We start from the raw sequence: 72,089 nt of genomic DNA, 5'->3' as shown, positions 1-72,089 counted from the left end.
CTGTATCGCTGCTTCTACTACCAACATCACTATTAATACTTTCCCATGGCCATGACCGACACACACACACACACACACACACTTTTCCCATGGCCATGACCGACACACACACACACACACTTTTCCCATGGCCATGACCGACACACACACACACACACACTTTTCCCATGGCCATGACCGACACACACACACAGGGATTCTGTCTGAGTGCACTTATGAGTGTGCACTTCTGTCTGTAGTGCACTTCGGAGTGTACACTTCTATCTGTAGTGCACTTCCATCTGAGTGCACACTTCTAAGTGTACACTTCTGTCTGTAGTGCACTTCTAAGTGTGCACTTCTGTCTGTACATAATATTGTAGCTCACGATGGCTGCTGCAGAGTTCTTTAGATAAAGGAGACCATGTATAATAGGAATGTAAGAGGTATTTTTACAAGAGCTAAGCTGTAGATCATAAGACACAGTAAATATGATTTGGACCCAATTTACTATTTATCGTCCTTTATTTGCAGTGTTTTAAGCAATGTGACACCCAGTAAACCACAACACACAGCAGGTCATAAGACCACACACACACACACACGCACACAAGCACAATGTATATAAAGAGGTATAGAAATGTTCTACCTTTGTGTCAGAGGAGGAAGCAACACTTTGTTTATTTGTTTGTTAGTCTGTTTGTTTATAGTGTGACTCTCAGGAACTAAAAGAACACTGCTGTCTCACTAGGGAACTAAAAGAACACTGCTCTCTCTCTCTCTCTCTCAGGAACTAAAAGAACACTACTCTCTCTCTCTCTCTCTCTCAGGAACTAAAAGAACACTGCTCTCTCTCTCTCTCTCTCTCTCTCTCTCTCTCTCTCTCTCAGGAACTAAAAGAACACTGCTCTCTCTCTCTCTCTCTCTCTCTCTCTCTCTCTCTCTCTCTCTCTCTCTCTCTCTCTCTCTCAGGAACTAAAAGAACACTGCTCTCTCTCTCTCTCTCTCTCTCTCTCTCAGGAACTAAAAGAACATTGCTCTCACTCAGGAACTAAAATAACATTGTTCTCACTCAGGAACTAAAATAACACTGCTCTCACTCAGGAACTAAAATAACACTGCTCTCTCTCAGCAACTAAAAGAACGTTGCTCTCTCACTAATGCACACACCACCATGTCGCTCACTCATCAAACTAAACTAAGGATGCTCTTTACTGGGAGCACCATGTCACTCACTCATCAAACTAAACTAAGGATGCTCTTTACTGGGAGCACCATGAATCAAGAAGTGTCATTGAGAATCAAGAAAATGTTTTCGTTGTAGCATGAGGGCAGCAGAATAGTGAACAAACAAACATGTCCCGAAGTAATGAAGCTGGCTTTCAGCACCCTCTGCAGCCAGCATGAGGTATTGCAGGCCTCGGTGCTTGTGACCATTAGAAACTGACTGGCCTGCAAAACTATTGTTGACAGTCCAGTATCTTCCATTTTTATAACACACACGCACACACACACACATTGACGTTGCCTGCAGACTGATGAATCTGAGAGTATTTGGTTTGTTTATGTCAGTGAGTTTAGTCTGGGGAATGTGAGGCCATACAACTGAGCACAGGAATTGATTGTAGGATGGGAACAGTAAGTGGCAGTAACACGTATCTTATTATTCATATTACAAGTGTCACGCATTGAGCGTGACAGTCACTCATTTCGGTCTTTTGTCACGTTCCCGCCACCCATTGTATTTCTCATGCAGAAAAACTATTTAAGTATAAGTACTCTTTTGATCCCGTGAGGGAAATTTGGTCTCTGCATTTATCCCAATCCATGAATTAGTGAAACACACACAACACACAGTGAGGTGAAGCACACACTAATCCCGGCACAGTGAGCTGCCTGCATCAACAGCAGCGCTCGGGGAGCAGTGAGGGGTTAGGTGCCTTGCTCAAGGGCACTTTAGCCGTTCCGTACTGGTCGTACAGGTCCGAAGTGCTAACCAGTAGGCCACGGCTGCCCCATTTATTTACAGTTTTTCTCAATTGCTTTGACCTGCTTAAGGAAACTGGGATCCACTTAGTCTTCATGACTACTTTCTTTGCACAGCAGAAGTCATCTCTTGTGAATGTGTTCACACATTTTCATTGGTTTCACACATTTCTCACACCCTTTTGCAAAACAGATGTCATTCAAACACCCTTTTGCAAAACAGATGTCATTCAAAATCCCCAAACTATTGGTTTTCCTGTGCTTAACAAAAGGAGAACATCGTTTCACAGATGGTATAGATTCCTTGCATAAGTCTGAATCTCTGATACACCTGTGTGAAACTCCTTTGCATATTTCTTCAATCCGCAATCATTCATTATCCACAAGAGATACCATGACTGTTCTGTGTTGCTATTTGCAAGTATGGATCTAATGCACATTTTGACAAAGTACTGTATTGCCTATTTGGTGAAAAAAACAGACAAAAGGTGTTTACTTTTACTGTTGTCCAGTGTGTAATGATTGAAGTGTTAATGAGTGAAGTGTTTTGAGTGAGTAAAAGCCTTTTGCAAGCAAAATGTGTCATTTTGGCCAGAGTGCTTATGTTCAGACACGGGTGTTAACTGTTTTGAGAATGGGATGTCAGAGTTGACACAAGCATCAAAACGATCGAGAAAAACTGTAATATGCCGTAGCGCCTATAATGTCTCTGGCTCTCACTATGGAACCGGAATCAAGCGCGTCTCCCCTGGAGTTTTTAGTTGAGCCTGCCACTTATCAGCCAATCAAAAGTAAGATTTAACGCAACAACCAGTGAAAAAAAGCATATACTGGAATTGTTCACATGATTCTGCTACAACATTTTCCAAAGGTTTCGTTCACCCTCAAAGGAAACCACTGGAGCTTCGAGAATCACTTTGAGCACAGACTAAGTCATCTTTTAATGTTACTACAAATTCACAGCTTGTGTGACACAAACAATGACTACTTGACTGCTGTTAGAGATAATTAGCATCAGTTGTTCATGAGTGTAACTTAACCAACAGTTTTACAGCCTGTTGTGTATTTGTTAGCATGTTAGTCTCTTTGGTTGTACCTCATGTGTTTATCCCCGTGTTGATGTGTGTGGTAAACCCTTATTGTGTGTTGCATGTGCGGCTGAGACTACCCCTGTGTTGCCCTATGTAGTTATCTAAGTGTGTCTGAGTCTGCCTGTTCCAATAAATGGCCGTCCTGGCCAAAGGTGATTCTTGTCTGAGGGTGAGATCACCAAAGATGGTTGATTACGAAGATACTTCCTGAGAGGCCATTTCCTGTCCCTGGAAATGTATGCAAATGGGTAAAAAAAGGGTAGCAGTAGTACACGCCCTGCACGAGGGGGGGGGGGGGGCACTATCCCCCATTTATGCAGTGATCGGGCTCCCTTTTTAACATTGAGGTCTATGGCAGAATCCAAGAATTTCCCAGAATTTGTCAAAGCCTTATTTTTCTGAGCTATGGATGGATAGATAGATAGATAGATAGATAGATAGATACTTTATTGATCCCCAGGGGAAATTCAAAAATTCAAGATTAGAAGACCTGCCACCGGCAGAGCAAGCAAGCTGGACCGCAATCGAAGCCGCTCTGCAACGACGATTCGGTCAGAGAATCTTCACCAGCGATGCCCGAGAACAACTCGCTTCCAGACGGCGACACAAGGGCGAGAGACTGGGCAAGTTCGCGGCTGACCTGCAGCTGTATGCCCGGCAGGGCTACCCAACGTACAGCCTACATGAAGAGATGGAAGCGTTCGTGCGAGGCATCCACCCGGAGCGGCTGAGAGAACACCTTCCTGGCCGTGGCGCTCACAGAGGCCGAACGGGTGGAAAACATCTTCCGCACAACGGAGTTGAGGCATTGCGTACGCCAGACATCGATGGAGGAAGACGGGGAGGAACTGGAGGTGACGCGACAGACCACGGCACAGCCACCACAACGCCGCCCACGCGAGTGGAAGAGGCCGGCCAGCGGAGACAGATGCCACCGGTGTGGCGAGCCTCAGTCAAAGGGAGGTGGCACGGCGGGAGGGATGCCACCTTCAAGTTTCACTACCTCCCTGGCTATGGACTACATACGGCTGGGCCGGCTCGGCCATACAAGAGGACTCTATGTGGACTGTACGCTAGACGGAACTCGGTGTCGCGCCTTGATTGATACTGGCTCCACCATCTCGCTGGTGCGCCCCGGTCTCTTACCCGGTACGCTGGTAGCCAGACCCAGAGGCTGGGAAGAGACAAAAACGTGCATCACAGTTACTTCTTTTGGCTAATGGCGGTTCACAATATAGGATTGTATATCGCCACCTACTGCACAGGAGTGTGTGATGTGATCAGGTCAAGTCGTGGCAGAAAAGAAAGAAAGAAAGAAAGAAAGAAAGAAAGAAAGAAAGAAAGAAATGTGAGACAGCCTATATTCTGCTCATCAATTCTGCATTATTTAAGTACCTCATAAGACCTTTAATTCTATTGCCCTGCATTCCCTCTTCCTTCAATATGTTTCGGATATCATCATCTCCTCTCTGTTCTCTCCAGTGTGACCTGTGGTCAGTGTATTTCCTGCAGTGAAAAAGGATGTGCTCTACATCTTCTTTGACTTGCCATTCAGTGCAAAGCCCATCAGTTTTGCCCAACACATGTAATGTGGCATTGATGCCAGCGTGCCCTAATCTCAGCCTTGTGTATACAACTTCTTCCCTTCTTCCAAGCCCCACTGATGTAATTCTTCTCCCCCCAACCTGCTGTTGCATATTAAAGTATTTCCTGCCCTTTGGGTCTGACTTCTATTCATCCTGCCACCTGTTCATGATTTCTGTCTTAATATGAGATTTCACTTCCCCTTTTCCTAGTGGAACATGGTTGAGATACATTGGAGGCCTAATGCGTCCTTGGCAGCTTTATCTGCGGTTTCGTTACCCTTGAGGCCCTTATGAGCTGGCACCCAGCAAAATTGGACAATGAGCCCCAGATTACTGACTTGAGCCAAAAGCTGCCTTGTTTCAATAACCAAGTCATCTCTTACTGCATTTCCAGAGATAAAGCTTTGCAATACTGAGAGTGAATCTGTGCAGATGACTGATTAAAGGCTTGACTTCTTCTATCCATTTCAATGCAGTAATTATAGCAGTTAGTTCTACTGAATATATGGATAAGATGTTATTCAGTCGGTATCCATAGGTCCTTTGGAATTCAGGTATATAGATTCCAATACTACACTGGCCAGTTTGAGGGTTTTTTGAGCCATCTGTAAATATCTGTAGGTACCCATAAAATGCAGAATTCAAATAAGTTTTACAACGTATTGCAAATCCAATATCATTAGGGTGGTCTTCCTTCACTTTCAGTAGCTCTGTGTTAACATCTGGGGCAGGAAGGATCCATGGGGGTACATTACTCATGGCCAATGCAGAGTTAAACTTAAGGCTTTTTAAACCAAACACGCTTGCAGCCTCTTCAATGGACCACCCAAATCCCTTTCCTTCTTTATAATATTCCCAACACTCTTTGAGCACTGACATGGCTGGGCTGTCAGTGCAACACTGTAGTCTGACCCAGTAGGTCAGTGACAATTTTTCAAAACGCAGCTGAATAGGAGTTTCCTCTGCCTCCACTTGCAGGGCACTGATGGGAGTTGTCTTGGCACCCAGGGCTATTCTCAGGGCCCTTGAGTGTACTCTCTCAAGTTTCATAAGGGACGTTTTACAGGCAGATCCATAGACTATGCAACCATAATCAATATTTGTCCTTATCAAAGCTTTATAAATATTGAGTAAAGATTGTCTATCTGCACCCCAACAGAGACCAGAGACCATACGCATTAGGTTCAGAACCTTTTTGCATTTTGTTTCTACATACTCAATATGTCGTTTCCAAGTGAGTTTATTGTCCAACCAAAGACCCAGGTACTTGAAGCCATCTCCTCTTTTGAGTGGTTGGTCATAAAGCAAAATTTCATAGGTTTCTGACACCTTATTCCTTGTGAAGTGTCACTTGTGATTTTTGTACAGAAAACGTAAAACCCCACTCCATTCCCCACTGCTGTAGAATATGCAGTTCCTTCTGTATTGTTTTAGTAATGTGCGGGATATTATTCCCCCTCCTCCAGATGACCGCATCATCAGCATACAGTAAACCATTATTCATTTTGTTCAGTTTCTCAAAAATATCATTAATCATAATATTAAACAAAATTGGGCTAATCACACTACCCTGTGGAATTCCCCCTTCCACGGAGAATTCATTTGAAAGGACCTCACCAACCCTAACCCTCAGTGTGCGCTGCGACAGGAAATTTAAGATATAGTTGTACATCTTCCCTTCAATGCCCATTTTATTTAGTTTGATCAAGAGTCCTTCTCTCCACATTGTGTCATTTGCTTTTTCGATGTCTAGGAAGATTGCCCCCATTGCTTCCTTCATAGACAGCGTTTTCTCAATTTCATTGGCTAATTTAACCAGTGCATCAGTAGTTGATCTTTGTTTTCTAAATCCAGTTTGATAGCTATGGAGTAGATTATTATATTCCAGATAGTAGTTTAGTTTAGCCACAACCATTTTTTCCATAAGTTTGCCCAGGTGAGAAGTGAGGGCAATTGGTCTATAGTTACCTGGATCACATTTATCTTTACCAGGTTTGTGAAATGGGAGAATTGTTGATCTTTTCCATGCTGCTGGTATTGTGCCCTCCTCCCATACTTTGTTAAAAAGTTTAAGGATAATTTCCAAAACATCATCAGGGAGTTGTCTAAACATGGCATAGCAAAGGCCATCACTGCCAGGAGCAGAGTAGCCTGTATTCTTTAGGGCCATTTTAGCTCAGACATACTAAAATCAAGATCTATACTAGACTTGTTTGATTCCCTCTTAGTTAGGAGGTCCCCATTCATACTCAAGATTTCCTCTTTCCTTTTTTTGAAGCAGTCTTCCAGGTGGTGACCTTTATGAACATCTGCAAAAGTTTTAGCCAATATATTAGCTTTATCTACATCTGTAATATAATACCTATCCCTATCAGTTAGGACAGGAATATATGAGGGGGTACATATCTACCAGTCATCTTTTTAATCATCATCCATACTTGATTGAGTGAAGTTTCTCTACCTATTGATGAACAAAAGTCTCTCCAAGATTCTCTTTTCACCTCTTTAATAGTACGTCTAGCTAGTGCCTTCTTGTTTTGATAGTCCAGTAAATTATCAGTGGTTAAAGTTTTACGTAGTAGCTTTAAAGCCTTGTTTCGGTCCGTTATTGCTTTGGTACATTTATCATCCCACCAGGGAACATTCTTCATATTACTTTTCCCCTCACTCATTGGTATAGACTGTCTTGCTATAAAATAGAGATATGAGCTTATGCTATCATTCATGTCATTTACATTCTGCTCAGAACCTGGTGCACATTCAGCCAATTCTGTAGCCATGTTCTGGAATTCCTCCCAGTTAGCCTTCCAGAAAAGCCACTTATGGTGTACATAATTTGGATCAGCCCTGATTTCCACATCCACTTTACACCATATAGGGAAATGATCACTGCCAATAGTAGTTGTTTGGTCAGTGCACCATTGACATCTGTAAGCTAATCTTCTGTCAACTAAGGTTAAGTCAATGCATGAGGTTTCATTCTTAAGGTTATTGAGTCTAGTGCCAGAGCCATCATTTACACACACTAGCATTTTGTCATTAATTACTTTTTCAACCACCATGCCATTCATATCTGTATGCTTGCTACCCCACAAACTATTGTGGGCATTAAAATTGCCACACCAGATCTCTGTGTGGCTCCTCTTAGTAATACTATTTAGGAGATCACCTGTTAAGGCTTTGCATGGGTTATAATAGTTGATGATGGTATATGTTTCCTTAGACCCATTAAAAATGTCTGTGACAATACATTCATGTTCCCCGCTTACTTTAATACACTTATAAGGAATGCAGGTATGTCATACCTAATCACACTATAGCCCTTAATGACAAATTGCAGGTGTGATTTCAACCAGGTCTCCTGAATACAAATCACCTCAGGTTTATCTGTTAGTTCATGAATATATATTTTAAGTTCCTGACCATTAGCTATTAAGCTTCTTGCGTTCCATTGTAAAATGAAAAACACCATAATCCATTCAAGCACTATCTTGACTCTGGCCATATTTGCGATTTATCATTATATGGATCTCATCCATTGTAGCAGTAGACCCCAAGAAACCATTGGCAATTTCCATAATAGAATTAATCCTATCACGTTTCCTTTTGATTTTCATGGTTGTGTTCATTACTGTACACAAGAAGGCAATAAATTCATTTTTCTTCACCAATAGTGTGTCCTTTGTGATGTAATTGTTGCATGCACATTTCCCTGGTTCTGACATCGGCCTAGTCGAGTGCTGACTTCCATTCAGTAGACCCTGCTCATTCATTTGACTTGCTCTGTTATATTGGCTCCCTGCAGTGCTAGGTCGGGTTAGGGACGGAGGAGCGTTAGTGGCCCTGTCTTTCTGAACCGTCTGAAGGGCATTCGCATAAGACATTTTACTCATAACTCTGTATTTCTGCACTTCCTTTGCCTCTTTGTTTTTCACAGCCACCATACGCAGCACTATGTGGGCCGCCACAATTGCAGCATTTTAACGCATTTGCTTCGCACTTATCATACTCATGGTCCCCACCACATTTCACACCTTACTTTCCCTTTGCATTGGCTTGCAACATGACCAAATCTTTGGCATTGGAAACATCTTAGCGGGGGAGGAATATATTCCCGCACCGTGTAAGACATAAATCCCATTTGAACTCGCACTGGCAAATCTTTAGTAAAAGTTAGCAAAATTGACATGCTGTCAATTTTCTCTTTGCCTTTTGTCAGACATTTAACCTCAGTTATTCCAAACTGGGACAGATTCTCTTTTATCTCTTCTACAGAGACAGAGGTAGGGATTCCTGATATGACCCCTCTTGTTCTAGACATTGTACCAGGAACATGTACAGATATCTTGAGATTATTAAGTGTGTTTTTCTGCAGTATGAGTTTGCGTTGCTCTTCTGAGTTGGCATATCAGTAGCCTACCATTCCCCAAGAATGTGGCGCGGTGGGTATTCCCTATCTCTTTCTGAATGGCCATAGTGATGTGAATGGGATGAAGGTCTGGTCCACCTTTAGCTTCAAAGGAGACAATTACTTTCCATGTGTCAGTCACGCTACCTCCATTAGCACTGGACCGTTCTCCACCAACTCTAGACTTTTTGCTTATCACTGACACCATTGAATCCCCACCACTGCTATCCCTGTCAGACAACTTCCTCACTCGACTAATTTGTTCCAAAAACATTTCATCCATATCCCTAAGACTAAAGAGCCCGCCAGACTTTTCCCCCATGATCACTCACATTCACTGTGCAGCTTTAGTGGGATATAATTAGATGAGTGTTACCGCGTGTTGCAGAGATTTGAATTCACCGCTCCCAGCAACCTGTTCACCGGATGGCCGTCCCGCCCTTGACACCCCACAACAGTTACCAGAGAGCAAGCGGAACTGTATGGGCAAAAGAGTGCTCCAAGACTCCGCCCCTCCCCACACAAGTCCGCGAAACTCAAGACCGTGAAAACAACTGGTCTCGTCCAGGTCCGCTTGCTGAGTCCGCCACTGCTCAGCTCACGCCCACTAGAGAGGAGCCAAGAGAGCGGGTTGAGCAATCACCACTCTCCACTCAGAGAGCGCGGCCCTCTGTAGAGACAAGGCAAGCCGTAAATGAACTCTGCACTCGTAGCTGTGAGGGGCTGAGTGAAGCACAGGGTAGCCAGGTGCGGAGGCTACTAGTACACTGACATGTTCGCCACAAGAGATGAGGACTGCACCCAAATGAGACACGATATCGAAACCGGAAATGCCCGGCCCATCCGACTTCAGCCTCATCGCTTACCGTTCGCCAAACGACAAACAGCTAAAGAAAAGATAAAGGAAATGGCCGCGGCAGGAGTGATAGAGCCGAGCAGTAGTCCCTGGGCTGTGCCGGCTGTACTTGTCCAGAAAAGGACGGCTCGTGGCGGTTCTGTGTTGACTACAGGCGTCTCAACCAGGTAACCCGGAAAGACTCCTACCCGCTCCCCCGCATTGACAATGCGCTGGACAGCATTGCCGGCTCCTGCTGGTTTAGCTTGCTGGACTTGCGCAGTGGCTACTGGCAGATTGAGCTAGCCCCAGAAGCTCGGCCGAAGACAGCGTTCACCATCGCGCAAGGGCTGTGGCAGTTCCGGGTACTTCCGTTCGGCCTATGCAACGGGCCAGCAAACTTCGAGCGGCTAATGGAGTGCGTCCTGGCAGGCATTCCACGAACATGCTGCGTGGTTTACCTGGACGACATCCTGTGTCATGCAACAGACTTCACCGGTGCCAGGGAAATCTGGAGAAGGTTTTCGACGCCATACGGGGTGCTGGGCTCAACCTGCACCCGAAAAAGTGTCACCTGTTCAGGAGGTAAACCAGGTTCCTGGGCCATGTCGTGGGGGCTGTCGGAGTGGCCACCGACCCAGCTAAGGTGGAGACGGTGAGACGTTGGCCTGTTCCACGTGACGGTGCTGAGCTGCGGAGCTTCCTGGGCCTGGCGTCATATTACCGGCGCTTCATTTAGGACTTCACTACAGTCGCCAGCCCGCTGCATCGATTGACGCACAAAGGCCAGCTCTTCGAGTGGACACGAGAGTGCGACGCGGCATTCCGGCGGCTGCGGAGGGCGCTAAGCGAAGCCCTGGTGCTCGCTTTCCCTGACCCTCGACTGCCGTTTATCCTGGACACCTCTCACAAGCAGGGCGAGCAGGTGGTCGCATACTTCAGCCGCTCACTGGACCGAGCAGAGAGGAATTACTGCGTGACCCGCAGATAACTGTTGACTGTGGTGGTGGCAGGGCACCATTTCCGAACCTACCTCTACGGCAAACGGTTCCTGCTGAGAACAGACCATGCGTCGCTCACCTGGCTGCTGAACTTCAAAGAACCAGAGGGCCAGCTGGCTCGCTGGCTGGAGGCGCTCCAGGACTACGACATGGAGATTCGACACCGGGCGGGTCGCCTTCACGGCAGCGTGGACGCCCTGTCCAGGCGTCCGTGTGCAGCAGACCAGTGCCAACACTGCCACCGGAGGGAGGAGAGGAGCCTGGCTGCGGCTCAACCGGAGCCCGCTCGTCGGCTACAGGCTGCATCACCGCTGGCAGAGAGAGAGAGTCGCTGTTTTCAACGCTCGCCAGCGTCGCGCCAATGAGAGGGTCAACGCTCGCCAGCGGCACCAACAACAGAGCCATCGCTCGCCAGCTTCACGCTAGCGGGAGAGTCAACGCTCGCCAGCAGCACCCCGAGGTCGTCTCGCCGCCTTCCGCTACCAGCTACAGTGATCGAGAGACCGGAGACAACGCACCGCAGCCCCACGCCACAATGGAGCACAGCAGAGCGGCAGCTGGGGCCATGGACGCGCAGTCGCCGGTGGACGTGATGTCGAGGGAGGAGATCCGGAAAGGCGCAATCGGAGGACGCCACGCTCGGCCGAGTGTGGTCATGGATCGTAGCTGGTCAGCGACCACCATGGACTGACGTATCAGCACTCGATCCAGAGACTAAAGCGATTTATTCACAGTGGCCGGGAATAGTAGCACGTCAAGGACTGTTGTATAGACACTGGCGAGCTCCCGATAGACAATCTGACATTTTCCAGTTGTTGGTTCCTGCTGGATTACGAGCCTGTGTACTGGAACAGGTACATAGGGCAGTGGGGGCGGCTCATTTCGGCATTGCAAAAACTCTTCGTCGGCTGAGAGGCCACTTCTATTGGCCGGGATGCAGGCTGGACGTGGAACTGCATGTTCACTGCTGTGATGCCTGCACAGTGAAGAAGGGCCCCACGCGACGCTCGCACGCTCCGCTGCAGAAATACGCAGTCGGGGCTCCCATGGAGCGGGTTGCCGTCGATGTCATGGGCCCACTGCCAGTCACAGAGCGGGGAAATCGCTACGTGATACGACGTAACCAGAGGGGCAGTCGTGGCCTACTGGTAAGCGCTTCGGACTTGTAACCGGCGGGTTGCTGGTTCGACCCCCGACCAGTAGGCACGGCTGAAGTGCCCTTGAGCAAGGCACCTAACCCCTCACTGCTCCCCGAGCGCCGCTGTTGATGCAGGCAGCTCACTGCGCCAGGATTAGTGTGTGCTTCACCTCACTGTGTGTTCACTGTGTGCTGAGTGTGTTTCACTAATTCAAGGATTGGGATAAATGCAGAGACCAAATTTCCCTCATGGGATCAAAAGAGTACTATATACTTATTGATAGTGAATTTCAGGAAATTATTAACGATCTTGCCTAGATACTCTTCCACTATCTCTACAGCAGGGGAGTCTTAGGGCCTGGGCCCCCCCCTCCATTTTATTGGCCCGCTTGGCTAGTCCTAAATGTCTGTCAGCCGCTGTGGATTTCTGTCACAACAGGTTTTTAAAGGTTAAAGGTGTTACATGTGGCAATAGAGGGGGTGCTGTGGAGGATCTGTTAGTAGAGATCACCAGGCCCATGACATGAGTGAGTAGCCGGGGTCACCATGGAGCACTGTCTGAGGCAGTGATATACTGACACATATATGATGCAATTAAATAACTATGTTTTGTTGGAATAGCCAGCAGCCTCTAAATGGCACCAGGCGCTAATTCACCATGACCTCTGGGCCTGGGTTGTACATTAGTGGAGGACGTTCCACCCACCTATCCAAAAGCTACAGTATCTTTTTATTTGAGTGTATTCTATTGAATATGACACTAACTAAAATGTCTGTTCCAAGTAGGCCCGCCAAAGAAAATGGAAAGGTTTTAAATTTAAAAAGTTCCATCAAATTCACCCTGAATAAAGTTTGAATAAAATGTTTTTTATACCATTCCAATCTGTGTGTAGTCCACTAGGGGAAGAATATGAGAATGCTGAAAATATTATTGGATATGATGACAATCACCATTAATTAATTTACAGCTGGACTGTATCCATCTTTACATGTAGGAGTTCACAATTAATTTTGTTCAGGAAACATACATTTGAGATATTTTGACATTAGCAACTAAATTACATTTGTATACACTATGTGTAACTGTAGCCATATATGCATTTATAGCGGGGGAAATAAGTATTGAACACATATTTTTTTCAGTAAGTATACTTCCAATGAGGCTATTTGCATGAAACTTTCACCAGACATTAGTATTAACTTAGGTAATCCACACACTTAAAAAAATCCAAACATTTATGTCCATAAGTAGAGTTATGGAAGATGCTCACTCCAGACAAGCCTTACTTGTGTACGCTTTTAGAAATCCCAGACATAATCAAGTACAGAAAGGCTCTGAAAAAGAGTAAGTGTGTAAACTGCAGTATTATTGAGGAACACAGTTTATTTCTCATCTAGTCAAGGTTACATCACAGGTCCAGAAGCATTTCAAATGTCTAGGTTGTTGACAACAATTGCACATTTTGGCCTGTAGGGGGATCATACAACCATCTAAGGAATGTGTTCAGGCTGAGCCCTATAGAGAGATAGATATATGTCAATATGGCTCTGCCCCTGGTCTAGATACACACAAAAACACATCTGTCGTCCTATCAAATGTTAGCATGGAGATGGGAGGCTGTGAGCATTAAATATTCTCTTGCTTACTACAGCTTGTTACACCAAGGGAGACAACACCAGGGAGACAACGTTACCTCTTCACTGCTAATAATCTTGATATATGTACACGTGGATGTTTCAGTTGCCAAACTCATGAGTAAATTGGTTCTATGATTCACAGTCCAACAACAGTGCAATGGTAGGAATTTGTTACAAAATGTAACAATATAGAAGATTTGCTTATAATGCATTGGTGCTAAATGTTAAGGAAAATGTCAGCAACGCAGAAATATTTTAAATTTGTTTTAAATGTGACACTAACTATTTAGCTAAAGTTTAATGCAAATATAAATGCTATTTGCATAGAAAAGCACAAAAATGCATTGACGAAAAGTCAGCAAACGTATCAGGAAATACAAAACCCTGTAGTCAGGATCAGCCAGCTGAACCACTGAAACAATTAGTTATTTAGGTTTTGCATTTTTGGTATCCTTAAGACATCTGGTCAACATTTCTGGATGATAACATTAAATTTAGGTGGTGGCAATTTTTTTATTGGCATATTTCCAAAATGGCTGCCAAAATAATATAAAATATGAATAGCATATCTCTGCACCTAATGGGTCAATTTTGATGGTTTTCAAATCAAAGGTTTTCTAGGAGTACATTTTCTAAAGTGAATGAAAAGGTTGTAATGATCAGGTGATGGTAATTTCTGGCCCAACATGCAACAATAAAAATCATTATCTCCAATGGTTTGTTATTCACTTGCTAAATAAAATTGAGAAATTGGTTGTAGTGTTGATCAAAGTAATTTTACCATCTGGAACTATTCTACACTATGGCTGCATTATTTGGGGAAAATATCTAATTGCAATTATTTTTCTGAGATTTTGAGAATCTGGATTGCGATTAGAGATTTTTGATTTTTGAATGTCAATGAATTGATTGACTTCCATATTCCAAATGTCTCTTCAAGTTGTGCAACTTCTGATTGGTAAGCATGCCTGGTGCATGTCAGTGCCATCTGTGACTCTGCCATCAATCATTATGTTAAGCCCGCCTAACGTCTCTATACACGATATGATTGGCCCTATCGAAGTTTAATTTTTCCAGCTCGCAAGCCAACGGAGACTAGCCCTCTGCAGGCTGCTGTTAGGGTGTGTCTAGATTTCTAGGCTAGTAGCATAAACTACTGTAACTAAACGTAATTAAAAAAACTTAATGTAATTAAAACTAAATACTATCATCATGCAATGGCATGTCCTGCAATACCTGAGTTGACCTGAGTGAAAGTACAGCCGTGTAACTGAGCACAGCTGTCCCAGTGCAGTTTGTGCCTGTAGGTGTAACCCAGGAAACAGAGCAGTCTGTGGGGGAAACTTGGATTTGCATTGCCAGGCCTGAGTGGGTCTGCTAGTCCCAGAATAGAGCAGCACTATCGCCAGATGTTCAAGTGTTCTCAAGGGATTTACATGAGGGCACATTACACACAGTAAAGTCAGACTGACGAGGGAGTTCTAGAGTTTATACGGATTCATCAGCATTTCTGGACTTTTAAGGTCTAATTGGTCTTTTTATGGTGGTAGAGAAGGCAGGTTATTCATTAACTCTGTTGATTAAATCTGAAAACCTCTTTTATATAATATTACTTTACTGAATTTTAGTTATTTTTTCTGAATTAGGAAACATGTCAGTGGCTTATTAAGAACCTTAACATTTTTAATCAAAACATTTTTTTCAAAAAAATCTTCAACATGCTGCATTACAAGACCATCAACATCGAATTTCATAGAGCACTTCACTCCCTTCATAGTTCGTTATGATATTGGAATAATTCCCCATGTATGATGTTGAACTATGACTGTGTAAATGGATTAATTAAAGTTATTTTATATAGATATATAGATAGATAGATAGATAGATAGATAGATACTTTATTGATCCCCAGGGGAAATTCAAGGTCTCAGCAGCATACATACAACATACGTAGGATTCCCGATATTTATAAAGAACAAGACTACAATTGGAAGTCTCTTATCATCAAACTCCTTTATTAGTACTTTTTTGAAACACATGAAAGGTTCAACGCTACACATATTTGAGATGATCAAGAAAGACAGTCACAGAGGAGACTCTAGGAGCAGTCTGATTTCTTCAGGATCTCAGTGACGGTCTGGGAGCCCTGCTTTGCCTCGCAGGTCACTGCGTGCCCCTGGTTCCATTCCTGGAGAGGGAGGGTCAGGGTGCTGCTCCAGCTGTACAGGCCGTCCTTCTGTGGGCCAAAGACACTGGTGTCCCCGCTCCTGCTGCTCCCCGCTACCTTCCAGCTCAGCGCCCAGTTGGACGGGAAGCCTCCGTTAGCCAGGCACATCACCGTGGCTGAAGTCCCGCTGGTGTGCAGGGGGGGCAGGACTGTGAGTTTGGGACGGGTGTCACCTGAGAAATGAACCAAAGAGGTAGAGAGAGGAATAAAGAGGTCGTCTGTTGAGAAACATCAATACCTCTCTACACATGATATTACAGATGCTATATGACAGTAGGCCCACATGCTGTTACAGATACACTGGATCTTGTTCAGAAGATCATATTTTTTAATCAGTATGGATTAACCAAGAACGTGCAGGTTGATGTAATTAGCAACTGGTAACATCAGCACATTGGCTCAAAAGATACGTCGAAGAAGACTGAGACTTATAGCAATAAGAACAGAATATTGTGTAGAAATGTCCGAGTCCAAATAAAAGCATCAGAAGTTTTAAGTTAATTTGGGTCTGACATCATCCATTTTCTGACTCACAACAGGAGACAAAAATATAGTGAAATATTAATAGAAAAACTAACACCAGTACTGTTGCAGCTACTAGAGTTGCCAGATGTCATATCACAAAGCTAAGAACAATGAGACTTGAAACAATCTCAGTCCAAATAAAAGCATCAGAAGTTTTAGAATTTTAGGTTTGACTCACAGTTGGATAAAAAAATTGTGAAAATATTAATAACAAAACGAATAATGTTGTAGAACTAACACCAATAATGTTGCAGGTTAGGAGATGTCACATCACAAAGTCTAACATCACATATTTTCTGAAAACACATGCATATGATAGGCAATCTAACATACAAATCCGACAACATTACAGTTAAATAAACCAGTTTGAGTTGCAAAACACAGTTATGGCCAAAGCACAAGTTCTGCACTGTTACAGAAACAGCATAACAATTTACCCAGAGGAAATGAAATTCATAATAAGATCTGTTCTTTGTCTAGCCTTTCTCTCCTAGAAATAAATACTTTTTTTCTCTTTTCTTGTATGTCTCACTTTCCACTCCTATGACATTGTGTTCCAATAGTCTTCCGAGTTCTAGCACAAGTGTAATTCACGTTCTATAATCTATTGTTCTACTCCTTATTTCTCCTAAATACAGTTGAAGAGAAATGGGACAGAATGCAGAATCTACAAATCTAAAAGCCAATTTTTCTCTGAGACAAAGAAAAGACAGCAACATTTTCTCCTGGGAGAATACAAGGTACTATGGATAAATGGCTTGGACCTACAGTGGTGTACAGAATAGAAAATAATAGATTAGGGTAGAGTAGAATAGAATATTAGAATGCTCCAAAAATATGACCGTTTACTTACTTCCAACGTCAAGTCTAGTGCCGCCTCCAAATGTGTACCACAATGATACAAACACTATCAGTGGCCGTACAAAAACCCTCCTCTGAGGCGCACAAGCAACATACCTTCAATTTCTGATATCCCAATAAAATTCATCCAGCAAAGATTTGCCAATCACTTCACCAGGGGCTAAGATTCCCCACCAATCACCAGTACACACAATGAACTCAGTTTTTCACATTATGACCAAACTCAGAGGCAGGTTTATGACTAATCTATTCTTAAATAAAGCGCATCATTGCAGAATATATACAAATGACACGTATGAAGTTTTTTTTTACCAAAATACTAAGATGTAGTCAAAGATGTTATGTTAAAGATGAAAGCAGGACTTACTTCCAACATCGAGTCTTGTGCCTCCACCAAAAGTCCACCACAGTGATACAGACTCATAGAGACGCTCTACAAAAACCTCTTCACGGCTCAGCGACTGTGACTGGCAGTGCAATATACCGTTAAAGTGAGGGCAACATGTGTTAGCAGATCAAAAACTCAGTCATGGTTAATTTTATGTTTTATTCTATAACTTTTTCCTTGATAAAATAAAGAAAAAAAAATCCAAGTTCAAAAATGCAGGCCCATTTAAAGTCCTTAGACCTTCCATTTGCTGACCAGTATTTTTATGTTTGCACAGACTGCGCCCTAAAAAGGTATCAAGTAAGAAGACATTTCACATGTGGCAATAATCTGTAGGCCTGAAGATAGTATTCCTCATGGTAGAATCAGATACTCAAATGAAACTGCCTGTAGGTTTCAGTGACCAGTCTTGTCCAGGGGCACTTGTGGTATGATGAACGCGATAAGGGAAGATTTACTTCAACAGAAAGTTGAATACCACATGATAATGATGATTTCAGCAGAGCAGAAACTGGTGCTATTCCAGGTAAATAGAGCTCAAAACATTTATTAACATATTTATTCACTTTCCAAGGGTGGGGAACTGAAGGCACCAGTCTGACAGAGGGGATATTTGCATAACCAACCTGAACATTGTGCTGCTGAGAGCTTTATATCTCAGAGAGGACTGGATCACCGTCATTTGGGAGAACACAAATCTGACAACATGACTTTTCTCATCAGATTCCTCTGGACACTCCTGTTCTGCATTCCAGGTAAAACCACAAAGTCATGTTTTGTGGGGTTTATTTGCTAACAGAATTTGATTATTTTGAAATGTCACATAAAAATATGTATTTACTAACCAAATGCCACTGAAATGTATGAAATGTTTCAGAGTGCAGGGGCCAGATCAGTGTGACTCAGACTCCAGCAGTGAAAGCTGTTCCTGTGGGACAAACCATCACACTGAACTGCAGAAGCAGCAGCAACCTCGACATGTACTGTCCCGACTGTGTCTCCTGGTACATCCAGTAAACATTAGGAAGTAAACATTTACTCTAAACTAACAGTATGACATATTCACCTTTACATATTGGCATGTTTTCATTTATATTTTAATTAGCCTATAAATGGTTCATACGATATAGCGCAGTACAAAAACCTCCCTCAGTCAGGACACGATTGTTTGTGTAAAAGATACTTTTTAAAACACATTCTGCATCTGTTTTACACATTACTCATTATGACCGTAGCGAAGCGGTCATATAGGGATTGTCAAAAATGAAATTTGGTGGGTATGTAGCCCCACTAGACTTTTACGGAAAAATTTAGTTTCGTCCCCGGGGGCCACTGCCCCCCGTGCTGGGCCACCCGAACCGCAAAAACATCAGTTTTTCCTAAATAACTACCTGAACCGTGGCACTGAGGATGAAGAATCTTTTATGGTATGTTGGTCTCAAGGGCCCACATCAATCTGGCCCATAATCACTCATTTGTGATTTGCACCCCCCCGGTAAAAAATGAAAATGCAATATTATTCTGCTTTAATCGCCCCTATCTTCAGTTAAGATGTTCAGAACTGCACCAAATTTTATGTTTATGATTGACCTGGCATTCTCTGGGGGTATGCCAAGATTCGTAGAATTTCATCCATGGGGGTGGGGGGGGGGGGGGGGTCTAAAAAAATTAGGTTATGTGTACATTTAGTGACTGTACACTCATTGGCCTGTAGATGGCGGTACACACATATACACATGCACACACACACACAGGCGCCCACATACTATCGGTATTAGAACGGCCGATACATAATTACAAATTAAGTAGGATTAAAAGAAAGCAAAAAATAAATATTCATCATCATCATCATGGCTGCATTTCCAGTATTGGCGATAAGTAGTCGTTTGTCCACTAGATGGCGCGTCGTTGCAGTGAGACGTAATTTTGTTGGAAGTTAAAAGTGGGTTGGAAAAACAATGGACGCTTCATACAAGGAGTGTAGTTTACCGCAGAGAACGTCTAATAAGGATAGGATGATGTTCACATGAAATGTAATTTCCATTTCTTCTTGAAGCCGAAATAAATCTGAGGATGTTTATCGGACATGCTTGGTTTTTACTGCAGGTAGGTTAATCTTATAATATCAATAAGGACCTAGGTAATGTTACCGTTAGCGTTGGTTGAGTGATGGAGGCCAATTTGATTGATTGCATTTGTAAAAAACTATAAATGCGGTTATACCAAGCAAATTGATAGCAGCACTGTTGTTCTGCTCTCACTATGTGTTGTACTTCCTCAGTGTTAACAGATTAAACAGGCAGCCAAACTCCTTTTCAAGAGCCAGGAAACTGAGCGTGCTTGCTCCTTTTATTGACTTCGTTTGCAGCATAAAGTCAATTTGACAACATTGAATTGGTGTATGCTATATATAGCAACAGTAGCATAGTATGACGTCATTGACGCTTAGCCTACAAGTTAACATGCTAACCATCATAATCACACACACGCAGGTAATCTAATAATCAAAATTCCTCGAAAGCATTCATACAAAAACTCTAAACATGTACAAAACTCATAGCACTTACAGTCATTGCTTTCTGAAGGCTCAATCCAACAGATTAAAAGAGATTTTACACACGAGGTAAAACCGTAGCAACCATGCATTTGTTTACGTTCTTATTCTTCCTGCTTTCTTACCACTTCCTTCTAACGTTCCGATCTACCCAATAGCAATCAGTGTCAGAACAAAAGCCCCACAATAGCAACAATACAACTACATAAATGACCTTAACATAGAAAATTACAACTTAGTCATTTTTTAAAGTATTTTTAGCACACACAACTTATTTGGGCAGAACAACTGTAATTGTATCTTTCGACTGTCATTTATTGCACGTGCTACAAAATCATTCTGTGCAATGGAAGATTTACCAACGTTACACCGGTCTGATACAGTTTTGCCTATACATGCGTGAGACTGAGACGCCTGTTTATTTTGTTTTAAGTGCGTGCAGGGTGTGAGAGGGGAATCGATGTGCTTTGATTCCAGCTTGGTAGTTGTAGTCTGTGAGATTAAAAAGCACGTGTGTGTGAAGTATCCAAACAATGACACCTTCATTTCATTATGGCTGCTTTAGCAACACACCTTAAGCTACTGTGTAGTGGGTCCCATTTAGAAGTGGCTACTTCATTCGCGCTTTCCTTGACTCATGGAGCTGCGTGAATTTTATTACAACTTTTCGCCACGATATGGCAGTTTAAGTCCGCATGATACTGTAAGGCGTAAGCCATTGGTTTCCAAAGGAGATTTTATTTGTGTCGCCAGCATAGCCTATTGACAATTTATGTTGTAAATAGGCCTACCATATAAGCCTACATGTAGCTTAGGGAAGCTAACAGCTTTCTATTAGGATCTAGTTTGTTAGTTACAGTTTGGTCATAACTCCCTGATGCATTTTTGCATTTAGAATAGCCAGAGCGTGGATATCTCAATCGGAAAATTAAACAATATCGGGTGCCTATGGACTAGGCTGGGTGAACCCAGCCTGATCTGCCCGCTATTTATTTTTTGATTTCTTAAAAGATTGAGCTTGGTCTGGTGAAAGCCAAACTAGCCATGGACCTCAGTTACACAATACAAGGTAACATGAATCAGCCTATATTTGCACGAACAATAACGGACAACAGCTCTTCAACTTTGGCCCGTTAAAATGTGTATGAACAGTCTAGCGACGCATTTCATCAAGGCCCATTTGGACATGTCAGTTATTTGCACCACTGGTTAGATGTAAAACAGCATTTCGTTTCAGACTACTGTTACTTAATTTGTGCATTGACAATAAAGTATTACATGAACTAAAGATGACTAAAATCTTATGTAGAAGAAGAAACATTCACAAAAAAATCCATCCATCCAAAAATGACCTTTGTTTTTGATAGCTGTTGAAAACGGCATGGAACTGACAGAGGTGTTTTTGTTTATAAATAAATAAATATATAAATAAATAACATTATGCTGATACCTTTTGCTTTTCCCAAATACAATGTAGCCTACAGGTGTAAGTGACCTTTAATCAATCCAGTTGCAATGGATGAACTGTGATGAACTGCCCTACTTGTGATTGTTTAGAGATTTTAAAGGTTTTATAACAATGCTACATCTTCTTTGGCTATTCTACAATCTATTCACCTTTTCAGCACCAGTAGGCTACTTTCTGTGCAGCCGCACACACACACTCAGGCATGCCAAACAAGCATACACAAAAGTTTCAAGAGTGGGGGATGGAGTAAAATATGGAGACAAATTGAAGTGTGATTTATTTTCGCGGAACGGATGTACAGGACTGAGCGGCGGGACTGATCATATTTTGTACCGCTATGCGGTACATCTAGTTATATGAATATCAGATGCTACACCACTTCATTTTGGAGAATGCTTCATACTTCATACATTCTTCTTCATACTCTAGATGGTGCTGGTGGACATGTCTAATCCTGCTACATCTAAGATGATGGTGGTGCAAATACAATCTTCCTCTCACATCTAAGATGGAGGCCAAATCTGCCCAATCTTTTCCCAGTCAGGCAGCACAATACCGCATCACTGCAGCAGGGGAGACCTACTGAGGTGAAGGCTGCTACAGGCCTGTCTGTGGCATTGCAGTCGATGGTCAAGTGAACTGATCCTATGAGTTTACTCATGTAACCAGGCAAGCTTACAGACACACCTGAACACTCAGAGCCAATCAGCAGAGCACACACACTCCCTTCACCTGCAGCTGTGTAAGGACCCATAGGGAGAGTGTGTCATGGACATCTGAGTGTGTAATGGACATCTGAGTGTGTAATGGGCATCAGAGTGTGTAATGGACATCTGAGTGTGTAGTGGACATCTGAGTGTGTAATGGACATCTGAGTGTGTAGATAGATAGATAGATAGAAAGATAGATAGATAGATACTTTATTGATCCCCAGGGGAAATTCAAGGTCTCAGCAGCATACAGACAACACAAACACATTCTTTAACAGCAGAAAGAGTAATTAAAGTATATAATATAAAAACACAACTAAGCAATAAGGACAGTAGAAGATAAAGAATATGCTAAATATACTAAAATACAAATTATACTAACACTTAATCTAAATCAATTCTAAAAACAGTACCCAGTGGTGATTAATCAATCAGAGGCGCTTGCAATGACTGAGGCAGGGACTGAGCCTGTGATTCTCTGTGCATAGTAAGGTATGGTAAGGTGCTCTAAGGTGCTCTGTGTGAATGAGTGTCATGGTGGTAGTGCAATGGTGATCGTGGTCATGGTGATAGTGCAAATGAGTACGTCCAACAGTGCAACAATGCAGAAATAAAGTAAAGTAAAGTCTATATATTTAACTATTTAAGAAAATGTATAAGTAAGTGTGGCCACAGTTCGGCTGTGGCATGGAGGGGGGGGTTATGCATATGTGCTAATGTGCTAATATAGCACGCAAACAATGAGGCATAAAGACAGTGGTAAAAGTGGCTATTGGACAGACAGTACCAAACATGGAGGGGGTGAAGAGGCAGACAGACTATGCAGAGAAGTCTATCTCTCCTCTTCCCTTAAGTTAGGCTTTGAACAGTTCAATGGCCCTGGGGACAAATTACTTTCTCAGTCTGTCAGTTGTGCAAGGCAGTGAGCGAAGTCTCCAGCTGATCAGGCTCTTCTGCTTAACAATAGTGCTGTGGAGTGGGTGACACTCATTGTCCAAGATGTTGATCAGTTTGTTCAGGGTCCTTTTGTCAGATATTGAAGTGATGCACTCCAGTTCAGCTCCCACTACAGAGCCAGCTTTCCTTACCAGCCTGTCAATTCGCCCCACATCCTTCTTCCTTGTGCTTCCTCCCCTACATACCACTGCATAGAAGAGGACGCTGGCAACAACAGACTGGTAGAACATCCTGAGGAGCTTACTGCACACATTGAAGGACCGCAGCCTCCTCAGGAAGTACAGCCTGCTCTGCCCTTTCTTGTAGAGTGCATCAATGTTGGCTGACCAGTCCAATTTATTGTCCAGGTGGAGACCCAGATACTTGTAGGTGCTAACCACCTCCACAATGACCCCATCAATGTGGACTGGTAGCAGAGCGGGCTTAGACCTGCGGAAATCCACCACCATCTCCTTGGTCTTTGAAGTGTTGAGTTGAAGGTGATTGAGTTTGCACCACTGCACAGTGTCCTCCACCAGGCTCCTGTACTCCTCCTCCTGCCCGTTCCTGATACACCCCACAATTGCAGTATCATCAGAAAACTTCTGCATGTGGCATGACTCGGTGTTGTAGCAGAAGTCAGATGTGTACAGGGTGAACAGGACTGGAGAGAGCACAGATCCCTGTGGCGCTCCGGTGCTGCAGATCACAGTGTCAGAGAGTGTGTAATGGACTTCTGAGTGTTTAGTGGGCATCTGAGTGTGTAATGTCCATCTGAGTGTGTAGTGGACATCTGAGTGTGTAATGGACATCTGAGTGTGTGCTGCTCAATCCCACAGTTACATGGTTCAGTTCATCTCCTGTTATAACAGTGAAAAGACTGCACTACACTGCAGAGATCCCCTTCATCGGCCACAGAGGTGGACAGAACACACAGGCTGAACTCTCCTCTCGTAGAAAAGCAGTTGTTCCTCCGCGCTTCTGTGACTAACTATCTGGTGCGTCAACGGGAGAGGACTAATTGTAGCGAGAGAGAGGAGTCCATTAGCCTGGCTAACGCCAAACCTCATCTTATTGAGATGGGGTCTGGGAACTACACATTCATTTTCTCGTGTTTGAAACCTGGTTTACGAATGCCCAGAGCCGTTTATTGGGTGCTACGAATGTCTATCAAATGTGTCTGTCGTACGTAGCTCATAACCGCTTCGGTGTGTCGTCATCGTCTTGCTGTCCCCCCTCCATTGTGTGATTGGTTCCTTCGTTGAGGTGAAAATGAAGTCCATGGAATCCAGGCTGCCTAGCAGCGTGAATAAAATCGTGCGCGTAAGGCAGCATGGGAAAACCTGGCTAGGAGTTCACGGAGCTCCTCTGAGCTTCAGCACCACGGACAGCAGCAGTGGACTGAAGGCAGGTGGGGTAAAGGGGTCACTGTGGACGACCCGCCCCCAGTTCAGTACCACGGACAGCAGCAGTGGACTGAGGGCCGTTTGACATGACCAGTGCTGCTCAGTCCCAGTTATAGTTACATGGTTCAGTTCATCTGAGCAATCAGACCCCCCCCCCCCCCCCCATCATTTCTGTTCTCTGCTCTCCACCTGCAGTGAGCTCCAGCAGCAGCAGTGCAGTCATGTGGAGCCTGACTGAGGGAGCTTTTTGTACGGCGCTTTAGCACTGTGTGAACACCCAGTTACTGTTGATATAGTGTGCACTCTGACAGTAGTAAACTCCTGCATCCTCAGCCTGGACATTACTGATGGTCAGAGTGAAGTCACTGTGAGTTCCACTACCACTGAATCTGGATGGAGTCCCAGACTGAAGTGTTTTGGCATGACGGATAATGAGTTTAGGAGCTGCTCCAGGTTTCTGTTGGTACCAGTATAAATCAAGATTTGATTTCCCTGCATCATACACATCACTGCTGGTTTTGCAGTTCAGAGTGACCGATCCTCCCTGTTGAACAGCTTTCACTGCAGGAGTCTGAGTCACAGTGACCTGTCCATAGGACTCTGTAGAGAAAAAGAATCATTGTTAAAACCTCTTATAAACACACAAACACAAACAATATCTCCTGTGCTGCTGGAGAAGTTGTGGTCAGTTTCTTACCTTTATAGCAGAAGGCAAAAGTCCAGAAGGCTATGAGGATGGGTGTCATTGTTGTGTTATAAAGAATTCTCTAGAATGATGACAGGCTTTCTGTTGCTCTAAAGCGTTTTGAACACACAATATAAATATCCAACTAGAGCTGTCATCCATTCATTCAAATCAACATCTACATGCAAATATTCCTCCAGAACAGCATGAAAGGAGCAAGAGTGGATATGCACTGAAGTACTGATCACTCTTCAGCATCCATCTTGTGGTGAGAAGTTATGGGATGGTATGATGATGACCATATGCCACAGATCACCATCTACTGCATCCTGAGTGTGAGAGTGGCATCCTCCACACCTCTGCTGGCTCGGTAGGCCAACTGCATGAGGTCCATGAGCTTAGATGTTTGAGATGTGAGTTCCTTTATCACCACATGGCACATGCTCAATGCACTGCTTTAAATTGGTGTGAGTTCAGTGGGTCTGAAGTCATTTTAGAGATGTGTTGTGTTACAGTTTTAAACCACTGGGTTGTTTTAAGTTCTGGAACAAGGTGAAATAGAAAAGCAAAGACGTCTCATACAGTATGCTGGTCCCATGGCCCTGGTTATAAAGACGTCTCATACAGTATGCTGGTGCCATGGCCCTGTTTATACAGTAAAGACGTCTCATACAGTATGCTGGTGCCATGGCCCTGGTTATACAGTAAAGACGTCTCATACAGTATGCTGGTCCCATGGCCCTGGTTATAAAGACGTCTCATACAGTATGCTGGTGCCATGGCCCTGGTTATACAGTAAAGACGTCTCACTCATACAGTATGCTGGTGCCATGGCCCTGGTTATACAGTAAAGACGTCTCATACAGTATGCTGGTGCCATGGCCCTGGTTATACAGTAAAGACGTCTCACTCATACAGTATGCTGGTCCCATGGCCCTGGTTATAAAGACGTCTCATACAGTATGCTGGTCCCATGGCCCTGGTTATAAAGACGTCTCATACAGTATGCTGGTCCCATGGCCCTGGTTATACAGTAAATACGTCTCATACAGTATGCTGGTCCCATGGCCCTGGTTATACAGTAAAGACGTCTCACTCATACAGTATGCTGGTCCCATGGCCCTGGTTATACAGTAAAGACGTCTCATACAGTATGCTGGTGCCATGGCCCTGGTTATAAAGACGTCTCATACAGTATGCTGGTCCCATGGCCCTGGTTATACAGTAAAGACGTCTCATACAGTATGCTGGTCCCATGGCCCTGGTTATACAGTAAAGACGTCTCATACAGTATGCTGGTGCCATGGCCCTGGTTATAAAGACGTCTCATACAGTATGCTGGTCCCATGGCCCTGGTTATACAGTAAAGACGTCTCACTCATACAGTATGCTGGTCCCATGGCCCTGGTTATAAAGACGTCTCATACAGTATGCTGGTCCCATGGCCCTGGTTATACAGTAAAGACGTCTCATACAGTATGCTGGTCCCATGGCCCTGGTTATACAGTAAAGACGTCTCACTCATACAGTATGCTGGTCCCATGGCCCTGGTTATAAAGACGTCTCATACAGTATGCTGGTCCCATGGCCCTGGTTATACAGTAAAGACGTCTCACTCATACAGTATGCTGGTGCCATGGCCCTGGTTATACAGTAAATACGTCTCATACAGTATGCTGGTCCCATGGCCCTGGTTATACAGTAAATACGTCTCACTCATACAGTATGCTGGTCCCATGGCCCTGGTTATACAGTAAATACGTCTCACTCATACAGTATGCTGGTGCCATGGTCCTGGTTATAAAGACGTCTCATACAGTATGCTGGTCCCATGGCCCTGGTTATAAAGACGTCTCACTCATACAGTATGCTGGTCCCATGGCCCTGGTTATAAAGATGTCTCATACAGTATGCTGGTGCCATGGCCCTGCTTATAAAGACGTCTCATACAGTATGCTGGTGCCATGGCCCTGGTTATAAAGACGTCTCATACAGTATGCTGGTGCCATGGCCCTGGTTATAAAGACGTCTCATACAGTATGCTGGTGCCACGGCCCTGGTTATAAAGACGTCTCATACAGTATGCTGGTGCCATGGCCCTGGTTATCTGCATGCAGGAGGACTCCAACCCCAGAGAGTATTATTCTACAAACATGTCTTCGGTCCAACAGCTCCACCTACTGGTGGTGTGGTGTTGGTGTTGCTCTGGTGGTGCCTTACACCATAGATATTAGAAAGCTAAATACCACATTGTCCGTCGAGTTCTATAGGCCTATGTCACGCATGTGTGAACGCAGGGCCATATTGCTGGGGGCAAACACCTTACTGTCTATGGGCATCACTTGGGGGCAAACACCTTACTGTCTATGGGCAACACTTGGGGGCAAACACCTTACTGTCTATGGGCAACACTTGGGGGCAATCAGAGACACTGTCTGATTTCCAGTCAGAGTCACATGTTCCTCCACTGGCCTCCAGTGATTGTTGCCCTCACCAAGATGGCGGCGCAATGCAGTCTCTAGCTTTCTAATATCTATGCCCTACACAGTGTGAATGAAGCTACATCATGTATGCCATGTCTCAGAAGACAGACAGACTGACAGACAGACAGACAGACTGATTGAATGCTGAATGATGATTGATGAATGAATGAATGAATGAATGAATGAATGATGAAATATGAATGAATGAATGAATGAATGATTGATTGATTGATTGATTGATTGCAGGGCATTACATAATGGGCACAGAAACAGGCCACTCCAGTATCATGTATCTCATGATTCCCATTGAACTCTTCATTTGATCCATATCTGACGACCCCGTGTGACTACAGGAGAGGATGATATCAAATGGGACCATGTCAAAGATGTCAAATGTCTGTTTTACTGAGTGATTTAATTCATGAATATAACATCACACGTCAATACCAATTCCCTCACAGAGAGAGAGAGGGGGATAGAGAGAGGGAGGGAGAGAGAGAAAGAGAGAGAAAGAGAGAGGGGGATAGAGAGAGAGAGAGGGAGAGAGAGCGGCAACAGCAATGGTAAATCAACAGCATGGATTAATGAAGCTCAAAGCTGTGACTCACTACCATTCACCACCAGTAGAGGGAGGTGATCACCAAGAGATAAAGGTGTGTGTGTGTGTGTGTGTGTGTGTGGATGGGTGTGTGTGTGTGTGTGTGTGTGTGTGGATGGGTGGGTGGGTCGGTGTATAACAAATCAACATTCGTAGATGTGTTGATGATAGTCTAGTTGTTTAAGGGTAGCATAAACTACTGTAACTAAACGTAATTAAAAAAACTTAATGTAATTAAAACTAAATACCATCATCATGCAATGGCATGTCCTGCAATACCTGAGTTGGCCTGAGTGAAAGTACAGCCGTGTAACTGAGCACAGCTGTCCCAGTGCAGTTTGTGCCTGTAGGTGTAACCCAGGAAACAGAGCAGTCTGTGGGGGAAACTTGGATTTGCATTGCCAGGCCTGAGTGGGTCTGCTAGTCCCAGAATAGAGCAGCACTATCGCCAGATGTTCAAGTGTTCTCAAGGGATTTACATGAGGGCACATTACACACAGTAAAGTCAGACTGACGAGGGAGTTCTAGAGTTTATACGGATTCATCAGCATTTCTGGACTTTTAAGGTCTAATTGGTCTTTTTATGATGGTAGAGAAGGCAGGTTATTCATTAACTCTGTTGATTAAATCTGAAAACCTCATATGGTTGACACTCGTGTTTTTCTTTTATTTAGTATTACTTTACAGCATTTTATTTTTAGGAAACATGTCAGTGGCTTATTAATTTTTAATCAAAATTAAAAAAAAAAAAAAATCTTCAACATTCTTCAGTACAAGACTATCAACATTGAATTCCAGAGAGCACTTCACTCCCTTCATAGTTCATTATGATATTGGAATAATTCCCCATATGATGTTGAACTATGACAGTGTAAATGGGTTAATTAAAGTTATTTTATGACTAATAGTAGGATTCCCGATATTTATAAAGAACAAGACTACAATTGCAAGTCTCTTATCATCAAACTCCTTTATTAGTACTTTTTTGAAACACATGAAAGGTTCAACGCTACACATATTTCAGATGATCAAGAAAGACAGTCACAGAGGAGACTCTAGGAGCAGTCTGATTTCTTCAGGATCTCAGTGACGGTCTGGGAGCCCTGCTTTGCCTCGCAGGTCACTGCGTGCCCCTGGTTCCATTCCTGGAGAGGGAGGGTCAGGGTGCTGCTCCAGCTGTACAGGCCGTCCTTCTGTGGGCCAAAGACACTGGTGTCCCCGCTCCTGCTGCTCCCCGCTACCTTCCAGCTCAGCGCCCAGTCGGACGGGAAGCCTCCGTTAGCCAGGCACATCACCGTGGCTGAAGTCCCGCTGGTGTGCAGGGGGGGCAGGACTGTGAGTTTGGGACGGGTGTCACCTGAGAAATGAACCAAAGAGGTAGAGAGAGGAATAAAGAGGTCGTCTGTTGAGAAACATCAATACCTCTCTACACATGATATTACAGATGCTATATGACAGTAGGCCCACATGCTGTTACAGATACACTGGATCTTGTTCAAAGGATCATATTTTTTAATCAGTATGGATTAACCAAGCATGAGCAGGTTGATGTAATTGGCAACTGGTAACATCAGCACATTGGCTCAAAAGATATGTCGTAGAAGACTGAGACTTATAGCAATAAGAATAGAATATTGTGTAGAAATGTCTCAGTCCAAATAAAAGCATCAGAAGTTTTAGGTTGATTTGGATCTAACAGATCATCCATTTTCTGACTCACAGCAGGAGACAAAAATATAGTGAAATATTAATAGAAAAACTAACACCAGTACTGTTGCAGCTACTAGAGTTACCAGATGTCACATCACAAAGTCTAACATCACATATTTTCTGAAAACATATGCATATGATAGGCAATCTAACATACAAAGCTGGCAACATTACAATTAAATAAACCAGTTTGAGTTGCAAAATACAGTTATGGCCAAAGCACAAGTTCTGCACTGTTACAGAAACAGCATAACAATTTACCCAGAAGAAATGAAATTCATAATAAGATCTGTTCTTTGTCTAGCCTTTCTCTCCTATAAATAAATAGTTTTTTTTTCTTTTCTTGTATGTCTCACTTTCCACTCCTATGACATTGTGTTCCAATAGTCTCCCAAGTTCTAGCACAAGTGTAATTCACGTTGTATAATCTATTGTTCTACTCCTTATTTCTCTTAAATACAGTTGAAGAGAAACAGGACAGAATTCAGAATATCCAAATAAGAGCCAAGAGCCAATATTTCTGTGAGACAAAGAAAAGATTTTCTTCTGGGTGAACGCATCATACTATGGATAAGCCGCGTAGACCTACAGTGGTGTATACAGTAGAGTAGGGTAAAATAGAATAGAATGATAGAATATTCCAAATGTATGACCGATTACTTACTTCCAAACTCAAGTCTAGTGCCGCCTCCAAACGTGTACCACAGTGATACAAACACTATCAGTGGCCGTACAAAAACCCTCCTCTGAGGCGCAGTAGCAACATGCCTTCAATTTCTGATATCCCGACAAAATTCATCCGGCAAAGATTTGCCAATCACTTCACCAGGGGCTAAGATTCCCCACCAATCACCAGTACACACAATAAACTCAGTTTTTCACATTATGACCAAACTCAGAGGCAGGTTTATGACTAATCTATGCTTAAATAAAGTGCATCATTGCAGAATATATACAAATAACAAGTATGAAGACTTTTTTTTTACCAAAATACTATTTTATATTAAAAATTTTACTATTTTATATATAAATATTTTATATTAAAGATGAAAGCAGGACTTACCTCCAATCTCGAGTCTAGTGCCTCCACCAAAAGTCCACCACAGTGATACAGACTCATAGAGACGCTGTACAAAAACCTCTTCACGGCTCAACGACTGTGACTGGCAGTGCAATATACCGTTACAGTGAGGGCAACATGTGTTAGCAGATCAAAAACTCAGTCATGGTTAATTTCAGGTTTAAATTTTATTTTCAGTCTTTCATCTAAGTTAATATTTTCCCTCATATCTTCTCTACCAATACTTATACATTTGCACAAACGATATACAACCTCATAGCAAGATTACATTACAAAAGCAGATATTTTACAGTGAGCATTGTAGACTTCAGTAGTGGATGTGTTTGAATGTGGTCATTCCTGATGGAGAAATCAGATGCTCTAAGTAAACTGGCCGTACGTTTAGGCCCCAGTCTTGTCCAGGGCTGTTTGCTGTATGATTAAAGTATAAAATATAAAGTGCAATAAGGGAAGATAAAGATTTACCTTAACAGAAAGCAATCTTTAATATCACATGATAATAATTTTGGCAGAACAGTAAAGCATTTTGTATTATTTCTGCCAGACTCAGAAAGATCCATTCCATCATCCTGGGGCTCCTGCAGTCCAGCTGTGGATCTGAGGATTCATCAGTCAGCAGTTGCCAAACACACCAGTTGGTTACTGGTGGGAAATAGAGACTAAAATATTTACACAGTTGTTGAGTCTTCTTTTTCTTTCCAGGGGTGGGGATCTGAAGGCACCAGTCTGACAGGAGTTATATTTGCATAACCAAACTGAACATTTTGCCCTTCAGTGCTTTATATCTCAGAGAGAGGAGAACTGGAACTCCATTGTTGTGGAGAACACAAATCTGACAACATGACTTTTCTCATCAGATTCCTCTGGACACTCCTGTTCTGCATTCCAGGTAAAACCACCACATTTTTCTGCCAAATCAATTCATTGGTGATTGATCCAGTTATGGCAGTGATGACCACATTAGGAGAGACATAATGACAAAGAGAGAGGGTGGGATTGGTGTGGGATTACTGTGATCTTGTGTTAATGATGACATCATTCATTTGTGTTCCAGAATGTGAAGGACAGGTCAGTGTGACTCAGACTCCAACAGTGACAGCTGTTCGTCCAGGACAGACTGTGTCCATGAGCTGTAAAACCAGCAGGGATGTGGGGACTAGTTGTTACACTTCAGGTGATCAGTGTCTACAGTGGTACAAGCAGCAGTCTGGAGAGGCTCCCAAACTCCTGATTTATTCAGCTATTTATAAACATACTGGGACTCAATCCAGATTTAGTGGTAGTGGAACTCACAGTGACTTCACTCTGACCATCAGTAATGTCCAGGCTGAGGATGCAGGAGTTTACTACTGTCAGAGTTACCATAGTGGTGGTGTGTTCACACAGTGCTAAAGCGCCGTACAAAAACCTCCCTCAGTCAGGCTCCACATGACTGCACTGCTGCTGCTGGAGCTCATTACAGTCTGTGGGGCAGAACATATTTGTTGCTCTGACTGACCTACACTAGAATGAATATACTGTATAATTTCTCTCACCTCTCACTGGATGTTTATATCAAGATTATATTTGATATATTTAATAACACCAGCAGAGGCTCATGTCTTGTTTGTAGGAGTGTATGTTACCTGTTAAAAGTACAGATACCCTTTGCTAAATTTTACTCAAGTACAAGTAAAAGTACAACAGTCAGATGTCTACTTAAGTAAAAGTACTGAAGTACTTGTTTTTAAAAATACTTGAGTATCAAGAGTAGCCTACATTTTCTAAATATTGCATTACTACTGCCACAGTGCTCACATTTATGTACAGAAACGTCCTACATGGAGATATGAAAAATGTTAATGTTAATACCTTGGAGAATGTAAAAGGAATTGAAAGTAAAATCAAGTCATTTTCATCTTTTTACCATGTTGCCATGATGGGCAGTAGGTCTATTTCTAATACATGCATTTAAAATACGTATTTAAAATACAAAATACTATTTTGTAATTAAAACACTTGAATCGAAAACGATCATTAAAGGTCCAGTATGTAGGAAATAATGGAAAATAAACTGTAACCATTCCAAAAATGATCACCATATGTTGTCAGAGAGTAAGGAAACACGATGAATTGAAGTAATGGCTTATTTGACAACATTACTCTAACCCGTAAAACCCATGAAAAAAATGAGTTACGGGGCGGAATCTCTTGGAATTTTCGTTTATGTTTTGAACGATTAATTCTAGAATAGCGTATTAATAATGGGCTAGCGCGTCCTCCTATTTGGGTTGGCAAATTAGCAAAGGCCAACTGTCAACAGCTGTCAGTTGTAGTCATGAACGCCTACGAGAGGCCGGCAAATTTCCAAAATTAAAACAAGAAACAAATTATGTGGACATCGGAGGAGCTTCCTGAGATGGTGACGTCTTCGTCAAACGAAGAATATCAAGTCTGACACAGAGCTGGCCATATTTCTCCACAGCAGGTAGCCTAGGCTAAACTTCATCTGCATCGCTAACTTCAGCTAAATATGTTACGTTGGTTAGAGAGGTATTTTTTGTTTTCACTGCTTCCGTAATGTGTAGCTTGGTCATGGTTGGAGAAACGTTAAAGCAGCTGCAGGTCAACTAACGTTAGCTAAGTCTTCATTACATCTGGCAACCCAGAAGAGGCTCGCGTCTGGTAGTCTTGAGAACGTTCACCAGTGTTTTGATTTTGGCCTACAGAACGTTCGGTAACAATCCTACAAATCGCACCTTTAACTTGTTCAGAAAATTTAAATAGTCTGGCGAGGTGGGGCCACAGGTTGGCACTTTCCCGGGATGGACCTGCTGCGTCTTCATCCATTGTTTGGTCCATGGTTTCGTCTCTTATCTAAATCTGACCATGGAGTTGACTTTGGCGGAAAGCTGAAGGTGATTGCTGATAGGCTGTCTCAATCAGTGGCGCCTGCACTATCCAATCACGTTTCAGAGGGAAACAACAAATTGAGGGTTTCCGAGATTTTTCTTTTTACCTTTTTGTTTAGAAGAAGTAACGGGTACTCACGGTTATTGATAGAAATGTAGTGGAGTAAAGAGTACAATATTTGCCTCTCAAATGTACTTGAGTAAAGTCATGAGTACTCCCCAGAAATGATACTCGAGTAAAGTACAGATCCCTCAAAATTGTACTCAAGTACTGTACTCAAGTAAATGTACTCCGTTACTGTCCGGCTCTGCATGTATATCAGTAGAACTGTGTTCTATATCAGTAGGACTGTGTTCTATATCAGTAGAACTGTGTTCTATATCAGTAGACCTGTTTTCTCTATCAGTAGAACTGTGTTATATATCAGTAGGACTGTGTTCTCTATCAGAAGTACTGTGTTCTCCATCAGTAGGATTGTGTTCTACTGCTGAGACAGTGGATGAGTGAGAGCTTTCACTGTAACCGTGAATAGAGATCCTCCTACAATGGTGATGAGGTTAGAGGTACGTATTCCTGGTACACTGAAGATAGTGCTGGTGCAAGTACAATCTGTCCCTCAACTGTAGAAGGCTGCCCACGACCCTACTCAGTGGTGTAGTCTACTTTTTTGAGGTGGGCATACTGTATATTTTGGCCAGTAATGGGCTCAGTGGTTACCAAACTAGGGGTCGGGACTCGACCCCTCGGGACCAATATTAAGGGACAAAAATGTTTGTGGGGGTCGCAGATTTGCACTTACCTGCCCCTTGCATGCGTGAGGGATAGCATAAATTCACCAACCCACTTTCAAAACCAATAGTAAATAATCATCAAATACCCTCTCCAGCTCTTGAAGTTCCTGCTTGCTCCTCCTGGTCCACCATCTCAGTGTCAAGGTCTCCAGCTCCCCTTGCACCTTGTTGCTGACTGCCACTGCCCTCTAGAGAAAACCTACAGCAAGTCAAGCCCAAACAAAATTAGATTAGCTGATTTTTAAATGTTGGTCAATAGAAATATAGCCTGTTTTGAAAACTCATCACATGCACTAAAGGTTTTTGCATCTGGCATTATATCGCAGTGTGATAGATAATGTTATTACCCATAAGTACAGATAATATATCTCTCCATTCATGCATACCATGGAAATAGCATGGTTCTGGCTAGTAAATAAAGTTCAGGATGGATACTTAATCCAGACAGCCACAGTACACATCATGTAGACCGTTTACAGCCAGACATGGCGATTAGGAATTATTCCCAAAGAAGAATCCCAGATAAACAAACGTCCAGAAATTAAAACTAAGTAGGGTAACGTGGATCAGAGTACGTTAGCTTGCTAGTATTGAGAGAAGAACGAAAGCTAGACTACAGCATGACTAGCCTGTGTTATTACCGTGTTATGTCCACAAATTAAACAACCTAGAAAGGTAACTTGGTAGCAATACAAGTCTCATAAAAAGCGTGAATGATGTGGTAACGCTTTAGAATAACATGTGCTTATTAGGTATTAACAGTGCATAATAAGCACTTAACAATTCATTACTAACAGTTAGTTAACTGTTGTTATCCTTTAATAACATTAACTAACGGTTAACATGCAGCTTTTTAAGTTACTTACAAGCATATTTGTTAACAGTTAACATGCAGCTTGTAAGTGTTAACAAGCAGCTTGTTAATGCTTGTTAATGGTGTATAAGACAAAGAGGTGGATAACTAATACGCTTATAAGACCTTTCTTACCTATTTGTAGTACATTTTGCAGCCCCCCAATCTAAAGCGAGGACCATGTAGCCTATTCTACAAGCCCAACCTTCTATCTCTATATATCTACTGCATCTATCTCGTTTGTTTAAGCTGTTTGAAATGCACCTTCAAAATTGCTGCAGCGAGCAGGAATTGAACCCCGGTCTCCTGTGGCAAAGAGTGAAGTGCTACTGACTGAGCCACGTTGCTGTCTTTGAATGTAATGATCATCTTGATTCTATATTCTGTTAATGTTCTATATCATACCAGTTATGCCTTTTACAAATATGTTTCTGATAAAAAAAAAAGTGGCGTTTAATTTCCATAATCTTTGTTCAGTGAACAGTCAGTTTGTCAGCAGTCTAAAGATATTATCAGAGGGGGTTAATCAAGGATCTTTGATATTATGCCAGCTTTGTTTATAGTTTGGTTACATAGCAACCGAGAGTTAAAGACGACAAGTGGGTGCGTTCAATGTCGCAAACATAGGCGAATGTTCGCGATCGATTTGAAACCTTTGCCTTGAACAGAGGCGAACATTTGTGGTCTGTTGCTGCATCAATGTCAATGGGAGACTTGTGGAATTTTATCAAAAATTGGTCATTATGTCTCTCTGGATTTGTTGAGGGTTTTTGGGGAAAATTTGTAAACAAAATAACTTAATATCAGACCATGCTACTGTCAGTTACTGTCCAGTTGCTAGCGAGTTAGCTAGCCGCCTATCTAAGGTAACATTTTAAATGGAGAAGTGTAATTTCTTTAAAATGACAACTATGAATAACATTACTGACATTAGTTAAAGTGGATAGTTTATACTCAAGTGAACTTGCAACAGTATATTAAGTTTAAGCAAAGCTCCTCAACTGCTAGTCACTTGTCAGCGCATAGCTGTGAACAAAATGAACAATTTCATCAATACTGTTACAGTAAAGTAGCCTAGATTAGCTCAGTTAGTAGCAAATCACTCTATGACTCAGGAGACCAGGGTTCAATTCCTGCTCACTGCAGCAATTTTGAAGGTGCATTTCGCACAGCTAAACCAAGCTAGATAGATAGATGCAGTAGAGATAGAAGGTTGGGCTTGTGGAGCTATAGGCTACATGGTCCTCGCTTTAGATTGGGGGGCTGCAAAATGTACTACAAATAAATAAGAAAGGTCTTATAAGCGTATTAGTTATCCACCTCTTTGTCTTATACAACATTAACAAGCATTAACAAGCTGCTTGTTAACACATACAAGCTGCATGTTAGCTGTTAACAAATATGCTTGTAAGTCACTTAAAAGGCTGCTTATTAAAGCGGCATGTTAACCGTTAGTTAATGTTATTAAAGGATAACAACAGTTAACTGTTAGTAATAAATTGTTAACTGCTTATTATGCACTGTTAATACCTAATAAGCACATGTTATTCTAAAGCGTTACCAATGATGTTTTTGACTCTTAACTTACCTTCGGAAACGTCAGGTCGGGCAACCTTATTAAAAAAGTTCCGAAGGTCTTGCTGTCCTTTGCGCCTGGCCATCCTCGTCGTCCCAAACTAAAAACCTGGAACGCTGCTGTGCTGCTGCTTTAACCTGGCAGCTCGGGGTCGGGGAAGGCAGAGTGATGCTGGCAATATGTGATACCGGTTAAACATGGCGGTGATCTGACATTCAGCCCCCATAGAAAGCAGTGGTCAACGCTGCATGGTTTCATATCTGGAAACAACTGACGGAGAATCCATGGGAGATTGACTGCTGCAATCTCCGAATGAATATTGTAAAGTGTAATATCGTTGTGTTGTTAAATTACAAGGCTTCCATGAGAAGTGGCCGTTGATGAAACGTGGCTGTGCTATTCTAAATATTGAAAAATGAATTTTAAGTGGGTATACTGAACATTTTAGGTGGGTATACTGAAATAACCAACATTTTGAGGTGGGTATACGGCGTATACCTGCGTTCTACGTAGACTACACCACTGACCCTACTGCAGGAACTGGGGAGAACTCCAGAGTGCTGCAACAGTGTTCCTGTGGCCAGCAGTCAATGCTGAACTGACCTGATCCGATTGGTTTGCTCATGTGATCAGTCATCTCAAACTCCTCATCACTCAGAGCCAGACAGCAGCCAATAGGAGTAGCCTGCTGCTACCATCCCACCCAGCACAGACACTGAGGGAATACAAGATGGAGGAGCTTCAGCACCACGGACAGCAGCAGTGGACTGAGGGCAGGTGGGGTAGAGGGGTCACTGTGGATGACCCACCCCCAGTTCAGCACCACGGACAGCAGCAGTGGACTGAGGGCCGTTTGACATGACCAGTGCTGCTCAGTCCCAGTTATAGTTACATGGTTCAGTTCATCTGAGCAATCAGACCCCCCCCCCCCCCATCACTTGTGTTCTCTGCTCTCCACCTGCAGTGAGCTCCAGCAGCAGCAGTGCAGTCATGTGGAGCCTGACTGAGGGAGCTTTTTGTACGGCGCTTTAGCACTGTGTGAACACACCACCACTATGGTAACTCTGACAGTAGTAAACTCCTGCATCCTCAGCCTGGACATTACTGATGGTCAGAGTGAAGTCACTGTGAGTTCCACTGCCACTGAATCTGGATGGAGTCCCAGACTGAAGTGTTTTGGCATAATAGATCAGGAGTTTAGGAGCTGATCCAGGTTTCTGTTGGTACCAGGCTAATCGAGGATAATTAGAATTAGATGTCCCTGCATCATACACATCACTGCTGGTTTTACAGTTCAGAGTGACTGATCCTCCCTGTTGAACAGCTTTCACTGCAGGAGTCTGAGTCACAGTGACCTGTCCATAGGACTCTGTAGAGAAACAGAATCATTGTTCAAACCTCTTACACACACACACACACACACACACACACACAATAACTCCTGTGCTGGAGAAAATGTGGTCAGTTTCTTACCTCTAAAGCAGAAGGCAAAAGTCCAGAAGGCTATGAGGATGGGTGTCATTGTTGTGTTGAATGATGAATTCTCTAGAGTGATGACAGGCTCTCTGTTGCTCTAAAGTGTTTTGAACACACAATATAAATATCCAACTAGAGCTGTCATCCATTCATGCAAATCAACATCTACATGCAAATATTCCTCCAGAACAGCATGAAAGGAGCAAGAGTGGATATGCACTGAAGTACTGATCACTCTTCAGCATCCATCTTGTGGTGAGAAGTTATGGGATGGTATGATGATGACCATATGCCACAGATCACCATCTACTGCATCCTGAGTGTGAGAGTGGCATCCTCCACACCTCTGCTGGCTCGGTAGGCCAACTGCATGAGGTCTATGAGCTTAGATGTTTGAGATGTGAGTTCCTTTATCACCACATGGCACATGCTCAATGCACTGCTTTAAATTGGTGAGTTCAGTGGGTCTGAAGTCATTTTAGAGATGTGTTGTGTTACAGTTTTAAACCACTGGGTTGTTTTAAGTTCTGGAACAAGGTGAAATAGAAAAGCAAAGACGTCTCATACAGTATGCTGGTGCCATGGCCCTGGTTATAAAGACGTCTCATACAGTATGCTGGTGTCATGGCCCTGGTTATACAGTAAATACGTCTCACTCATACAGTATGCTGGTCCCATGGCCCTGGTTATACAGTAAAGACGTCTCATACAGTATGCTGGTCCCATGGCCCTGTTTATACAGTAAAGACGTCTCATACAGTATGCTGGTCCCATGGCCCTGGTTATAAAGACGTCTCATACAGTATGCTGGTCCCATGGCCCTGTTTATACAGTAAAGACGTCTCATACAGTATGCTGGTCCCATGGCCCTGGTTATAAAGACGTCTCATACAGTATGCTGGTGTCATGGCCCTGGTTATACAGTAAATACGTCTCACTCATACAGTATGCTGGTCCCATGGCCCTGGTTATACAGTAAAGACGTCTCATACAGTATGCTGGTCCCATGGCCCTGTTTATACAGTAAAGACGTCTCATACAGTATGCTGGTGCCATGGCCCTGGTTATACAGTAAAGACGTCTCATACAGTATGCTGGTCCCATGGCCCTGGTTATACAGTAAAGACGTCTCATACAGTATGCTGGTGCCATGGTCCTGGTTATACAGTAAAGACGTCTCATACAGTATGCTGGTCCCATGGCCCTGGTTATACAGTAAAGACGTCTCACTCATACAGTATGCTGGTCCCATGGCCCTGGTTATACAGTAAAGACGTCTCATACAGTATGCTGGTCCCATGGCCCTGGTTATACAGTAAAGACGTCTCATACAGTATGCTGGTCCCATGGTCCTGGTTATAAAGACGTCTCATACAGTATGCTGGTCCCATGGCCCTGGTTATAAAGACGTCTCACTCATACAGTATGCTGGTCCCATGGCCCTGGTTATAAAGACGTCTCATACAGTATGCTGGTCCCATGGCCCTGGTTATACAGTAAAGACGTCTCACTCATACAGTATGCTGGTGCCATGGTCCTGGTTATAAAGACGTCTCATACAGTATGCTGGTCCCATGGCCCTGGTTATAAAGACGTCTCACTCATACAGTATGCTGGTGCCATGGCCCTGCTTATAAAGACGTCTCACTCATACAGTATGCTGGTGCCATGGCCCTGCTTATAAAGACGTCTCACTCATACAGTATGCTGGTGCCATGGCCCTGGTTATAAAGACGTCTCATACAGTATGCTGGTGCCATGGCCCTGGTTATAAAGACGTCTCATACAGTATGCTGGTGCCATGGCCCTGGTTATCTGCATGCAGGAGGACTCCAACCCCAGAGAGTATTATTCTACAAACACGTCTTCGGTCCAACAGCTCCACCTACTGGTGGTGTGGTGTTGGTGTTGCTCTGGTGGTGCCTTACACAATAGATATTAGAAAGCTAAATACCACATTGTCCGTCGAGTTCTATAGGCCTATGTCACGCATGTGTGAACACAGGGCCATATTGCTGGGGGCAAACACCTTACTGTCTATGGGCATCACTTGGGGGCAAACACGTTACTGTCTATGGGCAACACTTGGGGGCAAACCCCTTACTGTCTATGGACAACACTTGGGGGCAACACCTTTACTGTCTATGGGCAACACTTAGGGGCAACACCTTACTGTCTATGGGCAACACTTGGGGGCAAACACCTTACTGTCTATGGGCAACACTTGGGGGCAATCAGAGACACTGTCTGATTTCCAGTCAGAGTCACATGTTCCTCCATTGGCCTCCAGTGATTGTTGCCCTCACCAAGATGGCGGCGCAATGCAGTCTCTAGCTTTCTAATATCTATGCCTTACACAGTGTGAATGAAGCTACATTATGTATGCCATGTCTCAGAAGACAGACAGACAGACAGACTGATTGAATGCTGAATGATGATTGATGAATGATGAATGATGAATGAATGAATGAATGAATGAATGAATGAATGATGAAATATGAATGAATGAATGAATGAATGATTGATTGATTGACATGATACTGGAGCGGCACAGGAACAGGCCGCTCCAGTATCATGTATCTAATGATTCCCATTGAACTCTTCATTTGATCCATATCTGATGACCCCCGTGTGACTACAGGAGAGGAAGATATCAAATGGGACCATGTCAAAGATGTCAAATGTCTGTTTTACTGAGTGATTTAATTCATGAATATAACATCACATGTCAATACCAATTCCCTCACAGAGAGAGAGAGGGGGATAGAGAGAGGGAGGGAGAGAGAGAAAGAGAGAGAGAGGGAGAGAGAGCGGCAACAGCAACGGTAAATCAACAGCATGGATTAATGAAGCTCAAAGCTGTGACTCACTATCATTCACCACCAGTAGAGGGAGGTGATCACCAAGAGATAAAGGTGTGTGTGTGTGTGTGTGTGTGTGTGTGTGGATGGGTGGGTGGGTCGGTGTATAACAAATCAACATTCGTAGATGTGTTGATGATAGTCTAGTTGTTTAAGGGTAGCATAAACTACTGTAACTAAACGTAATTAAAAAAACTTAATGTAATTAAAACTAAATACTATCATCATGCAATGGCATGTCCTGCAATACCTGAGTTGGCCTGAGTGAAAGTACAGCCGTGTAACTGAGCACAGCTGTCCCAGTGCAGTTTGTGCCTGTAGGTGTAACCCAGGAAACAGAGCAGTCTGTGGGGGAAACTTGGATTTGCATTGCCAGGCCTGAGTGGGTCTGCTAGTCCCAGAATAGAGCAGCACTATCGCCAGATGTTCAAGTGTTCTCAAGGGATTTACATGAGGGCACATTACACACAGTAAAGTCAGACTGACGAGGGAGTTCTAGAGTTTATACGGATTCATCAGCATTTCTGGACTTTTAAGGTCTAATTGGTCTTTTTATGATGGTAGAGAAGGCAGGTTATTCATTAACTCTGTTGATTAAATCTGAAAACCTCATATGGTTGACACTCGTGTTTTACTTTTCTTTTCTTTTCTTTTATAGTATTACTTAACTATTTCATTTTTTTTCCAAATTAAGATATAACATGTCAGTGGCTTATTAAAAACCTTAAGAAACATGCTTCATACAAGAACATCAACATTGAATTCCAGAGAGCACTTCACTCCCTTCATAGTTCGTTATGATATTGGAATAATTCCCCATATGATGTTGAACTATAACTGTGTAAATGGGTTAATTAAAGTTAGTTTATGACTGATAGTAGGATTCCCGATATTTATAAAGAACAAGACTACAATTGCAAGTCTCTTATCATCAAACTCCTTTATTAGTACTTTTTTGAAACACATGAAAGGTTCAACGCTACACATATTTGAGATGATCAAGAAAGACAGTCACAGAGGAGACTCTAGGAGCAGTCTGATTTCTTCAGGATCTCAGTGACGGTCTGGGAGCCCTGCTTTGCCTCGCAGGTCACTGCGTGCCCCTGGTTCCATTCCTGGAGAGGGAGGGTCAGGGTGCTGCTCCAGCTGTACAGGCCGTCCTTCTGTGGGCCAAAGACACTGGTGTCCCCGCTCCTGCTGCTCCCCGCTACCTTCCAGCTCAGCGCCCAGTCGGACGGGAAGCCTCCGTTAGCCAGGCACATCACCGTGGCTGAAGTCCCGCTGGTGTGCAGGGGGGGCAGGACTGTGAGTTTGGGACGGGTGTCACCTGAGAAATGAACCAAAGAGGTAGAGAGAGGAATAAAGAGGTCGTCTGTTGAGAAACATCAATACCTCTCTACACATGATATTACAGATGCTATATGACAGTAGGCCCACATGCTGTTACAGATACACTGGATCTTGTTCAGAAGATCATATTTTTTAATCAGTATGGATTAACCAAGAACGTGCAGGTTGATTTAATTGGCAACTGGTAACATCAGCACATTGGCTCAAAAGATATGTTGTAGAAGACTGAGACTTATAGCAATAAGAACAGAATATTGTGTAGAAATGTCTCAGTCCAAATAAAAGCATCAGAAGTTTTAGGTTTATTTGGATCTAACAGATCATCAATTTTCTGACTCACAGCAGGAGACAAAAATATAGTGAAATATTAATAGAAAAACTTTAACGTTAACACTGTTGCAGCTACTAGAGTTACCAGACGTCATATCACAAAGTCTAACATCACTTTTTTCTGAAAACACATTTGATAGGCAATCTAACACACAAAGCCGGCAACATTACATTTAAATAAACCAGTTTGAGTTGCAAAACACAGTCATGGCCAAAGCACAAGTTCTGCACTGTTACGGAAACAGCATATCAATTTACCCAGAGGAAATGAAATTCATAATAAGATCTGTTCTTTGTCTAGCCTTAATCTCCTAGAAATAAATAGATTTTTTTCTTTTCTTGTATGTCTCACTTTCCACTCCTACGACATTGTGTTCCAAATAGTCTCCCAAGTTCTAGCACAAGTGTAATTCACGTTCTATAATCTATTGTTCTACTCCTAATTTCTCCTAAATATAGTTGAAGAGAAATGGGACAGAATGCAGAATCTACAAATCTAAAAGCCAATATTTCTCTGAGACAAAGAAAAGACGGCAACATTTTCTTCTGGGTGAACACGTCGTACTATGGATAAGCGGCTTAGACCTACAGTGGTGTACAGAATAGAAAATAATAGATAGAATAGAATAGAATAGAAAATAATAGAATAGGGTAGAGTATAATGGAATAGAATGATAGAATGTTCCAAATGTATGACCGTTTACTTACTTCCAATCTCAAGTCTAGTGCCTCCTCCAAACGTGTACCACAGTGATACAAACACTATCAGTGGCCATACAAAAACCCTCCTCTGAGGCGCACAAGCAACATACCTTCAATTTCTGATATCCCAATAAAATTCATCCAGCAAAGATTTGCCAATCACTTCACCAGGGGCTAAGATTCCCCACCAATCACCAGTACACACAATGAACTCAGTTTTTCACATTATGACCAAACTCAGAGGCAGGTTTATGACTAATCTATTCTTAAATAAAGCGCATCATTGCAGAATATATACAAATGACACGTATGAAGTTTTTTTTTACCAAAATACTAAGATGTAGTCAAAGATGTTATGTTAAAGATGAAAGCAGGACTTACTTCCAACATCGAGTCTTGTGCCTCCACCAAAAGTCCACCACAGTGATACAGACTCATAGAGACGCTGTACAAAAACCTCTTCACGGCTCAGCGACTGTGACTGGCAGTGCAATATACCGTTAAAGTGAGGGCAACATGTGTTAGCAGATCAAAAACTCAGTCATGGTTAATTTTATGTTTTATTCTATAACTTTTTCCTTGATAAAATAAAGAAAAAAAAGTCCAAGTTCAAAAATGTACAGTAGGCCTATTTAAAGTTCTTAGACCTTCCATTTGCTGACCAGTATTTTTATGTTTGCACAGACTGCACCCTAAAAAGGTATCAAGTAAGAAGACATTTCCCATGTGGCAATAATCTGTAGGCCTGAAGATAGTATTCCTCATGGTAGAATCAGATGCTCAAATGAAACTGCCTGTAGGTTTCAGTGACCAGTCTTGTTCAGGGGCACTTGTGGTATGATGAACGCGATAAGGGAAGATTTACTTCAACAGAAAGTTGAATACCACATGATAATGATGATTTCAGCAGAGCAGAAACTGGTGCTATTCCAGGTAAATAGAGCTCAAAACATTTATTAACATATTTATTCACTTTCCAAGGGTGGGGAACTGAAGGCACCAGTCTGACAGAGGGGATATTTGCATAACCAACCTGAACATTGTGCTGCTGAGAGCTTTATATCTCAGAGAGGACTGGATCACCGTCATTTGGGAGAACACAAATCTGACAACATGACTTTTCTCATCAGATTCCTCTGGACACTCCTGTTCTGCATTCCAGGTAAAACCACAAAGTCATGTTTTGTGGGGTTTATTTGCTAACAGAATTTGATTATTTTGAAATGTCACATAAAAATATGTATTTACTAACCAAATGCCACTGAAATGTATGAAATGTTTCAGAGTGCAGGGGCCAGATCAGTGTGACTCAGACTCCAGCAGTGAAAGCTGTTCCTGTGGGACAAACCATCACACTGAACTGCAGAAGCAGCAGCAACCTCGACATGTACTGTCCCGACTGTGTCTCCTGGTACATCCAGTAAACATTAGGAAGTAAACATTTACTCTAAACTAACAGTATGACATATTCACCTTTACATATTGGCATGTTTTCATTTATATTTTAATTAGTGTTTTTAATTTATATTTTAATTAGCCTATAAATGGTTCATACGATATAGCGCAGTACAAAAACCTCCCTCAGTCAGGACACGATTGTTTGTGTAAAAGATACTTTTTAAAACACATTCTGCATCTGTTTTACACATTACTCATTATGACCGTAGCGAAGCGGTCATATAGGGATTGTCAAAAATGAAATTTGGTGGGTATGTAGCCCCACTAGACTTTTACGGAAAAATTTAGTTTCGTCCCCGGGGGCCACTGCCCCCCGTGCTGGGCCACCCGAACCGCAAAAACATTTTTCCTAAATAACTACCTGAACCGTGGCACTGAGGATGAAGAATCTTTTATGGTATGTTGGTCTCAAGGGCCCACATCAATCTGGCCCATAATCACTCATTTGTGATTTGCACCCCCCCGGTAAAAAATGAAAATGCAATATTATTCTGCTTTAATCGCCCCTATCTTCAGTTAAGATGTTCAGAACTGCACCAAATTTTATGTGTATGATTGACCTGGCATTCTCTGGGGGTATGCCAAGATTCGTAGAATTTCATCCATGGGGGTGGGGGGGGGGGGGGGGTCTAAAAAAATTAGGTTATGTGTACATTTAGTGACTGTACACTCATTGGCCTGTAGATGGCGGTACACACATATACACATGCACACACACACACAGGCGCCCACATACTATCGGTATTAGAACGGCCGATACATAATTACAAATTAAGTAGGATTAAAAGAAAGCAAAAAATAAATATTCATCATCATCATCATGGCTGCATTTCCAGTATTGGCGATAAGTAGTCGTTTGTCCACTAGATGGCGCGTCGTTGCAGTGAGACGTAATTTTGTTGGAAGTTAAAAGTGGGTTGGAAAAACAATGGACGCTTCATACAAGGAGTGTAGTTTACCGCAGAGAACGTCTAATAAGGATAGGATGATGTTCACATGAAATGTAATTTCCATTTCTTCTTGAAGCCGAAATAAATCTGAGGATGTTTATCGGACATGCTTGGTTTTTACTGCAGGTAGGTTAATCTTATAATATCAATAAGGACCTAGGTAATGTTACCGTTAGCGTTGGTTGAGTGATGGAGGCCAATTTGATTGATTGCATTTGTAAAAAACTATAAATGCGGTTATACCAAGCAAATTGATAGCAGCACTGTTGTTCTGCTCTCACTATGTGTTGTACTTCCTCAGTGTTAACAGATTAAACAGGCAGCCAAACTCCTTTTCAAGAGCCAGGAAACTGAGCGTGCTTGCTCCTTTTATTGACTTCGTTTGCAGCATAAAGTCAATTTGACAACATTGAATTGGTGTATGCTATATATAGCAACAGTAGCATAGTATGACGTCATTGACGCTTAGCCTACAAGTTAACATGCTAACCATCATAATCACACACACGCAGGTAATCTAATAATCAAAATTCCTCGAAAGCATTCATACAAAAACTCTAAACATGTACAAAACTCATAGCACTTACAGTCATTGCTTTCTGAAGGCTCAATCCAACAGATTAAAAGAGATTTTACACACGAGGTAAAACCGTAGCAACCATGCATTTGTTTACGTTCTTATTCTTCCTGCTTTCTTACCACTTCCTTCTAACGTTCCGATCTACCCAATAGCAATCAGTGTCAGAACAAAAGCCCCACAATAGCAACAATACAACTACATAAATGACCTTAACATAGAAAAATACAACTTAGTCATTTTTTAAAGTATTTTTAGCACACACAACTTATTTGGGCAGAACAACTGTAATTGTATCTTTCGACTGTCATTTGTTGCACGTGCTACAAAAATCATTCTGTGCAATGGAAGATTTACCAACGTTACACCGGTCTGATACAGTTTTGCCTATACATGCGTGAGACTGAGACGCCTGTTTATTTTGTTTTAAGTGCGTGCAGGGTGTGAGAGGGGAATCGATGTGCTTTGATTACAGCTTGGTAGTTGTAGTCTGTGAGATTAAAAAGCACGTGTGTGTGAAGTATCCAAACAATGACACCTTCATTTCATTATGGCTGCTTTAGCAAAACACCTTAAGCTACTGTGTAGTGGGTCCCATTTAGAAGTGGCTACTTCATTCGCGCTTTCCTTGACTCATGGAGCTGCGTGAATTTTATTACAACTTTTCGCCACGATATGGCAGTTTAAGTCCGCATGATACTGTAAGGCGTAAGCCATTGGTTTCCAAAGGAGATTTTATTTGTGTCGCCAGCATAGCCTATTGACAATTTATGTTGTAAATAGGCCTACCATATAAGCCTACATGTAGCTTAGGGAAGCTAACAGCTTTCTATTAGGATCTAGTTTGTTAGTTACAGTTTGGTCATAACTCCCTGATGCATTTTTGCATTTAGAATAGCCAGAGCGTGGATATCTCAATCGGAAAATTAAACAATATCGGGTGCCTATGGACTAGGCTGGGTGAACCCAGCCTGATCTGCCCGCTATTTATTTTTTGATTTCTTAAAAGATTGAGCTTGGTCTGGTGAAAGCCAAACTAGCCATGGACCTCAGTTACACAATACAAGGTAACATGAATCAGCCTATATTTGCACGAACAATAACGGACAACAGCTCTTCAACTTTGGCCCGTTAAAATGTGTATGAACAGTCTAGCGACGCATTTCATCAAGGCCCATTTGGACATGTCAGTTATTTGCACCACTGGTTAGATGTAAAACAGCATTTCGTTTCAGACTACTGTTACTTAATTTGTGCATTGACAATAAAGTATTACATGAACTAAAGATGACTAAAATCTTATGTAGAAGAAGAAACATTCACAAAAAAATCCATCCATCCAAAAATGACCTTTGTTTTTGATAGCTGTTGAAAACGGCATGGAACTGACAGAGGTGTTTTTGTTTATAAATAAATAAATATATAAATAAATAACATTATGCTGATACCTTTTGCTTTTCCCAAATACAATGTAGCCTACAGGTGTAAGTGACCTTTAATCAATCCAGTTGCAATGGATGAACTGTGATGAACTGCCCTACTTGTGATTGTTTAGAGATTTTAAAGGTTTTATAACAATGCTACATCTTCTTTGGCTATTCTACAATCTATTCACCTTTTCAGCACCAGTAGGCTACTTTCTGTGCAGCCGCACACACACACTCAGGCATGCCAAACAAGCATACACAAAAGTTTCAAGAGTGGGGGATGGAGTAAAATATGGAGACAAATTGAAGTGTGATTTATTTTCGCGGAACGGATGTACAGGACTGAGCGGCGGGACTGATCATATTTTGTACCGCTATGCGGTACATCTAGTTATATGAATATCAGATGCTACACCACTTCATTTTGGAGAATGCTTCATACTTCATACATTCTTCTTCATACTCTAGATGGTGCTGGTGGACATGTCTAATCCTGCTACATCTAAGATGATGGTGGTGCAAATACAATCTTCCTCTCACATCTAAGATGGAGGCCAAATCTGCCCAATCTTTTCCCAGTCAGGCAGCACAATACCGCATCACTGCAGCAGGGGAGACCTACTGAGGTGAAGGCTGCTACAGGCCTGTCTGTGGCATTGCAGTCGATGGTCAAGTGAACTGATCCTATGAGTTTACTCATGTAACCAGGCAAGCTTACAGACACACCTGAACACTCAGAGCCAATCAGCAGAGCACACACACTCCCTTCACCTGCAGCTGTGTAAGGACCCATAGGGAGAGTGTGTCATGGACATCTGAGTGTGTAATGGACATCTGAGTGTGTAATGGGCATCAGAGTGTGTAATGGACATCTGAGTGTGTAGTGGACATCTGAGTGTGTAATGGACATCTGAGTGTGTAGATAGATAGATAGATAGAAAGATAGATAGATAGATACTTTATTGATCCCCAGGGGAAATTCAAGGTCTCAGCAGCATACAGACAACACAAACACATTCTTTAACAGCAGAAAGAGTAATTAAAGTATATAATATAAAAACACAACTAAGCAATAAGGACAGTAGAAGATAAAGAATATGCTAAATATACTAAAATACAAATTATACTAACACTTAATCTAAATCAATTCTAAAAACAGTACCCAGTGGTGATTAATCAATCAGAGGCGCTTGCAATGACTGAGGCAGGGACTGAGCCTGTGATTCTCTGTGCATAGTAAGGTATGGTAAGGTGCTCTAAGGTGCTCTGTGTGAATGAGTGTCATGGTGGTAGTGCAATGGTGATCGTGGTCATGGTGATAGTGCAAATGAGTACGTCCAACAGTGCAACAATGCAGAAATAAAGTAAAGTAAAGTCTATATATTTAACTATTTAAGAAAATGTATAAGTAAGTGTGGCCACAGTTCGGCTGTGGCATGGAGGGGGGGGTTATGCATATGTGCTAATGTGCTAATATAGCACGCAAACAATGAGGCATAAAGACAGTGGTAAAAGTGGCTATTGGACAGACAGTACCAAACATGGAGGGGGTGAAGAGGCAGACAGACTATGCAGAGAAGTCTATCTCTCCTCTTCCCTTAAGTTAGGCTTTGAACAGTTCAATGGCCCTGGGGACAAATTACTTTCTCAGTCTGTCAGTTGTGCAAGGCAGTGAGCGAAGTCTCCAGCTGATCAGGCTCTTCTGCTTAACAATAGTGCTGTGGAGTGGGTGACACTCATTGTCCAAGATGTTGATCAGTTTGTTCAGGGTCCTTTTGTCAGATATTGAAGTGATGCACTCCAGTTCAGCTCCCACTACAGAGCCAGCTTTCCTTACCAGCCTGTCAATTCGCCCCGCATCCTTCTTCCTTGTGCTTCCTCCCCTACATACCACTGCATAGAAGAGGACGCTGGCAACAACAGACTGGTAGAACATCCTGAGGAGCTTACTGCACACATTGAAGGACCGCAGCCTCCTCAGGAAGTACAGCCTGCTCTGCCCTTTCTTGTAGAGTGCATCAATGTTGGCTGACCAGTCCAATTTATTGTCCAGGTGGAGACCCAGATACTTGTAGGTGCTAACCACCTCCACAATGACCCCATCAATGTGGACTGGTAGCAGAGCGGGCTTAGACCTGCGGAAATCCACCACCATCTCCTTGGTCTTTGAAGTGTTGAGTTGAAGGTGATTGAGTTTGCACCACTGCACAGTGTCCTCCACCAGGCTCCTGTACTCCTCCTCCTGCCCGTTCCTGATACACCCCACAATTGCAGTATCATCAGAAAACTTCTGCATGTGGCATGACTCGGTGTTGTAGCAGAAGTCAGATGTGTACAGGGTGAACAGGACTGGAGAGAGCACAGATCCCTGTGGCGCTCCGGTGCTGCAGATCACAGTGTCAGAGAGTGTGTAATGGACTTCTGAGTGTTTAGTGGGCATCTGAGTGTGTAATGTCCATCTGAGTGTGTAGTGGACATCTGAGTGTGTAATGGACATCTGAGTGTGTGCTGCTCAATCCCACAGTTACATGGTTCAGTTCATCTCCTGTTATAACAGTGAAAAGACTGCACTACACTGCAGAGATCCCCTTCATCGGCCACAGAGGTGGACAGAACACACAGGCTGAACTCTCCTCTCGTAGAAAAGCAGTTGTTCCTCCGCGCTTCTGTGACTAACTATCTGGTGCGTCAACGGGAGAGGACTAATTGTAGCGAGAGAGAGGAGTCCATTAGCCTGGCTAACGCCAAACCTCATCTTATTGAGATGGGGTCTGGGAACTACACATTCATTTTCTCGTGTTTGAAACCTGGTTTACGAATGCCCAGAGCCGTTTATTGGGTGCTACGAATGTCTATCAAATGTGTCTGTCGTACGTAGCTCATAACCGCTTCGGTGTGTCGTCATCGTCTTGCTGTCCCCCCTCCATTGTGTGATTGGTTCCTTCGTTGAGGTGAAAATGAAGTCCATGGAATCCAGGCTGCCTAGCAGCGTGAATAAAATCGTGCGCGTAAGGCAGCATGGGAAAACCTGGCTAGGAGTTCACGGAGCTCCTCTGAACTCTCCTCTCCTTTCTCTCCTGATTGTGATGATGTTCAGTGTGTTCAGTTGAGCAATCAGACCCCCCCCCCCCCCCATCACTTGTGTTCTCTGCTCTCCACCTGCAGTGAGCTCCAGCAGCAGCAGTGCAGTCATGTGGAGCCTGACTGAGGGAGCTTTTTGTACGGCGCTTTAGCACTGTGTGAACACATATTGACTGTTGATATAGTGGACACTCTGACAGTAGTAAACTCCTGCATCCTCAGCCTGGACATTACTGATGGTCAGAGTGAAGTCACTGTGAGTTCCACTGCCACTGAATCTGGATGGAGTCCCAGACTGAAGTGTTTTGACATAATAGATCAGGAGTTTAGGAGCTGCTCCAGGTTTCTGTTGGTACCAGGCTAATCGAGGATTATTATAACTAGCTGCCCCTGCATCATACACATCACTGCTGGTTTTACAGTTCAGAGTGACTGATCCTCCCTGTTGAACAGCTTTCACTGCAGGAGTCTGAGTCACAGTGACCTGTCCATAGGACTCTGTAGAGAAACAGAATCATTGTTCAAACCTCTTATAAACACACACACACACACACACACACACACACACAATAACTCCTGTGCTGGAGAAAATGTGGTCAGTTTCTTACCTCTAAAGCAGAAGGCAAAAGTCCAGAAGGCTATGAGGATGGGTGTCATTGTTGTGTTGAATGATGAATTCTCTAGAGTGATGACAGGCTCTCTGTTGCTCTAAAGTGTTTTGAACACACAATATAAATATCCAACTAGAGCTGTCATCCATTCATGCAAATCAACATCTACATGCAAATATTCCTCCAGAACAGCGTGAAATGAGCAAGAGTGGATATGCACTGAAGTACTGATCACTCTTCAGCATCCATCTTGTGGTGAGAAGTTATGAGATGGTACAATGATGACCATATGCCACAGATCACCATCTACTGCATCCTGAGTGTGAGAGTGGCATCCTCCACACCTCTGCTGGCTCGGTAGGCCAACTGCATGAGGTCCATGAGCTTAGATGTTTGAGATGTGAGTTCCTTTATCACCACATGGCACATGCTCAATGCACTGCTTTAAATGGTGTGAGTTCAGTGGGTCTGAAGTCATTTTGGAGATGTGTTGTGTTACAGTTTTAAACCACTGGGTTGTTTTAAGTTCTGGAACAAGGTGAAATAGAAAAGCAAAGACGTCTCATACAGTATGCTGGTCCCATGGCCCTGGTTATAAAGACGTCTCACTCATACAGTATGCTGGTCCCATGGCCCTGTTTATACAGTAAAGACGTCTCATACAGTATGCTGGTGCCATGGCCCTGGTTATAAAGACGTCTCATACAGTATGCTGGTGCCATGGCCCTGTTTATACAGTAAAGACGTCTCATACAGTATGCTGGTGCCATGGCCCTGGTTATACAGTAAAGACGTCTCACTCATACAGTATGCTGGTCCCATGGTCCTGTTTATAAAGACGTCTCATACAGTATGCTGGTGCCATGGCCCTGGTTATACAGTAAATACGTCTCATACAGTATGCTGGTCCCATGGCCCTGTTTATACAGTAAAGACGTCTCATACAGTATGCTGGTCCCATGGCCCTGGTTATACAGTAAAGACGTCTCACTCATACAGTATGCTGGTCCCATGGCCCTGGTTATACAGTAAATACGTCTCATACAGTATGCTGGTGCCATGGCCCTGGTTATAAAGACGTCTCATACAGTATGCTGGTGCCATGGCCCTGGTTATAAAGACGTCTCATACAGTATGCTGGTCCCATGGCCCTGGTTATACAGTAAAGACGTCTCACTCATACAGTATGCTGGTCCCATGGCCCTGGTTATACAGTAAATACGTCTCACTCATACAGTATGCTGGTGCCATGGCCCTGGTTATACAGTAAAGACGTCTCACTCATACAGTATGCTGGTGCCATGGTCCTGGTTATACAGTAAAGACGTCTCACTCATACAGTATGCTGGTGCCATGGTCCTGGTTATACAGTAAAGACGTCTCACTCATACAGTATGCTGGTCCCATGGCCCTGGTTATACAGTAAAGACGTCTCACTCATACAGTATGCTGGTGCCATGGCCCTGGTTATACAGTAAAGACGTCTCACTCATACAGTATGCTGGTCCCATGGCCCTGGTTATACAGTAAAGACGTCTCACTCATACAGTATGCTGGTGCCATGGCCCTGGTTATACAGTAAAGACGTCTCACTCATACAGTATGCTGGTGCCATGGCCCTGGTTATACAGTAAAGACGTCTCATACAGTATGCTGGTGCCATGGCCCTGGTTATACAGTAAATACGTCTCACTCATACAGTATGCTGGTGCCATGGCCCTGGTTATAAAGACGTCTCATACAGTATGCTGGTCCCATGGCCCTGGTTATAAAGACGTCTCACTCATACAGTATGCTGGTGCCATGGCCCTGGTTATAAAGACGTCTCACTCATACAGTATGCTGGTGCCATGACCCTGGTTATAAAGACGTCTCACTCATACAGTATGCTGGTGCCATGGCCCTGGTTATAAAGACGTCTCACTCATACAGTATGCTGGTGCCATGACCCTGGTTATAAAGACGTCTCATACAGTATGCTGGTGCCATGGCCCTGGTTATAAAGACGTCTCATACAGTATGCTGGTGCCATGACCCTGGTTATCTGCATGCAGGAGGACTCCAACCCCAGAGAGTATTATTCTACAAACACGTCTTCGGTCCAACAGCTCCACCTACTGGTGGTGTGGTGTTGGTGTTGCTCTGGTGGTGCCTTACACCATAGATATTAGAAAGCTAAATACCACATTGTCCTTCGAGTTCTATAGGCCTATGTCACGCATGTGTGAACGCAGGGCCATATTGCTGGGGGCAAACACCTTTACTGTCTATGGGCATCACTTGGGGGCAAACACCTTACTGTCTATGGGCAACACTTGGGGGCAAACACCTTACTGTCTATGGGCAACACTTGGGGGCAAACACCTTACTGTCTATGGGCAACACTTCGGGCAAACACCTTACTGTCTATGGGCATCATTTGGGGGCAAACACCTTACTGTCTATGGGCAACACTTGGGGGCAAACACCTTACTGTCTATGGGCAACACTTCGGGCAAACCCCTTACTGTCTAGGGGCAACACTTGGGGGCAAACCCCTTACTGTCTATGGGCAAGACTTGGGGGCAACACCTTTACTGTCTATGGGCAACACTTGGGGGCAAACACCTTACTGTCTATGGGCAACACTTGGGGGCAACACCTTTACTGTCTATGGGCAACACTTGGGGGCAAACCCCTTACTGTCTATGGGCAACACTTGGGGGCAAACACCTTACTGTCTATGGGCAACAGTTGGGGGCAATCAGAGACACTGTCTGATTTCCAGTCAGAGTCGCATGTTCATCCATTGGCCTCCAGTGATTGTTGCCCTCACCAAGATGGCGGCGCAATGCAGTCTCTAGCTTTCTAATATCTATGCCTTACACAGTGTGAATGAAGCTACATCATGTATACCATGTCTCAGAAGACAGACAGACAGACAGACAGACAGACTGATTGAATGCTGAATGCTGAATGATGAATGATGATTGATGAATGATGAATGATGAAATATGAATGAATGAATGAATGAATGAATGATTGATTGATTGATTGATTGATTGATTGACTGATTGATTGACCGGTTGATTGATTGATTGATTGATTGATTGATTGATTGATTGCAGGGCATTACGTAATGGGCACAGGAACAGGCCGCTCCAGTATCATGTATCTCATGATTCCCATTGAACTCTTCATTTGATCCATATCTGATGTCAAATGTCTGTTTTACTGAGTGATTTAATTCATGAATATAACATCACATGTCAATACCAATTCCCTCACAGAGAGAGAGAGGGGGATAGAGAGAGGGAGGGAGAGGGAGAAAGAGAGAGAAAGAGAGCGAGAGAAAGGGAGAGAGAGCGGCAACAGCAACGGTAAATCAACAGCATGGATTAATGAAGCTCAAAGCTGTGACTCACTACCATTCACCACCAGTAGAGGGAGGTGATCACCAAGAGATAAAGGTGTGTGTGTGTGTGTGTGTGGATGGGTGGGTGGGTCGGTGTATAACAAATCAACATTCGTAGATGTGTTGATGATAGTCTAGTTGTTTAAGGGTAGCATAAACTACTGTAACTAAACGTAATTAAAAAAACTTAATGTAATTAAAACTAAATACCATCATCATGCAATGGCATGTCCTGCAATACCTGAGTTGGCCTGAGTGAAAGTACAGCCGTGTAACTGAGCACAGCTGTCCCAGTGCAGTTTGTGCCTGTAGGTGTAACCCAGGAAACAGAGCAGTCTGTGGGGGAAACTTGGATTTGCATTGCCAGGCCTGAGTGGGTCTGCTAGTCCCAGAATAGAGCAGCACTATCGCCAGATGTTCAAGTGTTCTCAAGGGATTTACATGAGGGCACATTACACACAGTAAAGTCAGACTGACGAGGGAGTTCTAGAGTTTATACGGATTCATCAGCATTTCTGTACTTTTAAGGTCTAATTGGTCTTTTTATGATGGTACAGAAGGCAGGTTATTCATTAACTCTGTTGATTATATCTAAAAACCTCATATGGTTGACACTCGTGTTTTTCTTTTATTTAGTATTACTTTACAGCATTTTATTTTTAGGAAACATGTCAGTGGCTTATTAATTTTTAATCAAAATTAAAAAAAAAAAAAATCTTCAACATTCTTCAGTACAAGACTATCAACATTGAATTCCAGAGAGCACTTCACTCCCTTCATAGTTCATTATGATATTGGAATAATTCCCCATATGATGTTGAACTATGACAGTGTAAATGGGTTAATTAAAGTTAGTTTATGACTGATATTATAGGATTCCCAATATTTACAAAGAACAAGACTACAATTGCCAGTCTCTTATCATCAAACTCCTTTATTAGTACTTTTTTGAAACACATGAAAGGTTCAACGCTACACATATTTGAGATGATCAAGAAAGACAGTCACAGAGGAGACTCTAGGAGCAGTCTGATTTCTTCAGGATCTCAGTGACGGTCTGGGAGCCCTGCTTTGCCTCGCAGGTCACTGCGTGCCCCTGGTTCCATTCCTGGAGAGGGAGGGTCAGGGTGCTGCTCCAGCTGTACAGGCCGTCCTTCTGTGGGCCAAAGACACTGGTGTCCCCGCTCCTGCTGCTCCCCGCTACCTTCCAGCTCAGCGCCCAGTCGGACGGGAAGCCTCCGTTAGCCAGGCACATCACCGTGGCTGAAGTCCCGCTGGTGTGCAGGGGGGGCAGGACTGTGAGTTTGGGACAGGTGTCACCTGAGAAATGAACCAAAGAGGTAGAGAGAGGAATAAAGAGGTCGTCTGTTGAGAAACATCAATACCTCTCTACACATGATATTACAGATGCTACAGTATATGACAGTAGGCCCACATGCTGTTACAGATACACTGGATCTTGTTCAGAAGATCATATTTTTTAATCAGTATGGATTAACCAAGCATGAGCAGGTTGATGTAATAGGCAGTTGGTAACATCAGCACATTGGCTCAAAAGATATGTCGTAGAAGACTGAGACTTATAGCAATAAGAACAGAATATTGTGTAGAAATGTCTCAGTCCAAATAAAAGCATCAGAAGTTTTAGGTTGATTTGGATCTAACAGATCATCCATTTTCTGACTCACAGCAGGAGACAAAAATATAGTGAAATATTAATAGAAAAACTAACACCAGTACTGTTGCAGCTACTAGAGTTACCAGATGTCACATCACAAAGTCTAACATCACATATTTTCTGAAAACACATGCATATGATAGGCAATCTAACATACAAAGCTGGCAACATTACAGTTAAATAAACCAGTTTGAGTTGCAAAATACAGTTATGGCCAAAGCATAAATTCTGCACTGTTACGGAAACAGCATAACAATTTACCCAGAGGACATGAACTTCATAATAACATCTGTTCTTTGTCTAGCCTTTCTCTCCTAGAAATAAATATTTTTTTTTCTTTTCTTGTATGTCTCACTTTCCACTCCTATGACATTGTGTTCCAATAGTCTCCCAAGTTCTAGCGCAAGTGTAATTCACGTTCTATAATCTATTGTTCTACTCCTTATTTCTCCTAAATAGAGTTGAAGAGAAACAAGACAGAATTCATAATCTCCCAATAAGAGCCAAGAGCCAATATATCTGTGAGACAAGGAAAAGACGGCAACATTCTCTTCTGGGTGAACACATCAGACTATGGATAAGCGGCTTAGACCTACAATATTGTACAGGTAAGGGATAATGCCCGACGAGGTGTCCATTATCAGAAATAAATGAACGACGCGGAGGCGTGAACCTTCTGACGCGAAGCGACTTTGCTTCCGAAGTCCATTTATTTCTGATAATGGACGCATCGAAGGTCATTATCCCGTTTATACCATGGTCACTTACGAAATAAATAAATATGAAATCAATTATTAATACTAAATGAGTTTTAGAGCTAAAATCGTTAGTTTTTTCAGCTGTTTATCACAACGCTGTGGAATATTGATAAGTCGCAGCTGAGCGACTAACTAAGGCGTTGTCAAGCAACGTCATAATAATTTTATAGGTGTAGTATATCACTTTTTAAACGACACCCTTTTCAACCTAGAGCATGGTATAAAATAGAATATAGTAGAATAGAATAGAACTATAGAATACTCCAAAAGTATGACCGTTTACTTACTTCCAACGTCAAGTCTAGTGCCGCCTCCAAACGTGTACCACAGTGATACAAACACTATCAGTGGCCGTACAAAAACCCTCCTCTGAGGCGCACAAGCAACATGCCTTCAATTTCTGATGTCCCAACAAAATTCATCCAGCAAAGATTTGCCAATCACTTCACCAGGGGCTAAGATTCCCCACCAATCACCAGTACACACAGTAAAGGTCTGTTCACACAGTGCTAAAGCGCCGTACAAAAACCTCCCTCAGTCAGGCTCCACATGACTGCACTGCTGCTGCTGCAGGAGGTGCTGAAGCATCACAGGAGCACAAGCGTCTGCTGCACGTCTGCACATGTTTGGACTAAACATTAGCAAGTAAACATTTCATGTCAACTAATAGTATGACATATGCACCTTTACATATTGGCAGCTCTAGTTGGGGATATTTATATCCTTATGTGTGGTTAACATGAAGCATTTACATAACATTTACAAAACATTTAATTAGAGTGACTAAGAGCTACAGTAGTCACCATTCTAGACAAATCAATACAACACAACAATGACCCCCAACTTTATAGTTTTCTGGATATTACTGCTGCCTAATGCCCAGTAGGGACACTGAGGGACAATGGAGGAGCTTCAGCACCACGGACAGCAGCAGTGGACTGAGGGCAGGTGGGGTAGAGGGGTCACTGTGCTACACTATACTGCAGAGATCCCCTTCATCTGCATCTGGTGATGGCCACATAGTGGGACCATGCAGTGGACATATGAGTCCTCATGTGAACCACAGAGGTGGACAGCACACACAGGCTGAACTCTCCTCTCCATCTGCAGCAGTAGTGCACTCAGTAGTTATCAGGCTGTTTGGGATGATCAGAAGTGTTTTCAGTAGAACAACCTGCACCAACACACACACACACACACACAAACACACACACACACTCACACATCACTTGTGTTCTCTGCTCTCCACCTGCAGTGAGCTCCAGCAGCAGCAGTGCAGTCATGTGGAGCCTGACTGAGGGAGCTTTTTGTACGGAGCTTTAGCACTGTGTGAACACACCACCACTATGGTAACTCTGACAGTAGTAAACTCCTGCATCCTCAGCCTGGACATTACTGATGGTCAGAGTGAAGTCACTGTGAGTTCCACTGCCACTGAATCTGGATGGAGTCCCAGACACCAGTTCCTTGACATATTTGATCAGGAGTTTAGGAGCTGCTCCAGATTTCTGTTGGTACCAGAACAAATCAGGCCGTGATTTCCCTGCATCATTTACATCACTGCTGGTTCTACAGTTCAGAGTGACTGATCCTCCCTGTTGAACAGCTTTCACTGCAGGAGTCTGAGTCACAGTGACCTGTCCATAGGACTCTGTAGAGAAGACAAGGAACATTCAGAGAAATATTTAACATATGACATAATACTAATCAGAATTCAGACACACACACCCTCACACATCTTTGCGCATTAATACTAAACAGAATGAAATATATAAAAATATATTACTCTGTAAGCAGAGGACAAGTGTCCAGAGGAAGAGGAAGATAAAAGTCATTGTTGAGTTGTCCACTACGAGAATCAGCTCTTAGCCATGAAGACGTGAACTCAGAGGGCTATAAATAAAACTGCGACACTTATGCAAACTGAACTGACACGTCTATGTAAATGACTTTTCCTGAGTGAAACTGAGTGCTTTTCTCACTGCTGAGGAGACTGAACACAGTGAAGGAAGAAAACACAAAGTAGCCCCTCAGTGTGATGACCCTGGTCAGTGAGAAAAGCAGCACTGACTGGATCCCCCATCACCCCGATCTCCTCGCGGACACAGATCCCGTCCTATCAGGACAGTGTGGCCCTGTGCTATGTTTTCCTCCTTTTCCTTACATGAGAAAATATTAATACATGTATAAAATGTTTTGAATATACTATGCCAAAATATATTTATTTCATATATAGCCTGATCACCTGAGCCTATCATAGCCTGTATTTGAATCTTTTGATTTTCTGTAAGTTTATTGGTTGCAATGTTTGCGATGTTTAAGTTAACCTTTGAAACAGAACATGTCACAACAGAAGTAACAGAGTTTGAGGAAGAAGAAGAGAGAAGAGAGAAGATGTTTTATTTTGCTCTTGAGTGAATCGGCCGTATAACTTTTGGTCACAACGAACACAAGCGACGTACAGGCCTGCAAGTGCAACAAGGGTGACATTTAAGTTTATAAAGCCAGCATAGCAGGGTACATTTAACTTTGACTTTGATACATTGTGTGTATTTCATGTGTTGCATGTGAATGTTATTTGCTACTAAGTAGCCTATTTTGTGTTGGGAACGCTTAAAGGAGGTCTTTATCATTTTATCAATATTTGAGTTTGATTATATCATTCCCTTGGAGACATTTCCCATTGAACTAAAGTTGGTTTAACATTGGAAACTATTTGAGTTCATGTCAAATGGGTTTAAATAGGAAACTTAAAAGTGCAAATAGAGAATTAGGTTTCACATTTAAACTTTAAATTGCAAGTAAAGTGAAATAAGGGAATATGAGAAACAATTGTGGAATACCATATTTTATTTTCATTTATATTTTTACAAAGTAAAATATTTCTATTTTGAATGTACTTATTGAGCTGTTGATACTCTTTCATTAGAGATATTCTTAGTCCATTAAAAACCGTTTGTGCAAATGCACTTTGTAGAGAAGATATGAAGGAATAAATTAATTAATGAATATGAAAATGAGAGCAGTGAGCCCCTCCATTCTAGCCTCTGGTCAGTGTCCCATAGCCTGTGCTGCTCACAGTGCTGCTGTTAAAGGGTTCTGTTGCTCTCCTGTGTGAGTGTAGGGAGAATGTGCCATGGACATATGAGTGTGTAATCTGAGTGTGTAATGGGCATCTGAGTGTGTAGTGGGCATCTGAGTTTTAAGTAGGGCCTAAAGTGAAATAAGGGAAAATGAGAAACAATTGACCAATCCCAAGCCCCACCTCCCATTGTCAGTCCCATAGTTACTGTTGCTAAGTCGGACAAGTTTGCAGGAAAGTGTGTGAGAACGCGTGTTCAACATGGGGACGCAGCACCCCCATTTAGCCTAGTGTAACAGTGTATGCTGGATTTCTGGCGTCAAGTAATATTGATATATTAAATAAACAGAGGCCAGAAAGGCCTTCAGTATGCGGAAGGACACATTCACAATGTCCGCTGTTATCAACAAGGTGGAACACCACAAATCGAGGACAAACAAATCCGGTGTCGTGGATCTTAATGGGATGCATGTTAACTGGATAAACAATTAGCACGTTATCCAGAGCAGGTAGTTTACCTTATTTGATGCAGATGTGACTGATTCAATAAACAGGTCTGTGCGAACATATGGTGACGTGTCCATAACAAAATCTAACCATATTTCGAGGATTAATAGAAGACGGGACCAAGTGTGCTGCAGATCCAATTGGTTCCCACGCAACTTGGGAGAGTGACTACCTTGTTAAGCAGCTCATGTTGGGGAGGTGGAGAGAGAGCTTCTCTTCGGTCGGCCGATAGCCTACTTATTATTTTGAATGGCTGCTTTAGAAGGAAGAGTTCAAATAAACATGATACAAGTGTATTGAAAAGAAACCACTAGATCTATCCGAGTTTAAACCTACCACACACGACATATCTGCATGACAGGCAGACGCTATCAAGAGCAATTGCAGACATGATTTGTCTTGCAGACAAATCATGAGACTTCATTAGTGCCCGATTAGGCTAAATGTGGGCAATGTAGTAGGCCTTTGGCGATTTCGAGACTGCATAGCCTATACAGCAAAGCCTAGTTTTGAATCGGCACATGATTTGATCTTTAGAAGACTATCTCTTGTTCAGCCATCAATAATGCATCGCAGTAGGATATTGCGTTTGTTGAAAAAATGATCGTTAGCTTATTTCTTTGAACAGTCTTCTATCCCAAGTTAAACATGGCAAGGTAGCCTGTGCCTAAAAGCTGAAAGTATTCTTGTTGTGTGTAAGGCGATACGTGATTGAGTAGGCTATGAGTATGAGTGTGCGAGTTCAGTTCCTACAAGGTAGGTATAATTTTTTGCGTAAGCTTATGTTGTCGTTTTAACAGTGGAAACCAGGTTTAGTTATGTTTTTGTGTGTAGTTATGAACACAAATAAAGGGAACATTTTCGTACACACTCAGATTTTTTACTGAAAAGTAGCAGCCTATCCAAAGTTATGCAAAGTTAGGCCTGTGTGTGGTAGCGTTTCACACGGTCAGGATATCGGATGTCACTTCTACAAGTACCCAGGCATATATTTTAACCTTTTTGAGCTCTTTAGTTATTTAGTTACTTAGTCTATTCGCAAAAGAAGCATTATAGCCTTCGCATTACCGGCGTATTGTCATACAGAATGGACACTAGAAAATTCAAAATTGACCGAGGTTGACCGAGGTCCTCCGAAGTCCTCATTGTGACATAGTAAAAGGGGGCGGGGCTTGGGATCGGTCAATTGACCGTTCGCAAAAGCCACGCCCCCTAGTTATTGTTACCAAAGATTCTAGAGCGGAGCTCTGTTCTAGAATCTTTGATTGTTACTACGCTCGTCAAACTCAGAACGGAGTTGTCTAGAAATTCAATGGTACAGTACCTGTTAAGGGTACATTCAGACTAAGCGTCTTTTTCTGACACAGTTTGAAAAAAAAGCTGCCATCGTATTGTTCCAAAAAGCAGCCGGAAGCGTCTTTTTGCGATAGACAAAGTGACTAACGTTACGTGTGGATCAAAATGTCGCGGAAGAGAAAACTCACGTTGGCTATTGCTTTTGGTATGTTCTGGTAAAGTTGTGCAGTCATGTTAAACAATTCCCTATGCTCAGACACTAAAACGAGTCTCTCGACTGGTGTTCTGTCACCTTCTCCATTTTTCCATTGGTTGCTAGGTTACGGGGACGCTGGCGAGACACGCCGCTCCGTCTGGCATAATTTTTTTGTTTGTATTTATGTAATGTTCGTAATTTTATGTAATGTTCTGTTAATTTTTTGTATTTATTTTTCTAGTTAAATGTCTCTTCATTTATGTTATTATCGATCGTTTTTGTGTTATTCTTAGTCCTTTTTTCTGATTAACAAACTCGGCTGACACCATCAACGTCAAGTTAACGTTAACCAGCTTCCATTGGGCTGATGAGCGCCTTGGCTAGCCTGCCTTATGTCTCTGAGGTCCCTCATCCAATGTCTGGACGGAGAGATTGCTCAGCAAGGGTGCCTAACTTCAATCTGCAAGAGATCTGCAGCTGCCACGACCACCGAGCTGCGGCTGACATGCGAGCTGCCATACTAGCATCTACCGGTGCCTGGAGTCTGGATTGAGTGCTAAGTGTGATCTGGTGACTCTGATGACAGCGTCAACCATGAACAACAAACAACAAACGGTCACTGTCTAGGACCACCGAGCTGATAATCAGCAGGGTCGCCCATCACAAATTCGGACTGTCCAGTCCTTCCAGTGCCCTCCAGACTGCCAGTGAATTCTCCGGGTTGGTCAGTTATAAAGAACTTTGTTGGTGTTGCATCGTGAAGACACAGCTGTGCGCAGTTTTCACGTGGGTCATCTTTGCCCTTGGACATTTTCAGCCGGTTGGAAATTGGACTAAAAATAATTTTTATTTATTTTATTTATTAATTTGTTTGTTGTATGTCTTGTATGTCTTGGTGTCACGGGTACGCTGGCGACTACGCTGCTCCGTCCGGCATCTTTTGTGTTTGTTATTTCTTAAATGTATGTCTTGGTGTCACGGGTACGCTGGCGACTACGCCGCTCCGTCCGGCATCTATTGTATTTGTTAGTCTGTGTCAATGACAATGTCTTATATGTGGAGCGCTTTGGGTTGCACTCTGTGCATGTTAAATGCGCTATTAAGGTTTTGCACCTACGTCATAATGTCATGTGACCGTTTGTTTACAACTAGAGTGGTAGGCAAGAATGGTAGGCAAGGCACTGCAGAGAGTGGTAGGCAAGCCAACAGTCGGGTTGCATAGGCTACACATAGTTACAAATAGCTTCAAAATTGAAATTTTAATATCAAATATTGACCGGGATGCCGACCACTTGTGTATGCCCTAACAGTTGATTTTACAATAAGAAGCAAAAAGGCGACGAACGACCGTTTAGCCTACCTATCCTCGTGGTTGTGGAGGATGATCGTTAGCAGCTGTGAAGTCTTTTATTCTCAAGATGGCCTAATGGTGTATCCTACTGTCTACGAAGACGTAGGCTAAAATACAACTATCTACAGTCATCCAAAAATGAATTGCCAGAGAGAAACATGGCAAGATTTTTTTTACAGTTTGTTCTAATTTGTCTCGTGAAATTCGTGCTTGTAGACATCAATCACCTATCTCCTGTCCTTCTATTTCACGTTATCATGAGTGTCATTTGATTATATAATCACAACAAATGCTAATAAATGAAAACAGAATAGGCTTATGTGCTATAGCCTACAGGTCAGTTAGTGTAATGTAATGGGAAGGGAAACTTGTATTTTGTAAAAAGGACTCTTAAGTTGAAGACTTTGTTATTTGACCTGTGACCTCTAGTTCCTGTTAAGGTAAAGGAAGGCAGCCATTTTAGTTTGATTAGAGACAGAAAAGGCACATGTAATGACACAGCAGATGGATGTTATGTTTGCCCTGCACATCTAATCCTGGGGTTTTCTTGCGGCAAAGCCAGTAAGTTTATTGATAAACCTGTAAGAAAATAGAAAAGAAATGTTAGATATTTTAGGTGACTATTTGATTTGGTTAACTAGACGTATACTTACCTGGAAGGCTAAAAGATTAGCATAACCTGTAAAAGAAAGAAGTTATCCTATAATTTGTAGCATGTTATACTTACCTGTGTAATTTGTATTTATTGTAGTTTTACCTTTTCTTCATTAAATTCGTCCAAAAACGACACTCTGCCTGTTCCTTGGGGAAGATAATGAGGAAACGAGTTTAACTTGCTGTTTCATGCTAGATGAGAACAGTACAGTAAAATGGCTACCCCTCAGCAGATGACAGCGCAGGATAGAGGTGCTCAGGCAGCTGTTCCAGTTGATGCAATGACAAAGATGCAAGGTTACAAAGACCATTCTGATGGTAGATCCCACACTTCAAGCTCTCGCTACTCCTCGCGCTCAGTGCTAAGTGCTAGCATGGCAGCTACATGGGCACGAGCAGAAGCAGAGGCAGCTAAAGCTAGAGCGTCATTTAGCCTAAAGGAAATGGAGATTAAACTGGAGAAGGCTCGACTGGAGGCAGAATTAGAAGCACTCAACCAGGTGAGAGAAGCAGAAGCAGCTGTTGCCAAAGCAGTCATTATGGAAGCCGCCGTCGTTGAATATAGTTCTGATGGAAGCTTGGAAGAATTTAAAGGTTTGCCGAGAGTTAAAAGTACTAATGAGAAAGTCAGTGAATATGTAGTAAAGCATACACACATGGTGAATAGCCACCCGGAGGAGGAAGAATTAGACATGAGCCAGCAGTCTCATCAGCCATCCAACCTACTTACACTAGATGAAGTGATTGGCTCTCTTAGTCCACCGCAGCAGAGAAATCGCCCAGACCAGGGGATCCAGCAACACTCCAGCCCACGTCAAGTACATTATAGCCACTTTCAGTCACGTGGGCCAAGCAGCCAGCAAGATGCCTCGGAGCCCAGCGTTCAATGCTATCAAGGTCCTCAACCAGTCAATAGGTTGCACAGTCAAAGAGAACAGGTGACAAGCCATTACTCACCAAACTCTGCACCCAGCCATGTGACTAGCAGCACATCAGACCTGGCCAAGTTTCTGATAAGAAGTCAGCTAGTATCAGGTGGTTTAACTAAATTTGATGACCAGCCTGAAAACTACCTCAGTTGGAGGTCAACTTTTACAAGTGTTGTGAACAGCTTAGATCTCTCAGCCCACGAACAGATTGACCTGCTCATAAAGTGGTTAGGTCCAGAGTCAAGCCAGCTAGCTCGCAGGATAAAATCAGCTAATATCAGACATCCATCAGTGGGCCTTAACTTGATTTGGACAAGGCTGCATGAGTGCTATGGTGCTCCTGAGGCAATAGAGAAAGCTCTGTTTGCCAAATTGGATAATTTTCCAAAGATCACCAACAGAGACAATCAAAAGCTTAGAGAACTCAGCGACTTGCTGTTCGATCTTGAAGCTGCAAAGGAAGACTATTATCTAAGTGGATTAACTTACCTGGATACAGCACGAGGAGTTGGTCCCATCGCAGAGAAGTTACCGTTCCACCTGCAAGAAAAATGGATAATGTTTGGGTCCAAATACAAGGAAGATAACAAGGTTCCTTTCCCACCATTCTCAGTTTTCTCTCAGTTCGTAAGAAGAGAGGCTAAAGCAAGGAACGACCCAAGTTTCAATGCATCCTGTTATACAGCATCTACCTTAAAAAAGGAAAAGAATGGAAATCTAAGGAACCAAGTTATTGTACATAAAACCAGTGTGTCTGCAGAATCCAGCGACAATGCAGAGAAACAATGCGAGGACCCGAACACAACATGTCCAATCCACAAAAAACCTCATCCGCTCAAGAAATGTAAGAGTTTCAGGGCAATGCTGTTTGACGACAGGAAGAAACTGCTTAAAGAGAAAGGTATATGTTTCCGCTGTTGTGCTTCAGTCTCCCACCTGGCCAAAAATTGTGAAGCTCAGATAAAATGCGCAGAGTGCGACAGTGAGAGACACATAGCCGCTCTCCATCCCGGCCCAGCAAAAAAGGAGTCAACAAAGCCACAGAGCCCTTCCAAAGATCATGGCGGGGAGTCAGAGAACGTGCCTGAAGATGGGTCAAGTGTGTCCGTGACAACTGCATGTACACAGGTGTGTGGCAAAGGCTTCAGTGGAAAGTCATGCTCAAAGATATGCCTGGTTAATGTATACCCTCAAGGCCGTCGCTCAGAGAGCAAGAGGATGTATGTGATCTTAGATGATCAGAGCAACGTATCCTTAGCCAAGACGGAGTTCTTTGAGTTTTTCCACATACAAGGACCATCAGTGCCATACATTTTAAGAACATGTGCCGGAACGGTTAACGTGTCTGGAAGAAGAGCCCATGGCTACGTCATTGAGCCACTCACAGGCGAACTGAGCATTCCTCTACCAACTCTGATAGAGTGCAACAATGTGCCAAATTCCAGAGAAGAAATCCCCACTCCAGAGGCAGCGTTTCATCACAGTCACATGCTAGCCGTGGCTAAAGAAATACCTGCTCTGGATAACTCCGCAGGTGTCTGGCTTCTCTTGGGCCGAGACATTCTCCAGGTCCACAAGGTACGACAGCAGTACAACGGGCCACAGAATGCTCCTTTTGCCCAGAAGCATGACCTTGGGTGGGTCATTGTTGGCGACGTATGCCTCAGTGGAGCTCACTCGCCAAAGACAGTGAACACATTCAAAACATGTTTTATGGAAAATGGACGTCCCAGCTACATGCAACCCTGTGACAATGTCGTCAAGATCAAAGAAGACTTCAATCAGCGTTGCAATCAGGACAGCTGTCTATCTTGGTCATGTGCTCCAGTGCAGCAAGACGACCATCTAGGCAAGGCAATCTTTCAGAGGTCTGAGAGAGACAATCAGCTAGCACCTTCAGTGGATGACCTGTCTTTCCTACAGATAATGGACAAGCGGTTCATCAGAGATGGATGTGGAAGCTGGATGGCACCATTGCCATTTCAGAATCCAAGAAGGCGTCTGTCCAACAACAGGCAGTATGCATTTGACCGCTTCAAGTCTCTGCAGCGTTCATTCCAGAAAAGACCCAGCATGAAAGAGGATTTCATGGAGTTCATGCAAGAGATCCTGGAAAACAAACACGCTGAAAGAGCACCACCACTAGAGGATGGAAAGGAAGTGTGGTACCTTCCCATGTTTGGGGTATACCACCCACGGAAACCCGGGAAAATTCGGGTAGTATTCGACTCAAGTGCCCGCTTTGAAGGAGTGTCATTGAATGAAGTCTTGCTTCAAGGGCCAAACCTCAACAACGGACTCTTGGGAGTGCTTATGAGGTTCAGGAGAGACCCTGTTGCCATCATCGCAGACATCAAGCAGATGTTCTACTGTTTTCTAGTTCAGGAAGAACACAGAGATGTCCTACGCTTTCTGTGGTTCAAGGACAACAACCCTGAAAATGAAGTGGTGGATTATCGCATGAGAGTCCACGTATTTGGGAACAGCCCATCCCCGGCAGTAGCAACGTATGGGTTAAGACGATCAGCTCAGGAAGGTGAGGAGGACTTTGGCAAGGATGTATGTCAGTTCATTAAGACAGACTTTTACGTGGATGATGCCCTGAGGTCCTTCCCAACCGAGGCCGAAGCAATTGACGTCTTGAAGAGAGCCCAGAAGTTGCTGGAACGCTACAACATAAAGCTTCACAAGATCGCCTCTAATAGGGCACAAGTCATGGATGCTTTTCCCAAAGAGGACCGTGCCAAGGGCATTGAAACCCTGGATCTTGCAGTTGACGACTTACCTGTTCAGCGTAGTCTAGGTGTGGCCTGGAACATGACAGAGGACAAGTTTGCCTTCAACATTCCTGAGTCACAGAAACCCTTTACGCGCAGAGGTGTTTTGTCAACGATAAATAGCCTGTTTGATCCATTGGGCTTTCTGGCGCCGGTGACAGTCCAAGGCAGACTCCTCCTACGAGAGCTAGTGTCTCAAGGTACAGACTGGGACACACCCCTGCCTGAGGAGAAGTTAATCAAATGGCAGAGATGGCAGAATTCTCTGCAAGAGTTGAACGAGTTGACCATCCCACGCACCTATGCTTCGTTTCCACTAACAAGGGCCAATACAACAGAATTGTGCATATTCTCTGACGCCTCAGTGAAAGCCATCGCAGCAGTAGCTTACCTTAAGGTGGAATCTGAAGAAGGTCTCCAAGATGTCAGCTTCGTCTTTGGCAAGGCCAAACTCGCACCTCTAGCAGAACTCACCATCCCTAGATTAGAGCTCTGCGCAGCAGTGTTGGCCATAGAGATTGCAGACCAAGTCAGAGAGGACATCGGTCAGGAACTGGACAGGATAACATTCTTCACTGACAGTAAGGTGGTGTTGGGATACATAAACAACACATCCCGGCGGTTCTATGTTTTTGTCAATAACCGCGTGCAAAGAATCCGACAATCAAGTCACCCAAGTCAGTGGAGATATGTGCACACCGGAAACAACCCAGCCGACCATGCCACAAGGTGCTTGTCTGCAAACCAGCTGAAAACTTCCAGTTGGCTGACTGGACCAATGTTTTTGCTGAACCCTGAGAATTCAACATCGGACACTCACTTCGAACTGATTGATCCAGACTCAGATGTAGAGCTTCGTCCTGAGGTCACAACTTTCCTGACCAAAGTCCCAGGAACACAGCTGGACACAGAACGCTTTGAAAGATTTTCATCTTGGAGCAGACTCACAAGAGCCGTAGCACGGCTGAAGCATGTTGCACAGAGTTTTCATAAGCCATTGCAAGATCCACAATGTGTTGGCTGGCATTTCTGTGGAAAAGGCATGACAAGTACGGAACTCACAACAGCAGAACATGTCATCATCAAGGCTGTGCAGCATGAGGTGTATGCAGAAGAAATGAAGTGCATTCAGCAGAGTCAAGTCTTACCTTCACACAGTCCGCTGAAGAAACTCCACCCTGTAATGGACGAAGGAGGTCTGTTACGTGTAGGAGGCCGCATTACTCACTCAGACTTACCTGTAGATGAGACTCACCCAATCCTGATTCCTGGTAGGCACCATGTTGCCGCATTGCTCGTCCGTCACCACCATGAAAGAGTCCAACATCAAGGAAGGCACTTTACAGAGGGCGCCGTGCGTGCAAGTGGCCTATGGATAATAGGAGCTAAAAGAACCATCAACAGTCTTATCTTCAAGTGTGTGACATGCAGGAAACTGCGTGGCAAATTGGAGCAGCAGCAAATGGCAGACCTACCCCAAGAGCGCCTGCGACAAGAACCTCCATTCACTTATGTAGGCTTGGACGTCTTCGGTCCGTGGGAGGTTGTTACTCGCCGAACGAGAGGAGGCAGTTCCAACAGCAAGAGATGGGCAGTATTGTTCACATGCATGTCCACAAGGGCTGTTCACATAGAGGTGATTGAGTCCATGAGCGCTTCGAGCTGTATAAACGCCCTTCGCAGATTCTTCTCAGTCAGAGGACCTGTGAAACAGTTACGGTCAGACCGTGGGACCAACTTTGTTGGGGCCAACTCTCAGTTGAAGTTGGGAACAGGTCCTGAAGAAGACAGTGTAGAGAACTACCTTCGCACCCAAAGGTGTACTTGGATCTTTAACCCCCCACACGCCTCTAACGTGGGTGGAAGTTGGGAGCGTATGATCAGAACGGCACGACGCATCCGTGATTCAATGTTACTCCAAGCTGGAAAGTCAAAGGTCACTCATGAGGTGTTGTGCACCCTAATGTCAGAGGTCATGGCCATTATCAACTCTAGGCCGCTCGTTCCAGTCTCCTCAGATCCCGAGGCACCTCTGATACTTACCCCAGCCATGTTGCTTACGCAGAAGATTGGCGCTTCACCTGTTCCGCAGAGGCTGACGTCCTGAAACATCAGTGGAAGAGAGTTCAGGCTTTGGCAGAGACTTTCTGGGCCAGGTGGAGGCAAGAGTACTTGAGCACGCTTCAGGCAAGACAGAAGTGGCACGCCAAGAAGCCGAACCTCAAGGAAGGAGACGTAGTGCTGTTAAAGGACAAGCAAGCCAGAAGAAATGAGTGGACAAAGGGAAGGGTTATGAAGGCCATCCCAAGCGCCGATGGACTAGTGAGGAAAGTGGAAGTGAAAGTCGCGTCCCACCAGCCCCCCAAGACTTACTTGAGACCCGTCTCCGAAGTGGTCTTACTCCTGGAATCAGAGGTGGTTTAGGTTTAGGTGTGGCACTCTAAAGGTGCCAGGCGGGGAGTGTAATGTAATGGGAAGGGAAACTTGTATTTTGTAAAAAGGACTCTTAAGTTGAAGACTTTGTTATTTGACCTGTGACCTCTAGTTCCTGTTAAGGTAAAGGAAGGCAGCCATTTTAGTTTGATTAGAGACAGAAAAGGCACATGTAATGACACAGCAGATGGATGTTATGTTTGCCCTGCACATCTAATCCTGGGGTTTTCTTGCGGCAAAGCCAGTAAGTTTATTGATAAACCTGTAAGAAAATAGAAAAGAAATGTTAGATATTTTAGGTGACTATTTGATTTGGTTAACTAGACGTATACTTACCTGGAAGGCTAAAAGATTAGCATAACCTGTAAAAGAAAGAAGTTATCCTATAATTTGTAGCATGTTATACTTACCTGTGTAATTTGTATTTATTGTAGTTTTACCTTTTCTTCATTAAATTCGTCCAAAAACGACACTCTGCCTGTTCCTTGGGGAAGATAATGAGGAAACGAGTTTAACTTGCTGTTTCATGCTAGATGAGAACAGTACAGTTAGGCTAACTCCCGTCTGTCAAAATAAACTGATTTGATCCTATGAATTGTTTAGCGATCACACACAACAACTTAACACAGCAACCTCGAACACCACTCTCGAACACCACTGTTGAACCTAGGCTACTGCTTCAGTCATGTAAGAAATAAGCAGTTTATGAATTATCTTTCCCCGTTTAATCAAGTCCACATGAATAAAATAACAGCATATTTAAAGGCTGAGCTAGCATAACAGCCTAATATAGCCGATGCTGCAA

At 43.2% G+C, this 72,089-nt stretch overlaps 1 protein-coding gene and 5 gene segments (V, D, J or C); 2 read left to right on the top strand and 4 right to left on the bottom strand.

Moving 5' to 3' along the window:
- The window catches only part of napepld (N-acyl phosphatidylethanolamine phospholipase D), an 8,098-nt gene extending 7,613 nt beyond the window's left edge, over positions 1-485 (top strand). The window contains exon 2 of the mRNA XM_042079403.1: positions 1-485. This exon is cut by the window's left edge and continues 481 nt beyond it. The gene's annotated coding sequence lies outside the window, so the exon portion shown is untranslated.
- A 15,171-nt stretch (positions 486-15,656) lies between these two features.
- LOC121697036 lies at positions 15,657-25,545 on the bottom strand. The segment is given in 4 exon segments: positions 15,657-16,062; positions 17,643-17,680; positions 25,013-25,337; positions 25,435-25,545. Coding segments are annotated over 4 exon segments (714 nt in total).
- A 3,909-nt stretch (positions 25,546-29,454) lies between these two features.
- On the bottom strand, positions 29,455-38,988 carry LOC121697037. The segment is given in 4 exon segments: positions 29,455-29,860; positions 31,277-31,314; positions 38,451-38,775; positions 38,880-38,988. Coding segments are annotated over 4 exon segments (714 nt in total).
- Positions 32,119-32,723, top strand: LOC121697043. The segment is given in 2 exon segments: positions 32,119-32,183; positions 32,349-32,723. Coding segments are annotated over 2 exon segments (387 nt in total).
- Positions 38,989-42,664: 3,676 nt separating the features above from the next.
- On the bottom strand, positions 42,665-52,335 carry LOC121697035. The segment is given in 4 exon segments: positions 42,665-43,070; positions 44,507-44,544; positions 51,783-52,116; positions 52,227-52,335. Coding segments are annotated over 4 exon segments (723 nt in total).
- A 4,195-nt stretch (positions 52,336-56,530) lies between these two features.
- LOC121697038 lies at positions 56,531-59,936 on the bottom strand. The segment is given in 4 exon segments: positions 56,531-56,943; positions 58,347-58,384; positions 59,395-59,710; positions 59,846-59,936. Coding segments are annotated over 4 exon segments (705 nt in total).
- Between the last annotated feature and the right edge of the window lie 12,153 nt (positions 59,937-72,089).

This window comes from Alosa sapidissima, chromosome 22 (assembly GCF_018492685.1).
Source record: "Alosa sapidissima isolate fAloSap1 chromosome 22, fAloSap1.pri, whole genome shotgun sequence".
NCBI lineage: Eukaryota > Metazoa > Chordata > Actinopteri > Clupeiformes > Clupeidae > Alosa > Alosa sapidissima.
Note: the sequence above shows the minus strand (reverse complement) of the source record. Positions and strands in the feature narration are given on the sequence as shown.